At 38.3% G+C, this 72,089-nt stretch overlaps 2 protein-coding genes and 1 long non-coding RNA gene across 4 annotated transcripts; 1 reads left to right on the top strand and 2 right to left on the bottom strand.

Annotated features, from left to right (window-relative positions):
- Positions 1-17,976: 17,976 nt before the first annotated feature.
- Positions 17,977-19,214, bottom strand: LOC136266616 (heat shock 70 kDa protein 4L-like). Its single transcript, XM_066061613.1, has 7 exons — positions 19,146-19,214; positions 18,991-19,090; positions 18,833-18,936; positions 18,671-18,754; positions 18,459-18,619; positions 18,179-18,407; positions 17,977-18,123 (listed from the first exon to the last, which is right to left on the bottom strand). Exons 1-7 carry the CDS (start codon positions 19,212-19,214, stop codon positions 17,977-17,979), a joined length of 894 nt encoding a protein of 297 aa, XP_065917685.1.
- A 23,548-nt stretch (positions 19,215-42,762) lies between these two features.
- On the top strand, positions 42,763-45,981 carry LOC136266093 (uncharacterized). Of its 2 annotated transcripts, XR_010705908.1 has the most exons (3): positions 42,763-43,368; positions 43,420-43,587; positions 44,312-45,981. It is a non-coding gene; the product is annotated as an uncharacterized lncRNA (long non-coding RNA). The 2 variants fall into 2 exon arrangements; XR_010705907.1 differs by having other exon boundaries at positions 43,420-45,981.
- On the bottom strand, positions 43,595-46,605 carry LOC136266092 (uncharacterized). Its single transcript, XM_066061056.1, has 9 exons — positions 45,993-46,605; positions 45,678-45,906; positions 45,448-45,622; positions 44,827-45,388; positions 44,568-44,754; positions 44,278-44,514; positions 44,052-44,223; positions 43,848-43,998; positions 43,595-43,799 (listed from the first exon to the last, which is right to left on the bottom strand). The coding sequence occupies exons 1-8, from the start codon at positions 46,344-46,346 to the stop codon at positions 43,917-43,919; spliced, it is 1,998 nt and encodes a 665-aa protein (XP_065917128.1). The 5' UTR covers positions 46,347-46,605; the 3' UTR covers positions 43,595-43,799; positions 43,848-43,916.
- Positions 46,606-72,089: the final 25,484 nt, after the last annotated feature.

Here is a 72,089-nt window from a genome sequence, read left to right on the forward strand (position 1 = left end):
TAAAGCACTTCCTATTATGTCAAAATATAGCAATCAAAGAGTGGTCTCGAGGTGAAATATAGCACCCAGCAAATTTATCTCTCACCCTGTCTTTTACATGCTATATTTGATGTATAGTACTCATGGCAGTGCTTTAACTCTCATGCTTACAAGTGATATGACTGAAATATACACAACACTCCTGAAAGTGTTTGAGGGAGATACATTTTAGTTTTGTGGGCTTATAGCTATATCTTTTGTGTAGTATGAATTCCAAGCTTGAATGCGATGATCAACATGTGGATATATTTAGGGATTCTTTTGATATAATTTAAAGGTGTACATTTAGTCTTTGCAGGTCTCTGCATTGCTTCATTATATAACTTCTGACACTACTGTACTTCAACTGGCTCTTTAACATGGACTGAAGTCATCTTGCAGTGTTGACTAAAGCCAGTTTCTTTACTTCACTAAAACAGTGGCTAACAATGACTTTCAGGTAATTTTCCCACTTTTGTATTTATCTCATGGAATTGGTCTATGTACCTATAATTACCATGCTGAAAGAATTTATAACAGTGCAGTAGACTGGTGAAAGTAATGTAATACTTACAATGTACCTGATTCTGGTCAACTTGTTTATTGTGTGAAATCACTTTGTATTATGTTATATTGGGATCCAGGGGAATACAGCACTGCATGGCAAATACAGCACAGCTAACACTGTGCAAAAAGTGGGATATAATATGGTATTTCCAGTGGCTTATTGAATACAAATAAGCCTTAATATAAATCCTGTATTATACTCATTTTATACTTTAGTATAATCCATGCTATACTATTGCATATATGGTTTCAGTTTATTTACCACATTACCTCAAATAGCTTATATCTAATATAATGCCCACACTATACCATCGCATATATGGTTTCAGTATATTTAACACATTAACTGAAGTCTGACATGAGATTGTGAGTATAATACAGGTTATATCAAGCTTTTTTGTATTCAATAAGCCACTGGAAATACCATCTTATATCCCTCTTTTTTCACAGTGTAAAACAAATACATGCACACCAGCAGCTAGGTATACAATATGAAAAAGTACCATTTCACATCGATTGTTTTACAAAAAGTGCAATAATGGAAATTCTTACCTAAGTCAGAAGGTTTAACAGCAGGATCTTCATATTCTGCTTTGATGCAGAATGGTCCCTTGTGTTTGACATCAAATGATATGGGCTTTATCACATCAATACTATTACCTTCCTTGTATACTATCTGGCAAACTTGTGGATTATGATAGCTAAACACATTACACACATCAAATAACAGTAAATAACCCACAAATTGTACATACACTGTGAAAAAAGAGGGATATAAGATGGTGTTTCCAGTGGCTTATTGAATACAAAAAAGCTTGGTATAACCTGTATTATACTAACAATCCCTATAAGGCTTTAGTAAATGTGTTAAACATACTGAAACCTTATATGTGATAGTATAGTGTGGGCATTATATCAGATATAAGCTATTCCAAGTATTGTGGTAATTAAACTGAAACCATACATGTAATAGTATAGTATGCATTATACTAAAGTATAACATGAGTATAATACAGGATTTATATTAAGGCTTATTTGTATTCAATAAGCCACTGAAAATACCATCTTATATCCCACCTTTTTCACAGTGATAGATAGTTATCACGGATTGTCAATAAATTCAAAAGGTCAATGATATCACATAAAAATAATGAACCAATACCCATAGACTGAGTTAAAAACCGTGGCTAGCCCAATTTAAGCAAGCATTGACTATAAGTGGCCATTCATACCTGTAATTTTTCTGTAGACCAAAGGTAGTTAATTGTGACTGGATCTGCGAAAACAGGACATAATCGTATATTTTTCGAATTCCTTTTTATTAAATATTTATAATCTACTTAGCCAAGTGTACCTACTGGCAAAGTTTCAGCTTCATGTGCTAGTAGCTTTGGGAGTTACAGCCCTCCAAAGTAGCAGCAACAGAAAAATCAATATGTACAGCAAGTATAGAGAAAATAAATTATACGCGCTTACAAAAACGGTTGTAACTTACGAACAGATTGCAGTACGGAGCTACAATTTTCCCCATCGTGTTCGCCATGAACAGGGGAATCAATAACTGGGTAAGTTTGTCCTTTACTCGCCCTTCTTCACTGTATACAAAGACGAAATCCGTGAAGAAAAATTGATCACGTACGATCGCTTCGACATGACGTAAACAAATGCTCATAACTTATGTATCCTTGGGTCTATTGCGACAAAACAAAGATGTTCCAACTCCTCTTGAGCAGGCGAATAAGATGATATCCAGGTTTTTATTGTTAGTCCCTTTCTTCACTAAGAAACAGGGATTAACAATGTTACGGATTTTTTTCAATAATATGCAAGTATTTCACCCAATGTATTCAATGCTTTATACTGTAAATTTATTCTTGTGCAATTATGTCCCTTTTTCGCAGATCCAGTCACAATTGTTTGGCAACACATGTTGTTATCAAAGCTTGCTGATGAATTGCATTTTGGAGGTTCCAGATACAAGGTACAGCACTGATTAACTAATGGTATTACCCCTGCATTCCTTGCATGACAGCACTTCACAGCTATAAATAGAATGATGTCACTTCCTATGACCACCCTTTCTCGTTTGCCCGCAGTAGCACTTATTGTATGTTGTTAGTGGAGAATAATGTCCCAGTGAACTGCATTGGAGAAGATACCAGAGGTAGTCTTAGGTGACGACTCGTTAAGAGATTCCCTTTGAGCACATTTGCTCTGTAACCCGAACCAGAACTCAGGTGGATAGGACCAGCACATGATGCCGAATGGCAACCCACCAGATGGTCATCCTGAATTGGCAACACAAATGTACCAATCAGGCAATAATAACTCAGGATTGGCTGCACAAATGCACCAATCTGGCAGTGGCAACAACCAGCAACAGGACACTGGTGTTAATGGAGTCCCACTGATCAGTCATACACGCTAGCCGGGAAAGTATAATCCTGTTCTTACCGGAGAACCAAGATGAAGATGACATTTCAGGTGGGCAGCAATTGGAGCCACAACAGTGTGGACAACAGTTAAATAGCAGTGTTCACATGCAGCCAGAGGTCAGTGGTTCACCACACAATTTTGACCTTGATATGCTGGATATCGAGGACGAAAATACATTTGTCGCTCAGCAGGTAATTACAGATTGCCTAGAAAAGCATTTTCGCCATACTCCGAAAAAAGCAAACAGGATGGTGATGCATAAGGTGCACCCTGTGCCGAGAACCACCATAACAAACCTGCCAGTAGTCGATCAATCCGTGAAGGACTACCTCAAGTCTTGCTTCCCTGCACAGGAGGATGGCAAGTTGGCAAGGCTCCAGTCTGCGATGCTTAAGGTGTGTGGCCCAATGTCATGTCTGTGGTCTGACCTCATCAAGCAAAATCTACTGGAAGATCCTAATGCAACTATAAGCGTTCATGACGTGCTGGAAGTAGTCCAGCTATCATTAGTGTTACTGGGGAACGCAAATGAGCTGCTATCACAAATGAGAACAAAAATATTGCAGCTGGCAGATAAATCACTCAGAAAGTATGGTGAGGAGTCTCCCTCCCAAGCTAGGGAATTTCTTTGGCCCAGAATTCACCAAGCACCCACAAAGCAAGGTGGAATCTGATATTTTGCTACCTCAAGTGGTATCAGTGTCACAATGGTACCACCCATATACGTAGCGGCACATCTTGTGCTTCCACCATCAATCGCTCAAAGCAATTTTTTTCAAGGGAGCCCTGCTAAAAACTGGGATGTCGGCAGGGCAAACCTCAAACCTCACCACGTCAAAATCAATACAGAGGTAGGGGCACAGCTAGGTCAAACAAACCTACTGACCATCAGCCCCATCGAAGAAATATTAAGTCAACTGCCATCCCCATTGACAACTTTTACACTATTGCACCTAGATTTATCACTAATTGGCACACACAGACTCGCCTCAGTTGGTGGCAGATTACTCCTATTTGTACACAACTGGGAGATTCTAACTAGAGATCCCTTGGTCCTTGCCACAGTGAAGGGATACCACTTATCTCTATACCAATGGCCCAGTCAAAGGTTAGGTCCAGTAAACTTTACCCTGGACTCAAAGAAACAAGAGGCACTAACAGAAGAGATTCACAACTTGGAGGCAAAAGGAGCAGTAGTCCCTGTCAAGGCACATCAGGTACACTTAACCAGCTCTCTTTTTGTAGTTCCAATAAGTGGAGGAGGTTAGCGCCCAATAATAGACTTGCAACAATTGAACCAGTACATAAGTCCTCCCCACTTCAAGATGGAAGGACAGTACATGCTGCCATCTCTGCTTCAGCAGGATGCTTATCTTGTCAAAGTCAACCTAAAGGATGCTTACTTAACCATTCCATTTGCTGAAGAATTCCATCCCCATCTGTCTTTCCACAATCAAAAGAGAGACCATTTTCAAGGTTCAGACTTTGCACTGCCCCCTATGCCTTCACAAAACTGACAAATCCTATAGTCCAGTTCTTACACACAGTTGTTGTCCAGTTGCTTATTTATCTGGATGACATGCCCATATGTGCACCCTCAGAACCCCAGTTACTAACTAATACTAAGACATCTCTCAACAGTCCTTTGGCTCATGACAACGATGGGATTCATAATCAACGTACCAAAGTCTGTCCTGACTCCAACAAAGCAGTTGGACTACTTGGGTTTTACGATCAATACCAGCACAATGACCATAACGCTACCACCAGACAAGATGGTAGAGATACAGCGGGAGGCATCACACCTACTCAAATGTGTATCTGTGCCAACAAAGACCCTGGCATTCTTGTTAGGGAAGGTAGTGGCAACAAGATCAGCTGTGTCCACTGCTCCCCTACATTATCATGCACTACAGAGTCTGAGGATATCTGCACTTCATGTTCAATAGTCCTGAGCCTAATATGCTCAAAATTTTACCTATTATCCTTTACAGAATTTCTCAAAATTTTCTTCTATTAATCTTTTTTTATTCTTTCATCTAGCCTATTATATTATTCCATAATAACGCTCACTTAGTTCCTGTAGCTATAGTCACTTAATTCTCAAGATGCTGATATAAGTAGTTTTGTCCAGCATAATTAATTAATTAATAGCTAGCCATAAATGAAGCATTCCACCTTACACATAATGGTTACATCCATTACAACAGATGTAAAATAGCTACCAGGAGTATAACAAAAGGGTTTTCAATTATCAGTGTATTAAAGCTGTAACTATAACTGCATGCTAAGTTTAGTGGATAATGATATCAACATGTTTGTTGAAAGACTTAAAGAATATACACTGGTATAAGATGTACAAGTTTCATAATTGCAGATAATCATGCAGTTAAATCCCTAATGCTGTCTGCAGATTGTTAACATGAAACGATCTGACTGCTCTATTAGAGTATTTGAACGTTCTATTAGAGTATATCGATCTTTTAGAGGTTTTTCAGCTCCTTTCAACCTGCACTCGTATAATAATGCCAGCTATCTATCATTCTTAGTAGTTTAGTACTTTCTTCTAGCTAATCAAGAATAAACACGCCCCTTAATTCCACTGATTATTCCCGCGGTCGTCCGATAATTCTAAAATTATGCCTGTAACCATCCTATTATTCCTGAATTATTCTCATGAAATTGCTGACCTATTATTCTCACAATTATGGCGGCATATTAGGTGCAGGCCTAATGTTCAACAGGAGGAAATCTCCCTCTTACCAGAGGCAATGGACAATCTAAGGTGGTGAAGTATGTAGCTTCACCTGAATTTCTCCTCCTCCATCCTTATACCAGAAGCTACAGTCATGATAATATCAGATGCATCTCTACAGGACAGAAAGCAGTTTGCCAGGAGGAGACAACCGGAGGATTGTGGATGACAGAGGAGGCTTCTTCCCATATCAATCTCTTAGAGTTGAAGGCAGCTCCCTTGCTCTTCAGTGCTTCCTGAAGGAGAGAGTCTTGCTACATCTCCTGATCAGACTGGACAATCGGACAGAGATCTCGTATCTGAATCATATGGGAGGACCATCCCTCTCCCCCTTCTGTCAGCTGGCACTCAATATTTGGAATTGGTGCTTTTCGCGTCAGATTACCCTTTATGCAGAATATCTACCGGGAACAAAAAAACACCATTGCAGATTGGGAATCAAGACACCATCACGACAGTAGGAACTGGGAACTTTGTCCAGCAGTGTTCAATGTGCTGAACAAAATACTGGGGCCATTCTCAATAGATTTGTTTGCCTCCAGAACAAATTACCAATTGCCAATCTATTGCAGCTGGAAGGAGCCCAAAGAGTGGATGTATTCTCCATCTCATGGGTCAGGGAGAATCCTTACTTATTTTCCCCCTTCTGTCTGATCAGCAGGGCTTTGTCGAAAATTCACAGAGAGGGAGTCGATTGTACATGCCCAGTAGCTCCGGGATGGCTGTCTCAGATTTGGTACCCACAATTACTTATGATGTTAGTGGGCCTACCAGTCCTACTCCCTTTGGAGGATGAAATTCTTCTGAGTCCAGACCAGAGACCACACCCACTTCAGCTGGATGGGAGTTTGTGTCTGACTGCCTGGCCAATATCTTCTTCCAGGATTGAACAGTGATTTGAATCTTATTAAGCCCCATTGGAACTCTTACTCGAAAATGTTAGAATACCCCAAATAGCCACAGCCATTCTATTTCGTGACGAAATTTGGAATACAGTCTATAAGCCTTTTCCATAATGATGTCACATCAGTTTTCTATTTGGGGTGCTGTTATATTTCGAGTATTACATCCTATGACGACAAGTTTTTCATAAACCAATTAGTTGTTATAATAAAGGATCCAAGTTACTAGGTATGGTTACAACATATATAATGAAATGTTATTTCTACTCAGCCTTCAAAACAAGCTGAAATTTTCAAACCCATGTAAACGATTTAATTCCGCTGCATTATACCCATCCCTGTTAGTTTTGGCTCAATACCTTCTTCCTGAATCACGCAAATGATCAATCTTCATTTGTCGCCCAATATCACCTGTACTTGAAAACATTAGAGTAGAGGTTGCCACTTTTCTCTGACGTCATTATGGAAAAGGCTCATTACGCAGTACAATTTGAAGGAGTAATACAAGCATTGGGTACTCTCCTAAATATATACCCCCCAAAAACACGTTTGCTGTAAAAAAAAGGTGTGTCCAAGAAACTACAAGTATCTGTAACCCCATGTAAAAACAGATAAGCTGTAGAAAAACACTTCATGAAATTAATGGGTAACTGAAAGAGCTGATATCTAGAGCAGCCAAGAATCAATAATGTTACTACAACTGACTATGATTACCAAATAATACCTTGGCTGTAAAACAAGCAAATAAAAGTAACTGGCAACCAAAACAGCTGATATCTGAAGCAGCCAAGAATAAAAGTTAAGTTGATACAACTTACTACAATTTTTAACTTGCAACATTAAATCTTAATCATTCAACTGTGTTCTATACATTCACCCTTGCTACATCCTAAATTAATTCTTTGTAACTCTAAATGGCTGGTTATTTGGCCGCCATTTTCAACAGTCAGAGTAAAGAAAAAAGGCGACCAAATTACTAGCCAATTAGAATTACAAAGAATTAATTTAGGATGTAGCAAGGGTGAATGTATAGAACACAGTTGAATGATTTAAGATTCAATGTTGCAAGTTAATAATTGTAGTAAGTTGGTTAAGTTTAAGTTATTAAACACAGTTAATGTTGTGAAGCGTAGGCCGTGCAAGTACCTAAAATATTAGCATGCAATAGTGGTCTCTAATAAGAACAACGCATGCGCAACACCATGAGCAGAACACGTTGGCAGTAATTCATACCTGTTGTAAGAAATCTTGCCAGTTACAGCGGTTTTAAATCTTCAAGATGAATACCTGTAGTTCTTGCCGGCTGAGGAAGGGGAGGGTCGTCGTCCTTGGGAAGTTTGACTGTTGGATTGAGCAAGCGAGGAGCTTTGTCACACCAGGGAAGGGCCGCCTCAAGGAAAAAGTGTTCCGGACAGGACGACGACGTGACAAGATGTGATATTACAATGCTAGTAGCTGCCTTCAGGATCGTTTCTAGAAGTCACTTACTTTGGCCCACGCACAGTGTCACTGTTGCCTGGGACAGCTCCAATGCCGCTGGACTCAACACCAACATCAGTAACTACAGCTCCTCCTCATACCATAGCATATGTATGTAGTCACCATTACTTGTTTGTATACCAATGTATGTCACTGCCACTGCTTGTTTCGTATGTCACCGTTGATCGGTTTGCACATCATCATCATCATCTTCTGTATGTTGCAAGCATAGCTTATCTTGCATATTACTAGATGTTGCTACTATCACAATTTCTGCACATTAAATGGTCTAAATAAATAATTAAACAACCTTGATGCTTGGTGGGGTAGATCATGATATACATAATATATATCATGACCTACCTAGGGCCTCTAGTGTAAAGAGTTTAGGACAGAGACGCTTCTCTGCTCTAAACTCTTTCATTACCCAAGCATCAATAAACCAAAAGTACTTCCTACTTTGGCCCCACTGGAATTACATAACCTTGCCTAGGCCATATACCATGGCAGATGAGGCCCCTAGCACTTACCAAACCCCCTCCTCAATCAATGGATCGCTGGAGGTGAAGAATGAAGATCCGAGGAACAGAGCACGTAAGTAGGTGAGTGGTAGCATAACTAAACATTAAGTTTAGTTTAAGTTATTAAACACAGTTAATGTCGTGAAGCATAGGCTGTGCAAATACCCAAAATATTAGCATGCAACAGTGGGCTCTAATAAGAACAATGCATGCGCAACATCCTGAGCAGAACACGTTGGCAGTAATTCATACCTGTTGTAAGAAATCTTCCCACCCTGTCCCTATCCACTGAACAGTTCACAAACTTCACTATACGTAGGTGCTCTATGTTAATTGGCATGGTATGCCGGCAGATAACAGTTCTAGTCAGTATTCCATTGTCAATAGTGGTACTTATGTACATATGTAGTTTAAGCAGTGGAGCAAGTAGACACATAATGTTGTTGTACTCTATACTTCACTGTGCTTGCATTCAATTACTCAGAAACATTTACATGAAAGACTATTTGCTATTTAAATTTTTTTTTAAATGTTATTTAAACAGGGAGACAGCATCAGCAAAAGCTGTTTTTCAGCTGTGCCCTGAACAAGCATACAAAACAATATAGGTACATATATACACACAATTAACTAAATATGACTTAAATAAGCTAGCTTAAAGCTATTTAATGAGTTCATCTCGGTGATTGAGGTAGGCAGGCTGTTCCATATAGTTGTGCCATGATAATATAGACTTCGTTTGCCATAGTTTAATTGCACAGCAGGTACATACAAACGATGGACATTATTATATGCATTTTGTTGTGAGTTCTTCAGCTGTAGGTCTGACTGGATTCCTTCACTGTGCCAGCCGCTACCACAAGTAGAGATTGCTATTGAGGGATGCTCACAGTTCAAATCTTTGTCAGGAGAGATGCTACTTTTATCCTGCCTGCAGTCACAGACAGGCCCTCCAGTTCAGCGTGCCATCAGGAAATCAGGTTTCTAACAGCTGCTTGCCTCTCCCATCCCAGATCAGTATCAGGAGACGCTCTCCCAACCAGATTACTAGCTGAAGATGCTCTCCCATCCAGATCATTATTAGGAGATGCTCTCCCATTCAAATTGCTAACTAGAGATGCTCTCCCAACCAGATCACTAGCTGAAGACGCTCTCCCATCCAGATCAGTATTAGGAGAGGCTCTCCCATTCAAATTGCTAACTAGAGACACTCTCCCAACCAGATTGCTAGCCGGAGATGCTCTCCCATCCAGATCACTATCAGGAGACACCCTCCCATCTACCAGAAGACACTCTCTGTCATGAGCACTATCAAACATGACCCAGATACAGAGTACCAACTAGCTAACCACCATAGAGGAACCACAGTGCTACTATCACGTATTGATGCTGTTTCACACAGCGCTACTCTCAACAGTGGATATTGACAACTCTGAAAACAATGGTCATCCCCTGACCATTGTATCACCTGTGCACAGGTGTTGATGCTGTCTCAATCTGGCACCTGTGCACAGGTGTTGATGCTATCACAATTAGGCTCCGGTCTATTATGCCCAAAATTTTAGCTATTATGCTTTTGAGCATTGCTAAAAAATTAAGCCTATTATGGTCAAAATTATGCTTTCAAAATCAAGATTATGCTCTAGAACTGACTGTTTTATTAGAGTATATTAGTGTTTTCTGACTGTTGTATTAGAGTAAGTGACTGCTCTATTAGAATATTTCGATCTTATTTCTGCAAATTGTGAATAACCAACAAAGAAACACTTTAATAAGTTATATGACGTGTTTTTAAATATGAAATGCACTAATAATACTATTGGCAGTGAATATTTGCTTTCTTTCAAACGCGAGTATTGTGCATTGTAATTAAATTTTCAAATATTGTCCCTATTATGCTGGCATTATGCTTGATGCTTTTGGTCACCTATTATGCTTTAAATTACGCCGGAATAATCGGCCGGTGCCTAGTCACAATCTGGCTAAAGCCACGTGACAAATTAATGGTGACCCACAGATCAACACATCACCTACTGCTGCTATAAGCAGTTCGTCCATTCTCCTTAGAGGAGTCTGAGACAGCAAGGGGCCTCACTTAGGATATCTGCTTTATCCACTAGGTTCTCCCGTTTGCCTCTATTGTAAAGAGTTTAGGACAGAGACGCTTCTCTGCTCTAAAATTTTTCATTACCCAAACATCAATAAACCAAGAGTACTTCCTACTTTGGCCCCACTGGAATTACATAACCTTGCCTAGGCCATATACCATGGCAGATGAGGCCCCTAGTATTTACCAAACCCCCTCCTCAATCAATGGATCGCTGGAGGTGAAGAATGAAGATCCGAGGAACAGACCACGTAAGTAGGTGAGTGGTAGCGTAACTAAACATTAATATCAACTTAATTTTATTCTCGGCCGATTCAGATATCAGCTGTTTTGGGTGCCAGTTACTTTTATTTGCCTGTTTTACAGCCAAGGTATTCTTTGGTAATCACAGTCAGTTGTAGTAACATTATTGATTCTTGGCCACTCTAGATATCAGCTCTTTCGGTTACCCATTAATTTTATGGAGTGTTTTCTACTTTTACATGGGTTTACAGATACTTGCAGTTTCTTGTACGCACCTTTTTTATACCAAAGGTGTTTTTTTGGGCGGATATCACTAATTTTTGTCAGTTATCATGCGGCCCAAGAAGCCGGCGTGCCACCTGTGAGTATATTAACAGGAAGAAAGAAAACGCAATTTTCACACCTATGTAGCTCTGTGATCCCTTATCCGATTGGAACCAAATTTGCTACAGACGTGCCGGCCAGCTAGGGAAGTCTACACACCCAATTTAAAGAAAATCGCTCCAGCCATTTCCGAGATACGAGTGAACAAAATTTCGTTTTAAATTCTTCGTTTTTTTCTTCTACTTCTTCATTTCGCACACTTCGCAAAATCCGCCATAAAACACGAATGCGTGCTCGGATCGGGCTGAAATTTGGCACACTTAAAGGGCTCATTGAGGCGGATCTCTGTACCAACGTTGGTAGGAATGCAATGAACATTCACGGAGTTATGACCGATTATTTGCGTAAAATAAGGTCGAAGGTCTGTCACGCCTACAGGGTAAACTCATTTGAAGAATCAGTTGAAAATTGATATGTAGATGGAGCAACCATCTTAGGAGTGCCTTTTTGTGGTTTGAAAGGAATCGGGATAAAGACCATGGAGATATGACACAAAACCCGACCTGTGTCAAAATTACGCGATCGATTTTTATGAATAAAAAAACTATTAGTTTTCGTGTCTAACAGGCAAACCGCTCTGAGCAACGAGCTGAAAATCAGTGTGTAGCTGGAATAATCATCATAGAAAGTCCTTGCAGTAGTACAGAAGAATCGGATTACAAACCACTGAGTTATGATTCGAAAGACAACTACGTGTAACAAATGCGAGATCGAGATACTCTAATAGAACAGTCACCCTAATAAAGCATTCAGCTGCATTTATAATTCACTCAATTATATTACATTGCAAGTTATTCTGTAGGGAATTCAGCTACAAATAAGTCACCCTGTAGTCAGATCAGCCAGAAGAAGGTACTTAATAGAGAGTTCAGCTACAAAGAAACCATCATGTAGAGTTCAGCTCAAACAAATTGCCCTGTAGAGAGATCAGCTAGAAGAAGTTACCTTGTAGGGAGTTCAGCTACTACAGATCATCCTGTAGAGAGTTCAGCTGCAAACAAATCACCCAGTGGAGAGTTCAGCTACAACAAATCACACTGTAGATTGTAAGCTAATTTGAAGATAAAGATTTTTCAGTTTGCGGACCCTACTGTATGAGAGTCACCAATTTTCAGTTCATTGCTCTTAGCAGTTTGGCTGGTAGGAGTGAAAATTAATGCATTTTTATTCACCAAGCTTGATTGCTCAATTTTTACACACCTACGATTTCAAGTAATATCTCCATGTTCATTATTTCAATTCCTTTCAAACCACCAAAAGGCACTCCTACAATGGTTGGTCTATGCACATATCAATTTTCAACTCATTCCTCAAAGTGGTTTACTCTGTAGGCATGACAACTAATCAATCTTGTTTTATGCAAATAATCGCTCATAACTCACGAACTGTTCATTGAAATTGCACCAAACTTGGTACTAGGATTCACCCTTAGAGTTCCTTTGAGTGTGCCAAGTTTCAAGGTGATTGGTTAACACGTTTGTGTTTATAGCTATTTTTCAAAGTGTGCAAAAGATGAAGAAGAAAACACAAAGAGTAAAAATGAAAATTTTGCCACTCATATCTCGGAAACAGCTGGGGTGATTATCTTCAAACTATTATTTTTTTACGATAAATGAATAGATACTATAATTTTTACATAAGACAACAACACAAAAGAAAACAAACACTAATTACAAGCTACCAAACTAATTTCAAGAAACTAAACTACATACAAGTTACACCTACTTAGCTACATTACAAAACCTAATCATAATCTATAATGTCCTCCAAACAGAGAGCATAGTGTCTGAGGACCATTTTGGCATTACATTTCCATAAAATCACTGATAATTGTTGCAACAATCACCTTCAAGCCAACTTCCAAGACAGACCATTTTTGACTGTAGTGCGGTCAGTAACTGTAAAAAGAGTGGACAAAGCAAAAGGAGACCAAACACTGAATGATTCGCGTAAATTCACTTCCATCATTGGTAACAGATTCTAAATAAAGATTGCTCTTAGCTTCCTCATCGGCAGCAGCAGCCACCCCAGCCTGAGTAGCAATAGAGGATATAAATTATCTTCAAATTTGTTATGTGGGGTGGCCTTCCTTGCAGGCATCTCTGCAGTGAAACTGGTTCCAATCAGATGAGGGATCATGGAGCTACAAAAGTGTGAAAATTACATTTTCCTTTTCCCTGTCAATATATATACTCACAGTATGGCATGATCGCTTCTTGGGCCGCATGACACACTACTGTGTGTCTTGACTTGTGTTCTGCTAATCTCTCTACACGATGATTATGTGGCTGATTTCTCTACTGGATGACTTGTTGCTAGCTGATCTCTCTAAGGTAACTTGTTTCCATCTGCTCTCTACAAGGTAACTTGAAATATAGTTGAACTCTCTTTAGAGTGACTGGTTTCTAGGTGATCTTTCTACAGGATGACTTGTTTCAAGCTGATATTATTACAGGGTGACTTGTTTCTAGCCAATTTCTCTACAGTGTGACTCTAGCTGAATACTCTACAGAGTGACTTAGCTAATGTATTAGTAGTTTAACACTTTGCATGGTGACTTCAGTTGTTTCTAGCCGATCTCTCTACAGGGTGACTTTATTGTAATTGAATTCTACACAGAGTGGCTTATAACAGAGTTAAATTCTCTATAGGAAATAGATGGACACTTAAATAGAGTAATTTATTCCTTAGATGACGATTTTAATAGGATGACTACTCTGTTAGAGTATCTAGATCTTGCACTTGTTACACCTAGTCGGATTTCGTGTTTTAACCCTGTTGCTTTACGTCTGATTCTTCTACACCGCTGAAGGGCCTTTTTAAGATGATCATTCCATCTGTACACTAATTTTCAAATGGTTCTCCTGAACGGTTTTTCTAGTAGGTGTTGCAAGTAATCATTTCACTGTAAAATGTTATTATACCACCAAGTACTAAAAATAGTATGAAATGTGGTTAAAATTACATCATAAATAATGAATAATTAAATAAATAATGTTTGAGAAAACTACAAGGCCTAAGGCTTCACACTCACCGGGAATAGAATCCCTGTTGTATGAAGAGACAATCGTATATTGGGCGGGTGTTTTTGTGGAGGTGATAGAAATGTATGACGATTCTATTTAATACCAATCAAAACAGTTAGCATGTGACACCCACTAGACAGGCAAACTACTGTTCATTTGTGTTTGACAGTGGGTGACAGCAACTATTTCAATTGGAAAACGAGTGGTTGCTACGCCTGCTTAATAAACAACATGATTGGAAGTTGCTTCTAATTGCTGGAGGTTAGTTTGTGTTGGATAAAACACTTAAATAGTCTTGTTTCTTTAGTCTCACATAACTAGGCTACCTTCACTCGTGTATGGGATGGGAGAAAGCCTCACCTGGCAGGCCATTGTGCGAAGAAGATGCAGTTTCCAGCAGGTAAGTTTGTGTGATGATGCATAGCTCTCCACCTGAAGCCTTTTATTGCCAGCCAGAGTGCCGGGCCAGAATGATCACTGATATGGGCTCTGATAAAACTACATACATAAATATTCATTGCCTAATTGCATCCCAAGTACCAAATGCTGATGGAGAGAACAAACACAACACACACAAAACATGCCCTTAGGCTGATAATTGCTGTGTGCATGATTGAGCTTGCTATTAACTGCTATTATTATATGTAGCAATGCTCCACATAATTGTGCACACATGAAATTCTAGTATTGCATTTCATCCACATTTGTTCTCCAATTTTTTTTTTTGGTTTTGCAGCATATCTACAGCATCATGTGATCATTTTAGTACAAATGACCCAGCTCATGTTAAATATATACATAACTCAGATATCAGTTGTAGGTGACAGACAGTTAAAATACTCTGCTTTTATCCCAATCTTACCATGGTCTGCTCTTGGCAACTCCAGCCATGTCTTAATTCAGTGCTTTAATCCACCCTCATTTAAACATATCATGTAACACAAATTGTGTACAATTGCATAAAATTAATGTAATAAGTATTCATAGGATGTTTAAGCTTTACTGCTTGTAGGTGTAAGATTCAATACCATGATTCTCACAATTTAAAGTGCAACCTCACATCTCCATGGTTGGATAATCACTCATTGTAATTGCATGCTAATACATCCCTTATGTTTATGTGCTAGTCAATTCCTCTAGAATTGTATTACTGTGCATCTTTTAACCTGTACACTCTGTGTTGGCCATGCACCATTTGTACATGCCCTATTAGTAGGTTGTCCTGTTGGTGATTGTACTTGGTTGTATTTTCCCCAAGCCTGGATAATAATTATACAACCAAGTACTAAGAATAATACGAAACGCGGTTAAAATTACATCATAAATAAATAATAAATAATTAAATAATTAATAATTAATGTTTGAGAAAACTACGAGGCCTAAAGACATAAACTAAGCGGGGATTGATTCGCCTGTGAACGTAGGCACAAACGTATAATCGTTGCGCCCGTTCATGCTGATGACTTGACCATACGTGTAATTCTATATAACGCCCAGTACCACACCCTTGCTTAATTACAGATTGCGCGAAGGAGAAGATTAGCTAATGTCCGTGAAGTGACTTCAAGAGAGGGAAAGGCCACTTTACACGTAAACAAGATTACAAGTAAGTTTTTATGTTTGTAATGCCTCAAGTCTCCATGCTAGCTGCCAGTCACATAAAAAGTTAATTAACAATACAAGAAAACATTAAAATACATGCCACTCTCTTTACATTATGAAATACATGTAAACAATCTTGTCTTGTGCAGCTGGCATGGCGAACTTCCTTTGTGTTGGTGTCAGGCAATTCAATACATGCTTAATCTTTTTTGCCTTCACCTCGCTTTGTTACTAGGTTCTGGCTGGCTTGGCTGTCTTCCTTTATCTGGTTCATCTGGCTTGCATACTCCTACAGTATTGTGTAGCTATCTCCTGCAAGTTGTGTATGCATAATTATAGTGTGTCACTCGTCACTGTGCCATTGCTTCACCACTGATGAACCTTATATATTTAGCTCTAGTTGATGTTGATACTTTACTGTATATTGGCTAGTAATTTTTATCTGTTAATATTGCCTATAATGTAATGCTGCATACAATACTGCAATAAGGCATAGTTCTCTCCTGTACGTTTTGTATACATAATTACATATACTGTGTACACATCACTGTGCCATTACCACAACAATGGTGTACTGGCACTTAGCTACTGGTGGTCTTTAGTTACGATGCCACTATTGTGTTGTATCTGTCACTACTGTGACATATTGAGTTGATTTGGGGATCATGCCTTCACCACCTAATAGCCTCACCAGGGGGGCTGTCACGTTGGTGTATGTACTTGGTTGTATGTGACGCGGTCCTAGTAATAACAATAATAATAATAATTTTTTTGTTAGCTAATCTCAATCGCATAATTGTTACACACTGTTGTTTTTTTCATTATATGTTTGTGATCTTTAATTCAATTTCTTTCAAACTACAACAGGTTTGAGGTTCAATAGTTACCCTATTCACATACTGATTTTCAACTTCTTCCCATAAGCAGTTTACCCTGTAGGTGTGACAGTTTTCTGTGAACAATTGCTAATAACTCCTTGACTGTTTATCATATTCCAGCCAATTTTGGTACCAAGATGTGCCTTTATACCTCCCATCTGTGTATCAAATTTCAAGGCAATCGGATATGGCATTTGCATTTTATGACAGTTTTTGTAAGTGTGTAAAAAGAAGAAAAACAAGAAAAAAACAAAGAAACTAAGCCAATTTTTGAGGTCTCATATCTCACGAATGCTTGAAGTGATTTCACTCAGATTTAGTATGTGGACTAATGACATTGGTGGGCATGTCCACAGAAAACTTGCCTTGTTTTGTAAAGGCAGTACAGAGCTACGAATGTGTGAAAATTGCTTTTCTTTCTTCCTGTCAAGATACTCACAGTGTTGTGTGCTGGCTTCTTGGCCCCACGACATACTATTGTGTCTTGATATAGACTAGCAATAATTTGTCAAGGTGATCGTCATCACATAGGATGTCTCTATGGTGATTTTCAAATGCAAAAATTTGGGCAGTACACAAAAATATATGGAATAATCCCTACTTAAACTGTACTACCATACTGTTTGATACTATAACAATATCGACAAACCTACTTGGGAGAGAATTGGTACAACAGTACCACTGCTATGTGACAGTAATTCTACAGATTCCATTAACTTGTACACAGAGAGCTGCCTAATTGACAGTTGGGGTTGTATCTTCACTCACTATAGTGACACCATTTACATGGTCTTGATGCACAACATTGACAATCACTCTATTCTCAGAAGATTTGCTCTCAGATAGTTTTTGGCTGAGCTAGGTGTCGTGATACAAGCAAGTTTGATTGGCTATTGTATCAATTTTTAATATGACTATGGTCACTTAATCCACAATATTTAGAAGATATTTACAAGAAAACTGATCTCAAACCAATATTACGATCCACAAAATCACTTGTCTATTAAATCCGATAATTACATATGACTAATAGAAGATCTTGACAGGTTAGGTTAGTATTAACAAGCATATTGTAGTGCATATATTACAAACCTTAGTAAACTTTCGTCAATGTGCTTACTACATGACAGCTTAATAGTATACGGATAAATGTCCGTGATTTTAAATTTTCTTCCTTGAACATTTTGGAAGTTTAGTAAAGCACACTGTATGGAAAAGCACATTATAGTATAATAGTACAGTAATTCTAATCATGCTCACTTGTGAAGCACATCCTCTGGCAATGATCTCATCTGTATATGACACTGTATTGCAAGGTTTATTAAAGACACTGGTGATAATTTCTTTCACAGCTGGAATACGACATGACCCTCCAATTGTTACCACTGAGTGTATATCATCATTGGTGAGACAAGCCTTTTTTAATACTCTCTTCAGAGTCATCTCTATTTTCTTAAACAGCTCAGCACACAAATCCTTGAATATATTCCTGTAATAACCGGCATAAAACTACAAAAAATTTCAGTAAATTTTCTATTACCTATCTATACGGCTTATTACATCTTTTTCATTGACAAAAGTCTCAATGATTAAAGGAAGTGTAGCAGTACTACTGCTCAGTTGCTTTTTAAGTTTCTCACACTCAATTGTTAGTCGCAGTCGATGTCTGGGATTTGCGAGGCTGTCTATTTTGAATACATTCTATCAAAGAGAATGATATAAATAGTCCTTATAACAACTTTCTCCTGGTACTTTGAATTCCTTTGCAAAGTAGTTCACAAGACATTCATCGAAATATTTTCCACCAACAGTAGGGTCAAAAGATTTGGCTAAAACCTGTTTAATAGAGCATCAAATAAAACAAAAAATCACAGTTAAAGACACCTTTAGTTTGCTTTCACTGATAGCACACACTGCCACTTGTAATGAGGAATATCCTAAATCAACAAACACTACCTTTTGAGAATTTCTTTCATTCCTAGGCAAATCTTCTTGGTAAATGCTGTAGGCAAGAGCAGCTGCGAAAAGAACACATAATTCATGCATCTTGCTGCACACCATTGTGGGCTGACCTGCTGTAGTGTCATTCATCAGCATTTTACAGTTCAATTGGGCAATTGAACAAGATTCTAAAAGTGCTCTTCGTTGGGAATCAGTAAAATAAGATGGGACCTATAACCAAGAAAAAATAACATTTAGCCCACACACAAGAAACTATCCTCCTTACTGATACAACACAGTTAACAACTGTAGCATTCTGTGAGGCTTCAGCAATGCTTTTTAGATGGGAAAGCATTGCTGCAGTAACTTGCTGACAGCTGAACTCTTTTATCCTTCTTAAATAATCAACCTATACCAAGAAAATTAAGTTGAAGCAACTATAGTAATAACAGTGTTACAGGCCAAGTGAACTTCAACGTTGCTATATACATTAGCCTAACTCACATTTTTATTTTGTTCAAGTAAAAATATCAACTTATAATCATAAACAATGATAGTAGTTCACAATAAGGATTGGCCAGAATTTTTTCAAAACTCTCTATTAGAACTAGTGTTCTGCAATACAGTGCATGTTGTGTATCATGTATCTCCATCAATAAACTTGTTCGATACGATACTGTATCACGATACTATAATGAAGTAGTGATGGCTATAGTTATGACTGATGATAGTTAGCATATCAGCTAATAGTTGTAACGATATCCCATTTATCTGTACCTTAAAAGTGCTGGCACAGATTCTACATTCACTATGTATACAAATTTCTTTATTCAGTGAATGCCAACTAGCTAACTACAGTATTATAGCTACTGATGTGACAATTAGCTAGTATGTTCTGATATGATTTTTTAGTATGAAGTAAAGAGAGCTGTGTTACAAAGGGAGTGGATACTGGAGGATACACTGGAGGTATCCACTAGTGGATGGATACCTGCCTCTATTGCCACAACACAGACAATTAGCAACCACAAACATTTTAATGTATGTTTCGACAAAGGTTTGTCTGGCTTACTCCACATTTTGATGAGTTGTCAAGTTGGCTGGTATATAAAACAGATTGTTTACTGCTTAGTGGTGCAGTCTTTATACTTAAAGTGTAACAGTTACTGTTTTCAGAAGACCTGAATAAGAATATTTAAGCCATAACAGCAGCACTTATACACATGTATTTGTATGGCTTCGCATAATGCTGCACTTATAGCAGAGGTAATAGAAAGGCTTTCTATTGTATCTCTAAGATTGAGATCACTGTTATATACAGTAATAGAGCAATCACCGATTGTTTTACTACCAACCTTCGATATATCAATATTTCCAAAGTACAGTCTCATATCGTGATACTTATTTGTGCACCAATATATTGCCATATCGATATGTATTGTAGATCCCCCCAAAAACACATTCGCTGTAAAAAAAGGCATGTCCAGGAAACTACAAGTACCTGAAAAAAGCAGCTCAGCTATAGAAAAAGACTAACAGGCAACTGAAAGAGCTGATATCTGTAGCGGCCAAGAATCAATGTTACTACAACTACCTAAGTTTTCATGCTTGGCTGCAAAATAGGTAAAATAAAAGCAACTGGCAACCAAAACAGCTGATATCTGAAGCAGCCAAGAATAAAATTTATGTTGATATACTACCAACTACAACTATTAATAATGAAGTTGTAACATTGAATGTCAATCATTCAACTGTGTTCTATATGTTCATCCCTGCTACATCATAAATTAATTCTTTATTACTCTAATTGGCTCGTAATTTGGCCGCATTTTTTCTCTATACAGACTATTCAAAAGGCGGCCAAATTACCAGCCAATTTTTACAGCGAAGGTGTTTTTGGGGGGATATCACTAATTATTATTGGTTATATAATTGAAAGACTCTCAATCCATGGGGGTGTATGATGAATTCTGCATTGTAGCGGTGTTGAGACAAAACACAAAGTGATGAACATATAATCATGCATTCCTAGTAGCTGTGAATTGTTATTAGAACCAGAGCTGGTGGAACCTGCAATTTATTGGTCAGGCCAAGTAATGGCTAGTCAGAGTTACCACTAAAGATGCATGTAATACACTTATTTGCAAAGCATGCCTTTCTAGGTTGTCTGGGAGGATACCAAATCTGAAAAAATGACATAACAACTCTGAGATTACATCTGGGAGTGTTTTCAGATAGAAATTTAACACTTTATGCTATATTGTTTGTGACTGTTCTATTAGAGTTTTTACTTTGCTTGACTGTTCTATTAGAATAATTTTTGATACGTTTCATGAATAAAACCTGCTATGGCCAATGCCATAGTGGCCATACTGTCCTAAGAACAACTCAGAAACTTGTTTTGTCACGTACAGCACAAGATGCTTTGCTGAGGTCTGTTACAGAGATTACAAATGTGGGACACCAGATTATACTCATTTCAATACATAGATGCACACATACATCATATACAAGCATGCACAAGACACACACAAAATATGCAAACAGTATACATACTACCCATTTCCATGCATACACAGCACATATTGGTTGTACTTCAAGTTACTATCACAATGCTCTCATAGGTGAGCTGGTAGTGCTCTTACTTGATGTTAACAAGTTTTTGCAGTGCTTGAAACTGAGGTACTGGAGAGTGAAGGATCACTACTGACATCCACAATAATTGTTGCAATGTGAAATCAATATTAGTTGCTTATGTACTGTATCACCATTCTACTGGTAATGTGCATGATTTATCCCACAATATGATTACCTCTTTTGATATGTTGGTAGACTGAAATAGTGTGTTTACAGAGGTAGAAACAACTTTTAGAAGAAGTGATGGGTGCATGTAGCCCAGACATTTTGTGACAGCGGGGATCTGAGGATATGAGGACGTACACATTAGTAAACTTTTCACATGAAGGCATGCCAACTATGGGGATTTGCTGGGATATGCATATGCCTAGCATGGGATAGCTACTGAGTCTGGGTAATACATCCGGGACATTTGGGTCACATTTTGTCCTGGCCAAGTGGATCTCATCCACTGACAGAATGTACAGGATCAGGTCGAGTGTATATATTACAGTGCAACTTGTCTATTGCCACCTTCGCTCGATAAGCGGATAGTAGTGTAAAAATCCACACTTTGGAATTGGCTTTTTGAGAGAGGTTGTCTTTCTATATTGGTGGCCATTAAGACAGGTTTCCTTGATTGTACTGATGAAGTCTACATGCTAGAGATGCAACAATATCCTCCACTTAGTATCGTTTGGTAGTGATTTCAATGGAGACTATTATCACTGTACTCAGTACTATACTGTTGCAACTCTAGTACATATTTATAACAAGAATGTGTGTGTTAAATGTTTAGACCCCACCCACTCATCTGAATTCCATAAATGGAGTTATACCAACCTGTTGTCAGTGCACTTACTCCCATTGTTTAACTGTGTTTGGATGAATATGCCGTCGTGTGAGACCTGCTACCATGGTGGGTCACTGGAGAAGTGGAGACATTATTTTCATAGCAGTTATATCACAGTCATTATTATACAATTCTTACATCATTATTGTGAAAACTGTTTGGTATTCATGTGTCCTGTGTATGTTGTAACTACATGTGTACCCATATACTTTTGTGTGGGGGTGCTATAGCTAAAATGCAGGTGACAATTTCTAAATTATTGGTGGTTTTGCACACTTCCTTTTAGGCTAGCTACATGCACTAATTAAATAAACATATTCACAGCTTGTTTCAACAACTGGTAACTGCAGTCGTGTTTTGTGTCATTCTTTAAGCCATGCCCTAATGACATCGGGGTAACTATTCAAAAGTGAAACTTGCCATTCTCGAATGATGGCGCCATAGGTTTTTGCATTCTTTTATGGCTACAAGCACTGATTAATTACACTTACTATTCAGCCCAGTTCATCAATAACCGGTGACTGCAGTTGTGTTCTGTGTCATTCTTTAAATTCTTTTAACCATGCCCTAATTACATGGAGGCAACTATTCAAATTTCAAACTAGCCATTCTTGTATGATGATGCCATACGTTTTTGCATCCTTTTATGGCTACATGCACTGATTAATTACACTTACTGTTCACAGCTCAGTTCATCAATAACCAGTGATGGCAGTTGTGCTCTGCATCATTCCTTAAATTCTTAAGGTGCACCCTTAAAGAGCAAATTATGTGGGGATGACTAAATTCAAATTTCATAACTAGCCATTCTCGAAAACATATGTAACAATTTCATTGAAACTTTTAGAACAGTTTAAAGACACATTGCCAAGACACATTGCCATTTGTGTTTAAAGACACATTGCTATTTTGAAAAATCCATTTCACTGCCAACAGGTTCACCGATGAATGTGCCGTAATTTGTTTAATGGTAGCATTTTACAGGTAATTGTTGTACCGTTTCAGGGCCTACATTCTCCTGTGGAGTCTTGATAAATTATATACCCAAAGCCAACTATAAACTGGCTTTGAAGTTTGCTTAACTTTCATACAAATCACTGTTCTTCTTTTCTACAGATGCAGTGAAGATAATATGACAAGCTATAGTGCTCTACAGAGAGGATTATAACTAGTCTTCATTGATCTAACATTATGGCAGACCAAAGTCAAAATTGATCTGACATGATCTGACATTGTATGGCAAAGCAATAGCCTGCATAAGCATGCCAAGCTAGGGGAATCTGGAGCATGTCCCCTGAAAAATTTTGGATTTTCATAGCTTGGATGTGAGTATTTTAACACCCAAAACTCTTTCAGCAGCCATGCACTGCATCATTATTAAGCCACACACATAATAAATCAGTAATAATAACATTATGATTTGACATGAAATTATCCAATATGTCATGCATATTAACAATTATGGTCATAATACTGCAGAACATTTAAGACTCTTTAGAGGCTTTTAAGAAGATTAATAAAAAAAATTAGAAATTTTAAAATGGGAATAGGGATCGCTGAAAAAAGCCACGAAACAAGAAGGGATCGCTGGGGTGGTAATGTAAACCACAAACCCCTATTTTGACTCTCTTCAAAATGACAGAGCATGTAACTAAAGATCTATGGCATTCTGCATAGTAACACTGTCAATATTTCAGTTCAAACATGAAACTGATCAAATTGCAATGTGCATATAGACTGAGAGTCTCCTAATATGAACTATAATTCACATTATTGGTGCCTTTAATAGCTGTCAAATTCAGTACAAGGATTGTTGTTTTACACTTGACTGCATTATACATCAAGGTGAACTCCCTTCAGACTGGAAGAGGGCATATGGGTCATTCCATACCAAATCAACAAAAAAAAATCCGGACCCCTTTCGATTTTCATGAAATTTGGCACAAACATGGACCCTATCAAGAAACTTTCTTACACCAAAATTTGGCTCATTTCATTGGTCTCCCTTTAAGTTATGACCACTCAAAGTTTCTGTTGAAAATTTCATTTTACTTACATGTCTTCAATAAAATGACCATAACTTTGCTTATGATTGATGTAGACACTTCTGGTTTAGCTTTGTGAAATGCTTATTAAATTATCTTTCAGGTGATATATAATTGCTCAAAAGAAAAGGTCAAACCACAAAAATGTAGCTTTTTCCTTTAATCTTAATGTTCAAAAATATATATTCTTTAATTAAATTTATTTTTGGTTTATATGTTGCTCTAATACCCATCATTCACCACTGTGAGTTTAAAGTTGGGACCAATAGTAGATCATGAGTTATAACTGTTAATGTGTAGCCTTGTAATCATTGCTGTTTGTATGGTTCAAGTATGTAAAGATGCAATACCAATTGCAAGTAACTTTATATAATACTATGTCACAATCATTTTATACATTGTTGGTTTGTTAGTAAAGTTAATTTGTTTATGCTTTGTAAGAAAACCCAGACTTAAATATGTAATTTACCCCTAATCAAGCTTGTATATACGGTTTCTGATTATGACGCCAAGTCTATTATATAGTAGCCTTGATGACATTATCACTAGCTACAGCTATTAGCGTTTAATACTGATTATTGATATGCAAGCACGTATTTTGATACACAAATGTAGCTATAGTGGAAACTGTCTAAGCCAGTCAGGACCAAACTTGTTTGGCCTTGATATGCAGGTGGCTATTTATATAGTTTGATGTGTATAGATGCCTTACTAGAACAATTTAAAGTTGGCCCTTAACAGATATCAAGACACACGATAGTGTGTCGTGCGGCCCAAGAAGCCGCCTAGCCACACCGTGAGTATATTAACAGGAAGAAAGAAAACGCAATTTTCACACCTATGTAGCTCTGTGATCCCTTATCGGATTGGACCCAAACGTGCTACAGACGTGCCGCCCAGTTAGGGGAGTCTACATACCAAATTTGAAGAAAATCGGTACAGCCATTTCCGAGATACGAGCGAACAAAATTTCGTTTTAATTTCTTCGTTTTTTTCTTCTTCATTTCGCAAACTTGGCAAAATTCGCCATAAAACACGAATTCATGCTCGGATTGGGCTGAAATTTGGCACACTTAAAGGGCTCATTAAGGCGGATCTCCGTACCAACTTTGGTAGGAATCCGATGAACATTCACAGAGTTATTACCAATTATTTGCGTAAAATAAGATCGAGGGTCTGTCACGCCTACAGGGTAAACCCCTTGGAGGAATCAGTTGAAAATTGATATGTAGATGGAGCAACCATCGTAGGAGTGCCTTTTTGTAGTTTGAAAGGAATCGGGATAAAGACCATGGAGATATGACACAAAATCCAACCTGTATCAAAATTACGCAATCGATTTTTATGAATAAAAAAACTATTAGTTTTCGTGTCTACCAGGCAAACCGCTTAGAGTAATGAACTGAAAATCAGTATGTAGCTGGAATAATCATCATAGAAAGTTCTTGCAGTAGTACAGAAGAATCGGATTACAAATCACTGAGTTATGATTCGAAAGGCAACTACATGCAGCAAATGCGAGATCGAGATACTCTAATAGAACAGTCACCCTAATAAAGCATTTAGCTGCATGTATAATTTACACAGTTATATTACATTGCAAGTTATTCTGTAGGAAATTCAGCTACAAACAAGTCACCCTGTAGTCAGATCACCTAGAAGAAGGTACCTAATAGAGAGCTCAGCTACAAAGAAGCCATCATGTAGAGAGTTCAGCTCAAATAAATCACCCTGTAGAGAATTCAGCTACAAACAATTTGCCCTGTAGAGAGATCAGCTAGAAGAAGTTACCTTATAGAGAGTTCAGTTACAAAGAAGCAATCATGCAAAGAGTTTAGCTGCAAACAAATCACCCAGTAGAAAGTTCCGCTATGATCAGATCACACTATAGAGAGTTCAGTTAGAAACAAGTCATCCTGTAGACAGATCAGCTAGAAGAAGTCACATTGTAGAGAGTTCAGCTACAAAGAAACTACCATGTACAGAGTTCAGCTGCAAACAAATTGCCCTGTAGAGAATTCAGCTACAAACAAATCACCCTGTAGAAAGATCAGCTAGAAGAAGTTACCTTGTAGAGAGTTTAGCTACAAACAAATCACCCTGTAGAGGATTCAGCTACAAACAAGTCACACTGTAGAGAGTTCAGCTAGAAGAAGTTACATTGTAGAGAGTTCAGCTAGAAGAAGTTACATTGTAGAGAGTTCAGCTACAAAGAAACTACCATGTAGAGAGTTCAGCTGCAAACAAATTGCCCTGTAGAGAATTCAGCTACAAACAAATCACCCTGTAGAAAGATCATCTAGAAGAAGTTACCTTGTAGAGAGTTCAGCTACAAACAAATCACCCGTAGAGAGTTCAGCTAGAAACAAGTTACCCTGTAGAGAGTTCAGCTAGAAGAAGTTACATTGTAGAGAGTTCAGCTACAAAGAAACTACCATATATAGAGTTCAGCTACAAACAAATTGCCCTGTAGAGACAAACAAATCACCCTGTAGAAAGATCAGCTAGAAGAAGTTACCTTGTAGAGAGTTCAGCTACAAAGAAACTACCATGTACAGAGTTCAGCTGCAAACTAATTGCCCTGTAGAGAATTCAGCTACAAACAAATCACCCTGTAGAAAGATCAGCTAGAAGAAGTTACCTTGTAGAGAGTTCAGCTACAAACAAATCACCCTGTACAGAGTTCAGCTAGAAACAAGTTACCCTGTAGAGAGTTCAGCTAGAAGAAGTTACATTGTAGAGAGTTCAGCTACAAAGAAACTACCATGTACAGAGTTCAGCTGCAAACTAATTGCCCTATAGAGAATTCAGCTACAAACAAATCACCCTGTAGAAAGATCAGCTAGAAGAAGTTACCTTGTAGAGAGTTCAGCTACAAACAAATCACCCTGTAGAGAGTTCAGCTAGAAACAAGTTACCCTGTAGAGAGTTCAGCTAGAAGAAGTTACATTGTAGAGAGTTCAGCTACAAAGAAACTACCATGAAGAGAGTTCAGCTGCAAACAAATTGCCCTGTAGAGACAAACAAATCACCCTGTAGAAAGATCAGCTAGAAGAAGTTACCTTGTAGAGAGTTCAGCTACAAACAAATCACCCTGTAGAGAGTTCAGCTACAAGCAAGTCATCCGGTAGAGAGATCAGCTAGAAGGATCACCTTGCAGAGAGGTCAGCTACAAAGAAATCGTCCTGCTTCATCTTTTCTTCTTCCTGTAGTAAAGAAAAAATGACAGGTTAAAAAGCCCTAAAGCCAGCCATTGTGGTATACAAATACAAAAAGAAGTGAAATCTAATCCAAAACAGCCAAGCTGTAAAAAAATAGTGCGGCCCTGAGAAAGGCTATGGTGAAAAAAGATGTGAAATCCAAGGTGGCGGCCAAGAAATGGCTGTGATGGTAGGTTAATGGTAATAATTTTAATAACAACAATTCAGGTGAATTTGGTGCCGCTTGGTTTTTTCACCATAGCCTTTCTCAGGGCCGCACTCTTTTTTACAGCTTGGCTGTTTTGGATTAGATTGCAATCTACTAGAGCTTTTCTAACAAGTAGTAATGAATGACTGATGCAGTAGAATGGCTTTGAAGTCTTTTCAACTTGCACCTTCAAAGATTCAATTGTGTACTGATATCAATGCATCAGATTTCGTTGCATGTCAAAGTTACATGTGAATAATTGTAGAGACCATCATGCAATATGCACCACTTTCAGTCTCAACTTTTACTACGATACTCTTCTATATTACATGATTTAGTGTGCAATTGCTGTAGTGAATCTTTTGTACAATGTAACACATAGCAATTTCTATGGAACATTTCTATGATATTACAATTCTCAATTATAGAAACAAATTATGAGCTACATTGCTATAATAAATAGTTTCATCATGATACAGTTGATGTATGGAGTACCTTAGGGCCAAAATTATTGGGACTTAATGACAGTTAATGTGCAGGTAGCTGCTTAATACAGTTGCATAAGTGTACCATATAGCCTAAATATTTCGAGGGGCAAAATTTTCAAGGTTGAGCAATGTTGCTAAAAATAAAAATTTTGCGGATTTGCAAACACTCCTAAAATATATGGAGGTCTAAATATTTTCAAGCATAAAATTTTCACTGGTAACACCCAAAATTGCAAAATCAGCAAAAAAATTTCCCTTCGAAATATTTAAGCTTTATGGTATATATAGGTAACTGCAATTTAAAATTGGCCCTTATGGAGTGGTGGCCTTTCTATACAGGTGGTCACTAAGACAGGTCATGGGTTCCACTCTATTCCATCAAATTTTTGATGAGTAAGACAATGCTAGTGGTTTTAGAAGTGTACATTTTTCCAGCAAAGACATTGTCTATAGGTACAAACATATAAAGATGGCCTTTGAGTGGTCAGTAGTATGCATGCTCATTCAAAGTCTGCATGATTCAAAGTGATATACAGTAGAACATATCTTAGTGGCCACCTCTTTATAATTATATATATACAAGGGCCAACTTTAAATAGGATATTTCTGAAATTGTTTAATCAAAATGCCATGTCTTAATGGTATCCAAAACTTCTTGGTTTTAATGCCTAGGTGGTTGCTTCATATAGTTGCAATAGAGTAACACATTACATGTATATACATACAAATGTATAAATAACTGTATCACTTGCATCCTGCAGTGACTATCAAGACACACGGTAGTGTGTCGTGCGGCCCAAGAAGCTGGCGCGTAACACCCATGAGTATATTGACAGGAAGAAAAAAAACGCAATTTTCGCACCTCCGTAGCTCTGTGGTGCCTTGATGAAACAAGACGATTTTTGCTGTGGACACTCCCTCCACCTTCAGCACTCCACATTCCAGATTTGAGTGAAATCGCTTCAAGCATTCCCGAGATATGTGACTTCAAAAATTGGCTTAGTTTCTTCATTTTTTTTCTTCTTCCTCTTTTCGCACACTTACAAAAACTGCTATAAAACGCGAACGCCATATCCGATCGCCTTGACATTTGGCACACAGAAGGGGGGTATAAAGGCGCATCTCTGTACCACCTTTGGCTGGAATACGATAAACAGGCAAAGAGTTATGAGCGATTATTCATGAAAAATAACACCAATATGTTGTCACGTCTACAGGGTAAACCGCGTATGGGAAGAAGCTGAAAATCAGTGGGTGAATAGGTTAACTACTGAACCTCAAACCTTTTGTGGTTTGAAAGAAATCGAGCTAAAAACCAGGAAGATACAACGAAAAACCAACAGTGTGTAACAATTACGCAATCGAGATCACTAATAAAAAACAACTGCTTGCCACGCCTACCAGGTAAACCGCTTGGGGTAATGCTTTGAAAATCGCTGTACAGATGGAGTTATCATCTTAGAAAGGCTCTTCAATGGTGTAGAAGAATCAGACTTAAAGCCACGGAGTTATAACACGAAATCCAACTTGGTGTAGCAAGTGCGAGATCGAGATACTCTAATAGAGCAGTCATCCTAATAGAGCAATCACCCAAAGAGAATTCAAGAGATCAGTTAGAAACAAGTAACCTGTATAGAGATCAGCTACAAACAAGTCACGCGGTAGAGAGATCAGCCACAAACAATTCACCCTGTAGAGAGATCAGCTAGAAGAAGTTACCTTGTAGGGAATTCATGCAACTATAGAAAGAGATAATTCAGCTAGAAGAAATAACCCTGTAGAGTTCAGCTACAAAGAAACTACAATGTAGAGAGTTAAGCTACAAACAGATCGCCCTGTAGAGAGATCAGCTAGAAGAAGTTACCTTGTAAAGAGTTCAGCTACAAAGAAACCATCATGTAGAGAGTTCAGCTCCAAACAAATCACCTGTAGAGAGTTCAGCTACAAACAAATCTCCCTGTAGAGAAATCAGCTAGGAGAAGATTCCTTGTAGAGAGTTCAGTTACAAAGAAACCACCATGTAGAGAATTCATTTACAAACTAGTGACCCTGTAGAGACATCAGCTAGAAGAAGTTACCTTGTAAAGAGTTCAGCTACATAGAAACCATTCTGTAAAGAGCTCAGCTGCAAACAAAGCACCTGTACAGCAGAATTCAGCTACAAACAAATCACCCTGTAGAAAGATCAGCTAGAAGAAGTCACCTTGTAGACAGTTCAGCTACAAAGAAACAATCATGAAGAGAGTTCAGCTGCAAACAAATCTCACCGTAGAGAGTTCATTTAGAAGAAGTTACCTTGTAGAGAGTTCAGCTACAAAGAACCATTCTGTAAAGAGCTCATGCAGCTGCAAACAAATCACCTGTACAGAATTCAGCTACAAACAAATCACCCAGTAGAAAGATCAGCTAGAAGAAGTCACCTTGTAGAGAGTTCAGCTACAAAGAAACCACCATGTAGAGAGTTCAGCTAGAAGAAGTTACCTTGTAGAGAGTTCAGCTACAAAGAAACCATCATGAAGAGAGTTCAGCTGCAAACAAATCTCCCAGTAGAGAGTTTAGTTAGAAGAAGTTACCTTGTAGAGCGTTCAGCTACAAAGAAACCATTCTGTAAAGAGCTCAGCTGCAAACAAATCACCTGTACAGAATTCAGCTACAAACAAATCACCCTGTAGAGAGATCAGCTAGAAGAAATTACCTTGTAGATAGTTCAGCTACAGTAAAAAAAAACACCATGTAGAGAGTTCAGCGGCAAAGAAATCACCCTGTAGAAAATTCTGCCACAAACAAATTGCCCTGTAGAAAGATCAGATAGAAGAATTTATCTTGTAGAGAGTTCAGCTACAAAGAAACCACCATGTAGAGAGTTCAGCTAGAAGAAATTACCTTGTAGAGAGTTCAGCTACAAAGAAACCATCATCTAGATAGTTCAGCTGTAAACAAATCACCTGTACAGAGTTCAGCTACAAATAAATCTCCCTGTAGAGAGATCAGCTAGAAGAAATTACCTTGTAGAGAGTTCAGCTACAGTAAAAAGAAACCACCATGTAGAGAGTTCAGCTGCAAAGAAATCACCCTGTAGAAAATTCTGCCACAAACAAATTGCCCTGTAGAAAGATCAGTTAGAAGAAGTTATCTTGTAGAGAGTTCAGCTACAAAGAAACCACCATGTAGAGAGTTCAGCTAGAAAAAATTACCTTGTAGAGAGTTCAGCTACAAAGAAACCATCATCTAGATAGTTCAGCTGCAAACAAATCACCTGTAGAGAGTTCAGCTACAAACAAATCTCCCTGTAGAGAGATCAGTTAGAAGAAGTTACCTTGTAGAGAGTTCAGCTACAAAGAAACCATTCTGTAAAGAGCTCAGCAGCAAAAAAATCACCTGTACAGAATCCAGCTACAAATAAATCACCCTGTAGAGAGAACAGCTAGAAGAAGTTACCTTGTTGATAGTTCAGCTACAAACAAATCACCCTGTAGAGAGATCAGCTGGAAGAAGTTGCCTTGAAGAGTGTTCAGTTACACAGAAACCACCATGGACAGTTCTGTAATAAATATATGTATTATATATATAATTTGTACATTTACTGATAAAATCAGAAATATTTAAGGTACATCTGCTTCATCTTTTCTTCTTCCTGTGGTAAAGAAAAAAAGATAGGTTAAAAAAGTCCCAAAACAGGCCATAGGCCAGCTTTGGGGTATACAAATACAAAAAGAAGTGAAATCTAATCCAAAACAGCCAAGCTGTAAAAAAAGTGTGCGGCCCTCAAAAAGGCTATGGTGAAAAAAGATGTGAAATCCAAGGTGGTGGCCAAGAAATGGCTGTGATGGTAGGTTAATGGTAAAAATTTTAATAACGACAATTCAGGTGAATTTCGTGCCAATTGACCAAGCGGCACCAAAATTCACCTGAATTGTTGTTATTAAACTTTTTACCATTAACCTACCATCATAGCCATTTCTTGGCCGCCACCTTGGATTTCACATCTTTTTTCACCGTAGCCTTTTTGAGGGCCGTACACTTTTTTTACAGCTTGGCTGTTTTGGATTAGATAACTTATTATACACAATATAAGATTGGAAACTATCATCATAATCTGTGGCGGCATAATACAGTAAGATTGAAAGAATAGATAGGAATATCATTAGTTGTACAGTAAGTCCCCTATAAATATAGCTACCTCTATAATAAGACCACCTTCTTATAGTGGCCACTTCTTATATAGGACACTGAATGTACAGCAAAAATATAATTAATGACTCCTTTATTTATAGGCAGCCTTATTAATGCACAAACTTTCTTAGATTTAAAAGTGGCTTTGTTAGTATGGTTTCACTGTAGTGAGCCTTTGACAATAGAAACCCTAACTAATTTGTTGCATAAAATGATTTTTGACATACTTTACTTGCAATTGGTATTGAAATTACTATACACATAATTATTTATACCATACAAACAGCAATGTTTACAAGGCTACACATTAACAGTTATAACTCATGATCTACTATTGGTCCCAATTTTAAACTCACAGTGGTGAATGATGGGTATCAGAGTAACATATAAACCAAAAATAAATTTAATTTTAAAATATATATTTTTGATAATTAAGATCAAAGGAAAAAGCTACATTTTTGTGGTTTGACCTTTTCCTTTGAGCAATTATAAAACTTCATATATTACCTATAATAGAATTTAATACACATTTCAAAAATCTAAACCAGAAGTGTCTACGTCAATCACAAGCAAAGTTATGGTCATTTTACTGAAGACATGTAAGTAAAATGACATTTTCAACAGAAACTTTGAGTGGTCATAACTTAAAGGGAGACCAATGAAATGAGCCAAATTTTGGTGTGAGAAAGTTTCTTGATAGGGTCCATGTTTGTGCCAAATTTCATGAAAATCAAAAGGGGTCCAGATTTTTTTTGTTGATTTGGTATGGAATGACCCATATGTAACACCAGTATACAAGAAAGGCCCGTGTACTAATTCATCGAACTATAGACCTATATCATTGACTAGTATTTGCTGCAAGTTGTTGGAACAAATCATCTCCCCAGCAATCTTCTCACGCTATTGACTACAATATTTTGTGTACAAATTAACATGGATTTCTTTGATTGACAATGAAGACTGTGGTGAATAGTGTAATTTTGCATTCTGCATAGAAACACCGTCACCATTTCAGTACAAACATGAAACTGATCAAATTGCAATGTGTATACAGACTGAGAGTCTCCCAATATGAGTTACAATTTACATTACTGGTGCCTTTAATAGCTGTCAAAGTCAGTACAAGGATTGTTGTAATACACTTTACTGCATTATTAGAGTATTTAAATGACTGCTCTATTAGAGTATTTAATCTGAATAACCCGCCCACGTACAATAATCACGGAGTGAGGAAAAACACACATCGCAACAAAGTCATCAGCCCAGATTAAGCTTCCTGGCCTATACTGAGTTTACTAAAGACAGATTCTACTAGCCACAAGCAATGCACACCAAAAAACTTAACTTTGAGCACGATCTTTTATGGCCTTCTCGAGCGTAATGGTGTTTTGGCAAGAAGAAACGGCCCTGTTTGGGCTGTTTCCATCCAAAAATGAAATCAAAAATAGGTCATGGACATGCACAATGATCCATTCAGCAAGCCTTGCTACTTTTTATCCCAGGATTCTCCTTGTAAACTTTGCTATGCCTGTTAAAGAATAATTATGAATAATAATATGAACAAATGGGCATATTCCTTTTTTGTCTGAAATACACATACTGTTACCTTTTCACTTGATATTTACTAGTGGACCTATTACTATACACATTGCAAAGAACCACTAGAGGGTTGTTTTGAGTTGAAGGATGCTTTTCAAGGTGGATTTTAGGAGTGCTTTCTATTAGGATTATTGCAAAAAACATGGGCGATCCCTATTATGAACCCACTATCGTGGTTCATGATAGTGTGTGAACATGTAGTAGAATGGTGCAGATTGCACTTCTTTAAAAGGTGCAGGTTCGATTCCCCAGTTCAAGGATCTTTTTTCTCTCAATTTTCTGGACCTTTAAAGGTACACCTTTTAAGAAGTTCTTCAACTGCTAGAGTAGCTGACTGTTCTATTAGAGTATATCGGCAGAAAGTGGTCAGCTATCCTTGACTGGTTCAGTCGGTAATTGGGCAGTCTTTGAGCTAAATGATCGGTAAATGTCTGATGGCCAACAGTTATAATCCACTCTGGTGCTCTACCAATACAGAAAAATGCCTACCGATCCGATACTAAAGCCGATTTATACTGATATAATTTTATGCTTGCTTGTTATATAAAGTTGTAATATATATAGTGCCTGTATTTATTTGCAATAGTGATTTTTCATTCCATCCAAATTACGTATACTATTTGTGACCCACTCTGAGAAAACCGGTCTTATTGCCATGTCAGCAGATTCCATTTTTCACCCAGGACACACAGCCACATGAATAAACTATCTAATTTCACATTTAAAATCAGCTAGACTTGAGTGGTATGGTTTTGCTGGCTGCTTTTACCAAGCCCAGTGGCCATCCGTACATGTGGTGTGGGGCCTTAATGAAGCTCTGGTCAGCCTGGGAATGACTGTATGTGGCTGTACAGCTCTGTGGTGTTGAATAAGTACCTCTGCTGTGAATTTCCTTTCATTTTAGCCAGTTCTGAGACTTCAATGGCTCAAAACTTGGACTAATTCATCCTTTGGCCTTCCTTTTCAATTTTTGAACACCATCTTGCCCGCCTTCCAGGGCCCCCACCTCCCACCCAATTTGCAGCTCGCCTGATACAGTCAACCTCGGTTTAAAAACTATATAAAATGTCGGGAAACTTAGCTGTTGGCTACTTGCACTGTGGATGCTCTGAAAGGTAAGGAATTGGTGCAAAACGTGTGAAGATTTGGTACACATAGCTTCAACCATTGGCGAGCTACAACACACAAAATACTTACAACCGGCATTTCTCCATACTTTTAAATAGGCGATAAGCCCGGTTTTGTCAGACTGGGTCACATTTGTCCATCAACACTTTGCAGTAACTGTTCTATGTTACCGTCTCAGCAAATACCCAACTTGTTTGCGCAATAGAGGAGTTTAGCATAAGCGGAAATATTTTATTTTAATTGGTCTGTTAATTGCTGTTGCGCAACCACTGGATGCTGTGGTTAGCCTTAAAAATGTACAGAAACCATCGGGAAACGGATGACCACGGACACTAAAACCTTTGTTATCCGGAAACAAAAGGAGATACGCTAGTCTTGTAAACAGCTCCTGGAACTACATTGATTTCTACACGTTTTGGTGGTTATCTGCTCGTCATAGGGTATGTGGTTAGCTAGTTACAAGCTTCTGAAGTTGAAAACGCCTGGCGAAAAAGTGTTCTGATTTCGAGGAAAGCAAGCAGATGCTTGTTTCTATGTTTTAATTGAAGAACAACACAAGAACAAGCATTAGGATCACCTGGGTAGTGTTTACAAGCGCGCTAAACTTCATGTTTGCTTGTCGGCCCGTCTGGTCGATTGTAGCATTCATAATCCATGGAATCAATGAAAATATCTATTACCAAGCTTTGCCAATCAGTTCTGAGTGGTTTTCCAGAAGAAACTCAGAAGTATCAGCCTTGGAAAGCATTGATTGTAAAATCTTTAACTTTACGGCTCCATAACTCGATAACCTTTTATCAAGACACACGGCAGTGTGTCGTGCGGCCCAAGAAGCCGGCGCGTAACACCCGTGAGTATATTGACAGGAAGAAAGAAAACGCAATTTTCGCACCTCCGTAGCTCTGTGCTTCCTTGATGAAACAAGACGATTTTTGCTATGGACATGCCCTCCAACTGCAGCACTCTACATTCCAAATTTGAGCGAAATAGCTTCGCGCGTTCCCGAGATATGCGACTTCAAAAATTGGCTCAGTTTCTTCGTTTTTTTTCTTCTTATTTTTCTTTTTCTTGTCGCACACTTACAAAATCTGCTATAAAACGCGAACACCAAATCCGATTGCCTTGAAATTTGGCACACAGAAGGGGGATATAAAGGCGCATCTCGGTACCAAATTTGGCTGGAATACATTAAACAGACAAAGAGTTATGAGCGATTATTCACGAAAAATAACACCAATATGTTGTCACGCCTACAGGGTAAACCGCGTATGGGAAGAAGCTGAAAATCGGTGGGTGAATAGGTTAACTATTGAACCTCAAACCTTTTGTGGTTTGAAAGAAATCGACCTAAAAACCAGGAAGATACAACGAAAAACCAACAGTGTGTAACAATTATGCAATAGAGATTAGCTAATAAAAATACGACTGCTTGCCACGTCTACCAGATAAACCGTTTGGGGCAATGCTTTGAAAATCGTTGTACAGATGGAGTAATCATCTTAGAAAGGCTCATCAATGGTGTAGAAGAATCATACTTAAAGCCACGGAGTTATAACACGAAATCCAACTTGATGCAGCAAGTGCGAGATCGAGATACTCTAATAGAGCAGTCATCCTAATAGAGCAGTCACCCTGAAGAGAATTCAGGAGATCAGCTAGAAATAAGAAACCTGTATAGAGATCACTTACACACAAGTCACCCTGTAGAGAGATCAGCTAGAAGAAGTTACCTTGTAGGGAGTTCATGCAACTATGGAAAGAGATAGTTCAGCTAGAAAAAATCACCTTGTAGAGTTCAGCTACAAAGAAACCACCATGTAGAGAGTTCAGCTACAAACAAATCGCCCTGTGGAGAGATCAATAGAAGAAGTTACCCTGCAGAGAGTTCAGCTACAAAGAAACCATCATGTAGAGAGTTCAGCTACAAACTAGTGACCCTGTAAAGACATCAGTAGAAGAAGTTACCTTGAGAGAGTTCAACTACAAAGAAACCATCATGTAGAGAGTTCAGCTACAAACAAATCTACCTGTAGAGAGATCAGCTAGAAGAAGTTACCTTGTAGAGAGTTCAGCTTCAAACAAATCACCCTGTAGAAAGATCAGCTAGAAGAGGTCACGTTGTAGAGAGTTCAGTTACAAAAAAACCACCATGTAGAGAGCTCAGCTACAAACTAGTGACATTGTAGAGACATCAGCTAGAAGAAGTTACCTTGTAGAGAGTTCAGCTACAAAGAAACTATTCTTTAAAGAGCTCAGCTGCAAACAAACCACCTGTACAGAATTCAGCTACAAATAAATCACCCTGTAGAAAGATGAGCTAGAAAAAGTTACCTTGTAGAGAGTTCAGTTACAAAGAAACCACCATGTAGAGAATTCAGCTATAAACTAGTGACCCTGTAAAGACATCAGCTAGAAGAAGTTACCTTGAGAGAGTTCAGCTACAAAGAAACCATTATTTAAAGAGCTCAGCTGCAAACAAATCACCTATACAGAATTCAGCTACAAACAAATCACCATGTAGAGAGATCAGCTAGAAGAAGTTAACTTGTAGAGAGTTCAGCTACAAAGAAATTATCATTTAGAGAGTTCAGCTTCAAACAAATCACCTGTAGAGAGTTCAGCTACAAACAAATCTCCCTGTAGAGAGATCAGCTAGAAGAAGTTACCTTGTAGATCGTTCAGCTACAAACAAATCACCCTGTAGAGAGATCAGCTAGAAGAAGTTACCTTGTAGAGAGTTCAGCAACAAAGAAACCACCATGTAGAGAGTTCAGCTGCAAAGAAATCACCCTGTATAAAATTCTGCCACGAACAAATTGCCCTGTAGAAAGATCAGTTAGAAGAAGTTACCTTGTAGAGAGTTCAGCTGCAAAGAAATCACCCTGTATAAAATTCTGCCAGAAACAAATTGCCCCGTAGAAAGATCAGTTAGAAGAAGTTACCTTGTAGAGAGTTCAGCTACAAAGAAACCATTCTGTAAAGAGCTCAGCTGCAAACAAATCACCTGTACAGAATTCAGCTACAAACAAATCACCCTGCAGAGAGATCAGCTAGAAGAAGTTAACTTGTAGAGAGTTCAGCTACAAAGAAACCATCATTTAGAAAGTTCAGTTACAAACAAATCTCCCTGTAGAGAGATCAGCTAGAAGAAGTTACCTTGTAAAGAGTGAAGCTACAAACAAATCACCCTATTGAAAGATCAGCTAGAAGAAGTCATCTTGTAGAAAGTTCAGTTACAAAGAAACCACCATGTAAAGAGTTCAGCTACAAACTAGCTACCTTGTAGAGACATCAGCTAGAAAAGTTACCTTGTAGAGAGTTCAGCTACAAAGAAACCATTCTGTAAAGAGCTCAGCTGCAAACAAATCACCTGTACAGAATTCAGCTACGAACAAATCATCCTGTAGAGAGATCAGCTAGAAGAAGTTACCTTGTAGATAGTTCAGCTACAAACAAATCACCCTGTAGAGAGATCAGTTAGAAAAAATTACCTTGTAGAGAGTTCAGCTACAAAGAAACCCTCATGTAGAGCGTTCAGCTGCAAAGAAATCACCCTGTAGAAAATTCTGCCAGAAACAAATTGCCCTGTAGAAAGATCAGTTAGAAGAAGTTACCTTGTAGAGAGTTCAGCTACAAAGAAACTATCATGTAGAGAGTTCAGCTGCAAAGAAATCACCACTGCCCAAATTTCAAGGCAATAGCTCTTTCCAATCTGAAGTTATCAATTGTCAATGTTGGCAAATTGGATGTGTGTGGAAGACCCCTTTTCGCAAATCCGATCACATATGTATTATATATATAATTTGTACATTTACTGATAAAATATTTAAAGTACATCTACTTCATCTTTTCGTCTTCCTGTAGTAAAGAAAAAAAACATAGGTTAAAAAAGTCCCAAAGCTGGCCATAGGCCGGCTTTGGGGTATACAAATACAAAAAGAAATGAAATCTAATCCAAAACAGCCAAGCTGTAAAAAAAGTGTGCGGCCCTCAGAAAGGCTATGGTGAAAAAAGATGTGAAATCCAAGGTGGCGGCCAAGAAATGGCTGTGATGGTAGGTTAATGGTAAAAATTTTAATAACGACAATTCAGGTGAATTTTTGTGCCGCTTCACAAAATTTACCTGAATTGTCATTATTAAAATTTTTACCATTAATCTACCATCACAGCCATTTCTTGGCCGCCACCTTGGATTTCACATCTTTTTTCACCATAGCCTTTCTGAGGGCCGCACACTTTTTTACAGCTTGGCTGTTTTGGATTAGATCCTATTAATAGCAGGCAACCACAAAACGAAAGGGAAATCAACGTAGTTCCTATCTATGTACAGAAAATTGGAACATACCGTATACTTTGTAAGCAACAGAGGTTTTATTGTCGGTTATCATCGTTTTCCAAATGGCTTCAATAATTTTTTATGGGCATCCAGAGCATCCAGTGGTTGCGCAATATGCAATTAACGCTAATTGTATTCCTAGACGCTTATACTAAACTCCCCTATTTAGAAAGTTTTTCAATTTTTTTCAGCATTATCTGCAGTGTCTAAGGAATAGATCACCAAAGTTTCAGCATTCTATGCTAAGTAGTTTTGGAATTATAGTGCTAGACAGTAGGAAGAGCAAAATAATCGATACTGAAAATAAACTACAAGAGCTTGCATTTGCAGCCATAACTTCTGTTTGGATTAGTCTACAACATTTCAATTTGGCTTACAATGTTCACCATGGATTAGCACATCAGCCAAGGTATAGTGTTAGTCCTATAGTCACCTGTGAATATGGATATGAAGGCAGTTTAATACAAAAATGATGAAGATCTTGTTTATGTTTACAGCATTGTAAACAAACGTACGTGACATGCATACTTTTGGAGCTACAGAAATGAAACAAAGATTTTGAACTCTCTATCAGCAGGCAAATAAGATGATGAATAGTTTTAATCGGTATGAGTCTTTCTTCTTTGAGTAGTGGCCCAATAAAATTTATATATTCTCTTTGCAGCATGTGTAATTTTACAAATTAATTTTAGACTTCATTTTTCTCATATGCATTCTATTACAAACAAGTCGGGTTTTTGCTGAGACGGTCCCCAATTAGTGTATCTTAATTTTTTATGTAAAACATGGTAAGTTGTAGTTGCTCAAGTTTCAACAAAGTAAAATCCTGCAACTTTTATACTAGACTACAATTTTCAGCCTGTTAGCATAGCACTTATTATGATAATTATTATGTTGACAATTGACATGAGTAGGTCTTAATCCATGTCAAAAACACCTTCACTGTAAAAAAAAGCGCATCGGAGAAACTACAAGTACCTGGAACAGGGGCAGATCCAGGAGCTGGCAAGGGGAGGGGCACAAACAGGCTAAGTTGTAGATGGTTGGGGAGAGCCAGATTCTCTTGTTAGTTGCTGTATTTTTGAAGTAGCAAATAATCACCTGTTAGTAGTGTCTCATGTTTGATTTAGCCGTTTTGATCTTTTCAGGTGGCTGTGAAGTCTATAAGCTATTTAAAGGCTCTGAATGTCTTAAACAACAGCAACACAATAATTATTTTAGAGGCGCTTAGTATGCATGAAGATGCTGTGTGACAATTTCAGAGTTATTTTGGCTTTGGTTCGCTTTGGTTTCAAGTGGATTTGTAATAAATGCTATTAAAATATGCACATTTTTATGAGTTTTTAAATCAATCTTTGACTGAAATAAAGTTTAGTAGCTAGCTATTTTAATCAGAAGTATGGCTGGCTCCTCCACAATGTGAGGGGATGGGGGGGGGGGGGATTTGCCCCAAATGCCACATCCTGTATCTGCCATTGTGGAATTCAATGTGAAAAACAGCTCAACTGAAGAGAAAATAACTGGTAACTTAAAGAGCTGATATCTGGAGTGGCCAAGCATACAACTAACCATATACAATTACTAAAATTTCAATCCATGCAAGAACACCTTGGCAGGAAAGCAGGTGCATATACAATTATACATGAAAGTAAATTAACTGGCAACTGAAACAGCTGATATCTGAAGTAGCCGAGAATGAATGTTCATATACAACTAATTCAAAACTTTAACATTGAACCTTTATCATTCAGCTGTGTTCTATATTCACTCTTGCTGCATCCTTTAGTAATTTTTTTTAATTCTATCCACACAAAAACAGCCAAGCTGTGAAAAAATGGTGCGGCCTTAAAAAGCCTGGGTGAAAAAAGTTTTCACTCCTTTTTGTACTTTACAAGGCCCCAAAACCAGCCTATGGCTGACTTTGAGGTTTGTCTTTATTCACATTTCTTCTTTTCTATGTAGATACAATGATAATTATTGAAGACAGACTTATAAATGTATTTCATTGCATGATTTAATTCAATATTTGATAATATTATTGTAATACTCTAATAGAGTGCACATTTTTTTGAGGACTTCTAATAGAACATACATAGAATGTTCTAGAACAGTCTAGAACTTCTATTGGTAGATCTATGAAATTACAAACGTTTGACTATAAGCAGATTTCAAATAGAAATTTCATTTATAAGGCAGAAATTAAGTGAGGTGATCAGTCAAGGTAGCAGTGGTTCAGTGGTTAAGGATGCAGGTGTTAGGTATGGAGGTCCCTGGTTCGAACTCTGGTAAGTTGTTTTTTTCGACATTTTTTGCACACTTTTTTTACCCCGTGGTGACTGCTCTATTAGAGTATCTCGATCCCGTGATTTTACACTTGCTTAGTTTTTGCTTTATAACTTTGATGCTGTAACTCTATTGCTATTCAAACTATCAAAAGGCACTGCTACGATGATCAGCCTATCTACACACCAATTTTCAAGTTATTTTTATGCTTGGTTTACCCTGTAGCCGGGACAGAAGTTTGATCTGTTTTTATGTGAATAAACGTCCATAACTCCTTGAATACTACTCAGACTTACAACAAACTTGGTTCGTGAATCCACCGTTACACGTTCTTAATTTGTGCCAAAGATCGAGGCAATCGAGTTACACGTTTGCATTTTATAGCAATTTTTGCAAACTGTGCGAAAAGAAATTGAAGCCCCCGTAGCCCCCCGTACGACATAAGAAGAAAAAAACGAAGAAATTAAAACAAAATTTTGGACGCCCATATCTCGCAAATGGCTGTTGCGAATTTAATCTAATTTGCTGTGTGGCGTACCCTACCTGGGGGACAGCTATAATGCAAAAATAGTGTGCTTTGGAGAAGAGGCCATGGAGCTATGCATGCGTGAAAACGCTGTTTTCTTTCTTCCTGTAAATATACTCACGGTGTGGTCGCCGGCTTTCTTGGCCGCACGACGCACTATCGTGTGTCTTGATAATTGGCTGGTAATTTGGCCACCTTTTTTTGTTTTATATACTGACTATTAAAAAAGATGGCCAAATTACCAGCCAATTATAGAATTAAAAGAAATTACTTAAAGGTCCACTGAAATGGAAATTTTACCTCCTATTTTATTGTATGGATGTGTTGTTTATAACGTGCAGTGCACAAAAACACCTTTTTAATGATTTCATTGTAATGATATACCGAGATATTAACCAGCAAAGTTCGATCACGTCACGAACTGTGACGTAAGATCGGGAACCGCAAGAGTTTTATTACTCGTGTTACAATGGTAGAAAGCGGCAGCTCGCGCAATTCATCTTTCAGCAGTAATGATTCAGACGAATCTTCCTCCACATATTCATCAGTAGAGGTGAGCGAAGAGTTGCACTTGTCTCTACCGTCCGAAGTATTGCCATATCGCTTCGAGCCGATGTACAATTCTGATGAGGAGCCTGGGCCTTCTACTAGCGCGAGTTTTAGCCTACCCACCGAAACCGAAGATTCTGAAGTTAGCCGCGTGGGGAATACTGACTGGTAGGTTGATAAGGAGTGGGAAGTTTTGTGTGTATAGATAATACAAGTATCTAGAAGATAACTTTAAAGCCTTCCTTTTGTTCTGTAATATACGTGTAGGTGTAGCTACGTGTGGCCATTGTGAAGTAATGTCCACGGACAGAGAATCTATCTGTTGTAAAGAACTCGAGCAGACTCTTTCCATTTTGGAAGATTCTGGTCCTGCAACCCATCCTGTATGTGTTACACAGCACACTGATTTTGCTACAGTGTGCTTATGCAGGACAGTACTACTGGTCTCACTGCATAGTCATCATTACCACCATGGCAGTAGTGATGTTCCTGATGATGAAAACAGGTTGCTGCTAATAAGTTTGCTACTGTATTTTATAGCAATCTTTCGCTTCAGGAGATTCCGATACCTTGCCTATAGGCAGATGACGTGGTGGGGGTGGCACTATTTGGGCAGGTACAGGCGTGTAGTGCTACCATCATGCATTGTGTCCAGGATCAGGCACGAGTTTCCTTCAGAAGAATATACTGGGCATCATTACCCACCACCTACACCTTAGATTAAGTATGTATCATATAATATAACATGTTATCTGTGTATCAACGATTAAATTATTATAAATAGTTATTTTTTATAACGTGAAAAGCGAGGTATCAAGTCTTTGTCGGGGTGTTCATATTGGCTGGCCAAATGTGGTGGTTCTTCTGGTAAAGGCGGCCTCTCGTCAGGATGTATGACGAAATATATTGTCTTCGCCATTAATTGTGCTGCATACCCTACAAAGGCAAATTTCAATCCATGATTTATACCTTCACATGGCTTACTATAGGTTGGTGGCACTGGCACAATTTTAGGCGTGCATTCTCCTTGTTTGGCTTTTGGATAATAAAATTTTATCCTCTCTTTTTGCCAGACTTGGTTATGGCTTGTTCCCTTGCAAAGTTCTCGTTGAAGTGCATTACAGCAATCAACAATCTACATTAAATAGTAAATTTAAATATAGTGATACTTTATTTAAATGCTTCTACCTGCAGTATATTCCCACATAAGAAAAGGCCAGTAGCTTTGGTGCAAAATGATTTACCACACTATGGTAGCTTTCCAAGCTACTGGTCTGGTGATGGGGTGATAGCTTCCGAACATCTTCCATCAACCTGTTATTGCTGATGATGTCACTGACCTTCTCGCATGCCTTACTACCTAAGTGTGTATTTATATTATTAATCAAATATTTGAAACATTGCATGTATATACCTGGTATTAGCCATTTTCTATGCCTGTCTTCCAGGTCAGTGTGGTTACCATAGCAACTGCTGTGGTCATTACAGAGATGGTCAATTAAAGATTTCCATCTCTTCACCATTTCATCACCATCACCATTTGGAGAAGATGCTGCACACCAATACATGTGGTTGGTGATGCTCTTGGTCCACTCCCCAACCACAGCGCAATCCTTGTATTTGGCAGCTTTCTGCAATTTTTTCTTCAGCCCTGAATAGTCACAAGATAAGCCATATGCAAGCACACTGAAAGTGTTCATTTACCTTTAGCAACATGCCAGACATCATATCTGTGTTCTATATCAGGGTAACTCTGCCTCATAAATTTGTGTATTTGCTTATGCCTGTCAGTTATCAGCATACTAACATCCAGTGAATTATCACTTAGAAATTTGAGTGCCTGACATAGCCCTTCTTTTTCCATATGATTACTGGATTTGACAAGGTTGCTCTATAGTAGGCAAGAACACAAAAGATATTGTATTTGGAAAGAATTATGTATTAATTGTGTATTATGACTTACTTGAACTAACTCTATATGTATAACTTTATTGATAGACAAGTCAATGATCCCATATGACCCAAACTTAGCAGAGTGACCAGGGATATCAGCATGACCATCACCACCAATCGTGAGGGGAGAACCAGTAGCTCTGCATTTATTCAATAATTCAGATTGCTTTGCGTTCCAAATTGATATCACTGCTGGCTGTAAATATTTCTTTTGATGAATATAGTATGTTCGATCAGTGATACAGGCAACATTCATGTGGGACAGTGCTCTAAGAAATTTTCCAGCAGTTCCTCCACTGTATAGAATAGCTGCAGACAGCATGATGTTTCCAGCAGGTGTGTCCTTAATGTGAGGTTGGCTTGACCATGATCTCTGATACCCACAGTGAGAACATGCCTGCTTTACTGTGACAAATGTTCCCTGTGGCTTTGTTGTTATTCCAGGGCATAAGCTATGGCATGATGGACAATGAGTGAACAGCTCTAACAGAGATGATCTAAACACTATGTATTTTAGTTCATCCAGTGTTGAACCTGACTGAATTGAAGAACATGGCTGCTGAATGTCATCACTGTGTAAATTAATAGGTGCTGATGAAATGTTTATAAGTGTAGACAAAATATTACTTACTCTGTTGAGGCTTCATCCTGAGAAATGTAGAAAGAACTCTCAAGATCAGTTTCATCTGGCTCAGTTTCTTCAGGCTCACTAGAAAGCAACAGTTCAGTGGTGCGGGAATCAGTGGTGCGGGAAAACTTTTTCAGTGAAGGTACTGCTAGAAGATTACGCTGTATTCCGACTGACTCTATTACCAGAGAACCTATTTTCAATTTAGTCACATAACAAATACCAGGACTTACCTTTATTCTGTGTATGTGTCTGTATTTCCATTTGTGCAGGTGGCTGTTCAGTAGTAGCAGACTCTAACTCAACTTCTAGCTGATCAGACTCAGTATCCCACTGTGAAAAAGTTGCAGACTCCAACTGTTCAGATGTAGCAGACTCCAGCTGTTCGGTATTGGCATATTCTAACAGCGGTGTACTCTGCAGATCTTCTGTTAAACTAGTTTGTAGGACCTCATCAGCTATCTGTATAAAAGTTTACTGTTTGATTTTTCAATAGCTATAAATTTTGTTGATTTTCAATATGTTGTATTAATTTTACTGCTACTTACTGATTTTCGTCTTCTTCGTTCGGAAGCTGGTCTCTTGGGTGGTGCAGATGGTTGGCTGCTGCCACCATGAATAGATCTGGGGAATATGGTCGGGATGGCACCTCGCTTCAAGCGCTTCTTAGCAGGGATACCTATGGCATCTCGATAGCGTGAGCCGTCAGTTTCAAAGCACTCGGGTGTAAAATGCTTTGCACAAAGCAAAGAATGGGGCGTTGGCCCTCCCCAGTTCCTTCGCTGCTGTTGTACAGCCCGTGTCCATTTTGCTCTTAGCGTACCATCACTAGGAAACTCGTGTAAACTGTATCCCCGTCCACATTCAGTGTGGCAATCGGCTGCTACACAGCGTCTTGGCATGATTAAAGTGTTATCAGAAGCTATACGGATCGACTATACTGCAAACATCGTTTTAGTTATGATTTTTATAGCGGTGATGCGTATTGAGCTTTCCCGGTATGATGTTTTATGACGCATCTTGCGTCATCAACCACAAAGACCTAAAATCTGTCATATCTATTGATCTGAGTGGAAATAGACTGAATCACATGCATTAACTTGTATTACTATTAGTGAGGATTAGCTATAGCACAAGTTGATTTTATCATTTCAGTGGACCTTTAAGGATGCAGCAAGAGAGAACACAGCTGAATGATAAAAGTTCAATGTTAAAATTTTGAATTAGTTGTATATGAACATTCATTCTTGGCTACTTTAGATATCAGCTGTTTCAGTTGCAAGTTAGTTTTACTTTCATGTATAATTGTATATGCACCTGCTTTACAACCAAGATGTTGTTGCATGGATTAAAACTTTAGTAATTGTATAAAGTTAGTTGTATTCTTCTTGGCCGCTCCAGATATCAGCTCTTTAAGTTACCAATTATTTTCTCTTCAGTTGAGCTGTTTTTCACATTGGGTTCTGGGTACTTGTAGTCCAGCGCCTAAGCTAAATATTCATTCACTTTTTGATAAAGCACCAATTGTTTTACAGAGTATATGGAGCGTGCACTAAGTGTTTTAAGAAGGGGAGGCACGTAAAAGTCCTCAGGAACACCCTTTTTTACACCCTGACAAGAAAACTATTTGTTACTATTAAAAATCATCATGTATCTATCAAGTCAACTGCTGGGCCTAGTATCATAGTAGTACAAAGCATACAGCTGGAACATATTAGCCTATTAGTAATCTATAAAAAAACAAATAGCTTTCTCACCTAGGCAGTAAACAGGCAGTAAACAAAATCACTAAAATTTCCATTTGCAGGGATTCTGTTAACGTTTTGAACCTTCAATGCTGACAATTGTTTAGTACTATGTACAAGGATCATCCTGATGTGTATCATTTCTTTATTGAAGGGGTATAACAAAGTTATAAGTTATAATAGGTCACAGGTGGATATCTCAACAGAAAACCATGAACTACAGCAGTTCAATTATCAAGCACAGAGCTTGAACAATAGGTCCCTCATCCTTATACTGGGAATCATATGAAAGTTCATTAAATTTCTAGTTTAATGAAGGCAATTGCAAGTTATTTCAACATCTTGTTCTCAAGTTACAGCGCTTTCAATTCAATGTAATATAGCATAAGCAAGAAAAGCACAAGGATGTGTCATAAAGTACTTCTTAGTGCTCAAAATATCACTTCATTGGAACCCAGCTCCTTTATGCTTATTTTGAGCATTATCACAGCACTAAGAAATACCTTAATACTCATCTGTGTGCTTTTCTTGCTTATGCTATATTACACTGAATTGAAAGCACTATAACTTGAGAACAAGATGTTACAACAACTTGCAACTGCCTTCATTAAACTAGCAATTTAATTACCTTTCATATGGTACCCAATATAAGGATGAGGGACCTTTTGTTCAAGCTCTGTGCTTGATAATTGAACTGCTGTAGTTCATGGTTTCTGTTGAGATATCCACCTGTGACCTATTACAACTTTAGCATTAAATAACTTTTGTTATACCCCTTCAATAAAGAAACGATACACATCAGGATGATCCTTGTACATAGTACTATACAATTGTCAGCATTGAAGGTCCAAAACTTTAACAGAATCCCTGCAATTGGAAATTTTAGTGATTTTGTTTACTGCCTAGGTGAGAAAACTTTTTTTTTTATAGATTACTAATAGCAAGAGTACATAACAAAGAGGAGAGTGTCTAACTTCCATATGCGCTATCAAAAATGAGCACGTAAAGACTTTCCGGTTTTACTAGTATATTTACGTAAATGGCCACTGTGTTAATTTAGACATTTAGCACGTTGAGAGACAGCTGAACCAGCAGTCTATGGATGGAAACGCCGACACGAGTGAGCAGTCATCGTTCAACCGTGTGGTCTACGGCCAGTTGTATAGAACGGGAGGAAGTTTCAGCGTGTAAGCTTACTGATGAAACTAGCAATGTAAGCCACTTCGTGGAAATGTCTGGTTCAGATTCAAACGACATCAGCTCTGGAAACTACGACTTATCGACTGTATCAACAGAGTGCCAAGCAGAGTTTCTGAAAGCCATCCAGGACAATGCAAGTTGTTTGTTCGCGGAATTTTCTTTTGTGATGTCACATGTTTCTATTGATGGTGCGCAACTGCCAGTTTTGATGATTACTCCACATGAAGTATTTGATCACCCCCCTCTGGGAATCATGCCACAAATTCAAGTCATAGTACGTTACAAGTTCTACACCATGCACGTACTGATGAGGCTATGGAAGTGTGAAAATTTTGAGTCTATTGAGGATATCATAAATTTGTGCAAGGTGATTAGTGTAAAGTCTCAGTACAAGTTTTGTCCAGGAATCCAGTATAAGCAATACATGACAGAGTTCTTTGATGTGATCCACTTCCATATTAAGAGTGTGCAGCTTACAGAATTTCCGTTTAAACGTATTGATTCGGTGAATTGCAAGTTTCTATTTCAGCTTGCCCACAGTGCTACAGTAGCAGAGAAATTGTCAAAAGAAGTGAAGTGCTACCCATGCAAGCGGTTGGTGACAGATTTGAAGCATCAGAAGAGGAATACAGAAGCAGAAACGCCAACAAGGAAAGTAAAAAGACAGCGTCCATCATCCCAAGCCAGGATGTCATACATGAGCCCAGCTAGCCAAGCAAAGCGAAGAAAGTTAGCTCAGTATGAGAGAACTAATAACATCAGAAAGCTGGCACGATATGAAGAACGTGAGATTGTTGTAGATGATGAGCAGAATGATGAGATGTGTGCTTTGGTGAAGACAATGGGAGAGGAGGAGTTGCAAAAGCTATATGAAGAAGGAGATAAGCATAACGTTGGATGTATACTGAAGGATATCTGGGCTACAGATTTAAATCGCCAACAGAAGGAGTTTTCTCGTAATCAGGCAACCAACTGTAAGAAAGCTTTAAAGTGTTATAACATAGTGTCATCTTCTTGTTATAGGCAATGGTTGACGAGGTAATCGATGGAGCATGATTACAATCAGAATGGGTAAGTGTATGCATTGATTGTCAAGTGTATGTTGTTATATCAATTTCTGTAGCCTTGGCAATATACTGTCGCAGTTCTGCTGCATACAAGGCACTGAAAGACTTCAATATTTTGAGTTTTCCAGCCACTTCAACACTACAATCTTACTCAGGCGCTTTCCTACATTCACCTGGGGTCAGTTCAGCTTGTATAGCTGATCAGGTGTCTCACTACATGGTATTAAAGGAACAGTGCAGATTGTCAGGGAAACATGAACCAAGAGGAGATGGAGCACTGATATTTGATGAAGTTAAAGTTGCTTGTCAGCTTATGTGGAACTATCGGAATAACCAGCTAATGGGATTGGCCATGACACAACAGATCTTGCATCACTAAATGATATTTATTTGTTATTGCAAAATTCTGAGGGCAACAAACAAACATCATATTTGTTGCAATTTTTATGGCGAGATTTGACGATCAGTTTTGATATCGTAGGGCAATATTTCACATGTGCATCTTCTGTTGATAGCAAGTTTGTGTTGGCTTGCGTGCTGGAAACAGTAAAACTGTTTCAATGCCATGGTTTGAAAACCAGCGTTTTGGTGTGCGACGGGGGCTCATCCAACATTGCTACCATCGAGGCCTGCCATAACCATCGTGGTGCTTATTATGTTACTGATCGTGAAGACAAGTTTGCAGTACAGCCATGGATGACCAACCCACTCAACCCTCCTCACCAAATGTATTGGCTTATTTGTCCGTCACATCAGGTATACTGTTTACATTTGTGTGTGTTTACATGCCTATTAAATTGCGGTTAAAGAACATGACCAATGCACTGTTCTCGTCGAAGACAGATGGTTCAAAACAATTTCAACGAGTAGATAAATGTGCAATTGGGTGGAAAGCTATTGATGATTTATATCAAAGAGAGCTGGAGCGGGCAAAGCAGGGTTTAGCTAGAATGGTTCAAAGGCTAAGGGAGACTCAAATTCTGCATGATGCCTGGACCAAGTTGAATTTTCACCCTGCAAAAATCATGCAAGTTTGTTTAGCATTAAATACACAAACTTAATTTTACACATCATTTTTTTCAATAGCAAGAGCAAGTTTTAGGAGAGCTCCACTGGTATGCTAACCAGGAACCTACACCAGCAGATGCTGGAGTAACTTCAGAGACTCTCGAGTATCTAGAGGCTTGCAATAGGCTATTTGAGGAGGGTTTCTTAAGCCATGATTGCATGAGAAACATGGATTCCGATGTAATCAAGAACATCGATAGAGGATTTTTATACTTTACTGACTGGCTCGATTCTATTCTCCAGAAAGGTATGCCCTTTTTTGTAATCAAATTATCTTTTAGAACCTTTCTTACGTACACAGATCTGAGGTTTCCTCACACGTATAGAACACAAAAGTTGTTTCTGTCTTGGCAAAGTAAGTATACATTTTTAAATCAATGGCGGACCCAGGATGAAACATTTGACAAATTCAACCCTCCTCCAATTTTATATACTAAGTACCTAAAAAAATAATCATTCCAGCTATTAAATATTTGTGCTTCTCCCCTTGCCAACTCCTGGATCCGTCCCTGGTAACGTAGACAGACTTTAGAAATCAATTTTATGCATGTAGGCAAGGATGTAGGCATATCTTAATAGAGTATTAAATAATTTGTCACTCAAGGTGTGGAATACAAGGCAAAATGTGAAAGTTCAACACATCTGGTTATTTTGTTTGTGTGTACTAACTAACTTGTACATTTGTTTTTTTCTGCAGCATGGGATCTCTTAAGAATAGATGTTTACAGCTTTAGAGCCTTTAGTAAGTGGTTTTTCGAGACATATCCAACTTACTTCATTGCACCTGTGCGACTATCTGGATCAGCTGTGGAAAGCCTGTTCAGCCAGTACAAGCATAACGCGAGGGAAAGTTGGACTCTGTCAATTATTGCACAGCCAGAGCTGCTCATCTTGTCAAGCAGACTGTCACCACACACCATAGTGGGAATGGGTATCGAGATCAGAATCTCAACATAACTGAGCTCCCGCTGCAAAAAAACATCTTACAATAAGCACAACACAAAAGATTTATTGTCTCATAATTGTAACAACATGTGATAATGAAAGTCTATTATTTAGGTAAACTTAGTCTCACGTTTGGTGTGGTTTACAAGCAAAAGTGGCCATAAATTAATGTCTGTCATAGAGGCTAGGCCTTTCTTAGATGCCATTTGTTGTTTTACTGTAGACACCACCTCTTGAATCCGAGTGTTACAGAGTTTGCGCACCAGGACGTTATATACAGTATTCACTGCTTCTTCATCAAACATGTGAAAATTTGGTAATCTCCCAGCTAAAGTTTGTAAAAAAAAGATTCTTTAAGGAATTCTTCTTCTTTTACTTTTTCATGTACTACCTGAAACGAGACAATACAATACACAATAATTGCAAATTGAGATACAAAATTACCTTTATGATCTGGTCGTAATCTTGTACTGTGTCATTGTTTATTACACTTTTAACCACTTCGTCCAAGCTCCGTAAAAATGGAATAAAAGTCATATCTGGGAAGTACATATAGCCTTTATCACGGTACATAAGGTACTGATGTAACTTAGATTTATCTTTCATATTTATAGCTTGGAGTATGGTTATTTCTTGGGACAGAACATGTCTCTGTGTTTCAGCACAACTCTTGATTTGCTTGTAATGTTGATGCAGCATGTCACAGAGTGCTGCACCTCCAAAACGCAAGTAGACATCATCGCCATCAACTGAATTGGCAGGCTGTTGCATCAATTCCCTGCTAGAACTGCTACCCTTAAGGTCATTCTGAAAATCACAGCTCTTTTCCAACAGAAGCTCATATACAGCCGAAGATATAGGTATCATCACTTTCTTGCTGTCATCGATTGGTATGTGATAATCTTCACAAAAATTCAACCATTCTTCTCTTACAGTGGCCATTGAAGCTTCAGCGGATTTGCCAAGATTAATTTCTGACAAAGAATATTCTTTGCCTAAGAGAAACGCACTGCAATGATGGTGCCACTGTAGCTGGAAACATAAAAACGAATCTACTCCTTTTTGGCACTCAGTAAATAATTCCACAAATCTTTTTCTGTGGTGTACTAAAATACCTTGAAGAAGCTGTCCATTTTTAAATAATTCAAGAACAAACTCTCGAAGGACCTCTGGTAAAGACAACTCGTCCATCTTGCAACGTGCAGCATAAATCAAAACAGAAACATCAACTGAGTTCAAAAAGCTGCACAGTCCTTGCCTCTCTTTCTTATTCAACACTTTCTGAGTCCGTTTATGTATAGAAGGCTGGCTGGTTGATTGCTCATCGGTATCCGTTGGCAGTTTTGCATTCTTACGTGCCTGCTTGCTATGCTTGCTGGTCAATCATTCAGAGTCGTCACACTTTGTCTCCTTCCTAGTACGTTTGGCAGGGAGCTTGCTGATTTGCTCAGTATCATCACTAAAGTTCCTCTGCTTACTCGGAGTCCATTTGGCAGGGAGCTTGCTAGTGCCGTCACTACACTTCGTCTGTTTACGAGTCCGTTTGACAGAGAGCTTGCTAGTTTCATCAGAGTCATCCATGTTAGACTTCACCTCCTTTCGAGTTTTGACACTCCTGGACCTCGACGCCATTTTTATCGTTCACATGTGTAGTTTGTAATTTGTGAATCGCGCTGGCCAGCGCGTGTGAACCATGGATTATCAACACCATCAAAGGAAGCCAAAGGTCTTTACGTGCTTATTTTTGATATCAAATATGGAAGTTAGACACTCTCCTCTTTATTGTGTACTCTTGCTAATAGGCTATTATGTTCCAGCTGTATGCTTTGTACTACTATGATACTAGGCCCAGCAGTTGACTTGATTGTAACATATTTGATTTTTAATAGTAACAAATAGTTTTCTTGTCAGGGTGCAAAAAGGGGTGTTCCCTGAGCACTTTTTATGTGCCTTCCCATCTTAAAGCAGTTAGTGCACGTTCCATATACTCTGTAAAAAAATTGGTGCCTTTATCAAAAAGTGAACGATTATGTCAATTTTAAGGGCTTATGTACTGCACTATTGTAGTTTCTTGGATGCGCCTTTTTTTACAGTGAAGGTGTTTTTGGGGTGGATATCACTAATTTTTGTTATTGATAGGCTCTACAAATTGGTAAAAAAGGTAATGTTTACATGATAATGTATAAAAATGAGCAATTCAAATTAATGCAAAATATTATTTTGGAGAGCAAAGATGCACCTGTCATCTTGTCTGACAGTGTTATAAAAAGCTATACATACTAATGACTGTTTCATAATGCCGTAAAATCAGAAGTATGATTTACAATGTAGTATTACTGTTCTACTAGAGTAAATCTATCTTTACTGCATGTGACAATTACTGTATCTCATATCCAAATGCTTCAGACACCTTATGCTCAAAAGTAAAGTAACTCGCAAGTGCCTAATTAGTTCACAGTTGCTATATAGACAGCTATAAATACATATTATTGTCACAATTATCAAGAGTATTTAATAAGAGTACGATACAGACTCTTAATTGTTATTATCATAGTATAACCATTTTATAATACTGTGGTCACAGCTTCAGGATTGGAGCAGCAGAGAAAGGAATAGAGGACTCAATTATCAAAACTTGAGGAGATGGAACAGTATTTCCATGGACAATGCCAGTACTAACCCCTCAAGGATGTCATAGTGCAGCATATATGCAACCAGTGCATAAGATCAGAGCCTCGATCATCACATTTTGACTGAAATTAAGCAAGTTTTTATACTTGATGAAACAATTAAAACTGCAGTACTTAAGGAGCATTCCTCCAGACTCCCTTGCTTGTTCAGCAGAATAATAGGATTGAACTTTTCTACTACTTCCACCTTTACTCTGGTGCTCCAGATGTAGCTAGCTAGCTATCAGAAACACAATACAGTAGCTGTAGATAATGCTAGTTAATGTCCCTAGGCAGAGCTATAGGGCTGGGAATTTTGCCCTACCATCAGAGTAGTTCTTCTCGCAGTTCTTTTCTCGGCCATCCTAAACTACTATCAAAACATTTCTCATCCCCCAGGCCCTTCCTCAAGCACACTTATCACACACAAAATATCTTAGTTTAGCAGTACACAAACAATTCTTGACACCTTAAAGTACGTGTACTGCACTGTTGAACCATGCATACCACTAGAATCCAGATTGACAACTATCACATGATCTATTTAGGGTAAATATCGTAGAAAGTCCCTAATCACCTCAAGCGGACACATGTGATACGCAGTTTTAAATTGAATGTTTAAGAAAATGGAAGTCCAAGTTTTGAGCTCAGAGAGAAGCAAGGCCTGGTACAAATAAAAAGCAAAAGTATTGTAACTCGATGGTGAGGCATACTTTAATGAGAAACTCACCCCTTGTGAGAAACTACACCACTTGAGCAATGCTTGAAGAAGTAAGAGTCTAGAATACAGAGGTACTCAATGATATATGCGGGTCTTGAAGGCTAATGAAACAAGAAGTGAAGTTTGTGTGAAGTGTCACATCACCACACACTGATTAACCATGTTTGTGCGATCAAGTTGTTTTGCTGAAAAAGTCTAATACTATTAAGTAGCGGTATTACCTCATAAGGGATTGTCGACAAGGTGTATGGATCAACAATCACTTGCCACTTACATTGGCAGAAGTCTAGGAACTTTGGCTGCAAGTTGAAAAAGTAACTAGCGAATGTAATGTGTATATAATGTTTATATGTACTCATTCACAACGCATACTGGAGTAAATGACTGAATTGATGTACAGTGAAACCTGTCTGATCAGGTCTATGTGTAGTCTTTTATATTCCCAAATGTGTCGTTTGTGTAAAAAAGTGACAGATTTTAGGTGTAACATATGTATTAAATGCCCGCCTTTCAGTTTTTACAGGTAATCTGATCATAGCATGTGGTTCACCCACTAGCAGTAGCAGTTGGACATGGTTATAGTACATGGCATAATTTGGGACCAGACAGAAACTGAGTATGATGAATTTTAGGTCAGTTTACATATAGAGGAATTGTACTATCTATTGTGTTCTTTTTGTAGTTCTCAATTGTCAATTGTACATGGACTGTAACAAGGGTGTTGTAAATTTCCATGTCAGGCTACATACTAAGGAATGTAATGGTTTATTGTTTGTGACCGTCTCAGCAAAAACCCGCCTTGTTCACACCATAAAATTTTTTTTTTATTCACTCAGATAAATATCTGCAGTATTCAAGGAATGGACCACCAAAGTTTTAGCCTTCTGTGGTGTGTAGTTTTGGAATTATAGTGCTAGACAGTAGGAAGAGCAAGATAATTGATTTGTACAGTGACTATATGGAAAATAAACTACAGGTGGTTAAATTCGCAGCCATAACTTCCGTTTGGATTAGTCTACAATGTTGCAGTTTGGCTTAAAACGTTCACCATGGGTCAGCACATTAGCCAAGGTATAGCATTAGCCCTGTAGATACTTGCACATATGGATATGAAGGCGGTTTGGTAGAAGAAATGATGACGATTTTGTTTACATTTACCGCATCGTAAAAAAACCCACGTGACACGCATACCATTGGAGCTAGGGAAACGAAACAAAGATTTCAAACTTTCCATGAACAGGCAAATAAGATAGTATATAGTTTTGTCGATTTGAGTCTTCCTTCTTCAAGTACTGGCCCGATAAAAACTTGCGTAGTTTTTTTTGCAGCATGCGTAATTTTACGAATTATTTTTATTATTTCGATTTTCTCAACACACATGCTTGTGCGAACAAGTCGGGTTTTTGTTGAAACGGTCACATTTCAGGTATGTTTTCTGAATTCCAGGATCAAGCGTACGTACTGTTGTGATGGGACCAAACTCTTAAAACCCCGATCAGTTTACATGTGGTACTTACATTATACTGATATTTTTCAGTACCTAGATTTTAAGCATAATGTATTTAATGCCCACTTGTTGGTTTTTGTAGGCCATTTGGTTGTAGGGGTTTACCCAGTAGCAGTTGGATGTGGTCTTGCACAACTTGGAACCATACAGGAACTCATAAAAAAAGTGCCATAAATTCAGGTCAGTTAATTACCCTTTCACAGCTGAATTTCCTGGCACACTTTAGAAGGCATCCCGAATCATGCTGTATAAGCCTGACTGTACACTAAACCACTTGGCTACTATACCTCTATGTAAATGCTGTGGACTAACAATCTTCGCGACTGGGTTGTTTTTGTTTATGTAAATAAAACCACAAAGTAATTATAAGACAACAAAACTACTAAATACACTAAAAGCAGCCTTGAGAAACAGATGGCCACTAATAAATTATCTACAAATAAGTGTTACAGCGTAAGAAACTATTTTATATTGTTTCCTTACTGAATCATCGTCTTCATGGCTGGTTTCTTCAAGTTTTATCACAAATCCAGTGTCACGCATGCGTATATGCACATAATTGAATCACGCCACACGTCTGAAAAACCATCCACAGCTACTTGCCGGTTGTCTTAGCCTATCTATAATGATTTATCTTTGTTCAAAACATTACTATCTAATCCAAAACAGCCAAGCTGTAAAAAAAGTGTGCGGCCCTGAGAAAGGCTATGGTGAAAAAAGATGTGAAATCCAAGGTGGCGGCCAAGAAATGGCTGTGATGGTAGGTTAATGGTAAAAATTTTAATAATGACAATTTAGGTAAATTTTGTGCCGCAATTTACCTAAATTGTCATTATTAAAATTTTTACCATTAACCTACCATCACAGCCATTTCTTGGCCGCCACCTTGGATTTCACATCTTTTTTTACCATAGCCTTTCTCAGGGCCGCACACTTTTTTTACAGCTTGGCTGTTTTGGATTAGATTTCATTTCTTTTTGTATTTGTATACCCCAAAGCCGGCCTATGGCCAGCTTTGGGACTTTTTTAACCTATGTTTTTTTCTTTACTACAGGAAGAAGAAAAGATGAAGTAGATGTACTTTAAATATTTTATCAGTAAATGTACAAATTATATATACTGTATAATACATATGTGACCGGATTTGCGAAAAGGGGTCTTCCACACACATCCAATTTGCCAACTTTGTCAATTGATAACTTCAGATTGGAAAGAGCTATTGCCTTGATATTTGGACAGTGGTGAGTACCACTATAGCTGAATACATGGTGACATTTTCAGATTAATATGTTACTTGAACACTGAGTTATGGTCTCCAACGTTTACGGAATTGGATGTGTGTGGAAGACCCCTTTTCGCAAATCCGGTCACATAATATTATATTGATTACAGAAATCTCCATGGTGGTTTCTTTGTAACTGAACACTCTACAAGGTGACTTCTTCTAATTGCTCTCTCTACAGGGTGAATTGTTTGTAGCTGAACGATCTACAAGGTAACTTCTTCTAGCTGATCTCTCTACAGGGTGATGTGTTTGTAGCTGAATTCTGTATAGGTGATTTGTTTGCAGCTGAGCTCTTTACTGAATGGTTTCTTTGTAGCTGAACTCTCTAAAAGGTAACTTCTTCTAACTGATCTTTCTACAGGGCAATTTGTTTCTGGCAGAATTTTCTACAGGGTGATTTCTTTGCAGCTGAACTCTCTACATGGTGGTTTCTTTGTAGCTGAACTCTCTACAAGGTAATTTCTTCTATCTGATCTCTCTACGGGGAGATTTGTTTGTAGCTGAACTATCTACAAGGTAACGTCTTATAGCTGATCTCTCTACAGGGTGATTTGTTTGTAGCTGAAATCCCTACAAGGTAACTTCTTCTACCTGATCTTTCTACAGGGCGATTTGTTTGTAGCTGAGTTCTCTACAGGGTGTTTGTTTGCAGCTGAATTCTCTACATGGTGGTTTCTTTATAGCTGAACTCTGTACAAGGTGACTTCTTCTAGCTGATCTCTCTACAGGGTGATTTGTTTGTAGCTGAACTCTCTACAAGGAAACTTCTTCTAGCTGATCTCTCTACAGGGTGATTTGTTTGTAGCTGAACTCTCTACAGGTGATTTGTTTGTAGCTGAACTCTCTACAAGGCGATACTTCTATGTGATCTCTCTACAGGATTCCTTGTTTCTAACTGAACTCTCAACAGAGTGATCTGTTCATAGCTGAACTTTCTACTGGGTGATTTGTTTGCAGCTGAACTCGCTAAATGGTGGTTTCTTTGTAGCTGAACTCTCTACAATGTGACTTCTTCTAGCTGAACTCTCTACAAGGTGACTTGTTTCTAGCTGATCTCTGTACAGGGTGACTTGTTTCTGGCTGAACTCTCTACAGGTGATTTGTTTGTAGCTGAACTCTCTACATGGTGGTTTCGTTGTAGCTGAACTCTCTAAAAGGTAACTTCTTCTAGCTGATCTTTTTTACACTGCATATTTGTTTGTAGCTGAGTTGTCTACAGGGTGATTTGATTGCAGCTGAACTCTCTATATGGGAGTTTCATTGTAGCTGAACTCTCTACAATGTAACTTCTTCTAGCTGAACTCTCTACAGGGTGACTTGTTTCTAGCTGAACTCTCTGTAGGTGATTTGTTCGCAGCTGAACTCTCTACTTGGTGGTTTCTTTGTAGCTAAACTCTCTACAAGGTAACTTCTTCTAGCCGATCTTTCTACAAGGTGATTGAGTTTTTTGCAGCTGAACTCTTTACATGGTGGTTGCTTTGTAGCTGAACTCTCTAAAAGGTGACTTCTTCTAGCTGAACTCTCTACAGGATGATTTGTTTGCAGCTGAACTCTCTACGTGGTAGTTTCTTTGTAGCTGAACTCTCTACAATGTGACTTCTTCTAGCTGAACTCTCTACAGGGTGACTTGTTTTTAGCTGATCTCTCTACAGGGTGACTTGTTTCTAGCTGAACTCTCTACAGGTGATTTGTTTGCAGCTGAACTCTCTACATGGTGGTTTCTTTGTAGCTGAACTCTCTACAAGGTAACTTCTAACTGATCTTTCTACAGGGTGATTTGTTTGTAGCTGAATTCTCTACAGGGTGATTTATTTGCAGCTTAACTCTCTACAAGGTGACTTCTTCTAGCTGAACTCTCAACACAGTGATTGATTTTTTTTGCAGCTGAACTCTCTACATGGTGGTTTCTTTGTAACTGAACTCTCTACAGGGTGATTTGTTTGTAGCTGAACTCTCTACAGGGTGATCTGTTCGTTGCTGAACTCCCTATAAGGTAACTTCTTCTAGCTAATCTTTCTACAGGGCGATTTGTTTGTAGCTGAGTTCTCTACAGGGTGATTTGTTTGCAGCTGAACTCTACATGGTAGTTTCTTTGTAGCTCTACAATGTGACTTCTTCTAGCTGAACTCTCTACAAGGTGACTTGTTTCTAGCTGATCTCTCTACAGGGTGACTTGTTTCTAGCTGAACTTTCTACAGGTGATTTGTTTGCAGCTGAACTCTCTTCATGATGGTTTCTTTGTAGCTGAACTCTCTACAAGGTAATTTCTTCTATAGCTGATCTTTCTACAGGGTGATTTGTTTGTACCTGAACTATCTACATGATGGTTTCTTTGTAGCTGAACTCTCTACAAGGTAACTTCTTCTAGTTGATCTCTCTACAGGACAATTTGTTTGTACCTGAACTCTCACATGATTGTTTCTTTGAAGCGGAACTCTCTACAAGGTGATTTCTTCTAGCTGATCTTTCTACAGGGTGATTTGTTTGTAGCAGAACTCTCTACAAGGAAACTTCTTCTAGCTGATCTCTCTACAGGGAGATTTGTTTGTAGCTGAACTCTCTATACATGATTTGTTTGCGGCTGAATTCTCTACATGATGGTTTCTTTGTAGCTGAACTCTCTACAAGGTAACTTCTTCTAGCTGATCTCTTTACAGGGTGAATTGTTTGTAGCTGAACGATCTACAAGGTAACTTCTTCTAACTGATCTCTCTACACGGTGATTTGTCTGTAGCTGAACTCTCTACAAGGAAACCTCTTTTAATTGAGCTCTGTACAGGGTGAATTGTTTGTAGCTGAACTATCTACAAGGTAACTTCTTCTAGCTGATATCTCTACAGGATGATTTGTTTGTAGCTGAACTATCTACAAGGTAACTTCTTCTAGCTGATCTCTCTACAGGGTGATTTGTTTGTAGCTGAATTCTGTATTATAGGTGATTTGTTTGCAGCTGAGCTCTTTACAGAATGGTTTCTTTGTAGCTGAACTCTCTACAAGGTAACTTCTTCTAGCTGATGTATCTACAGGGTCACTGGTTTGTAGCTGAATTCTCTACATGGTGGTTTCTTTGTAACTGAACTATCTATAAGGTGACATCTTCTAGCTGATCTTTCAACAGGGTGATTTGTTTGTAACTGAACTCTCTACAAGAAAACTTCTTCTAACTGATGTCTGAAAAGGGTGAATTGTTTGTAGCTGAACTCTCTACAGGGTGATTTGTTTGTAGCTGATCTCTATACAGGTTACTTATTTCTAACTGATCTCTAGAATTCTGTTCAGGGTGACTGCTCTATTAGGATGACTGCTCTATTAGAGTATCTCGATCTCGCACTTGCTACACCAAGTTGGATTTCGTGTTATAACTCCGTGGCTTTAAGTCTGATTCTTCTACACCATTGAAGAGCCTTTCTAAGATGATAACTCCATCTGTACAGCGATTTTCAAAGCATTACCCCAAGTGGTTTATCTGGTAGGCGTGGCAAGCATAATAATAATAATAATTTAAAAAAAAAATTTGCTAATCTCGATTGCGTAATTGTTACACACTGTTGATTTTTTCGCTGTATCTTCCTGGTTTTTAGCTCGATTTCTTTCAAACCACAAAAGGTTTTAGGTTCAATAGTTAACCTATTCACCCTCCGGTTTTCAGCTTCTTCCCATACGCGGTTTACCCTGTAGGCGTGACAACATATTGGTGTTATTTTTCGTGCATAATCGCTCATAACTCTTTGCCTGTTTATGGTATTCCAGCCAAAGTTGGTACCGAGATGCGCCTTTATACCCCCCTTCTGTGTGCCAAAGTTCAAGGCAATCGGATAACGCGTTCGTGTTTTATGGCAGTTTTTGTAAGTGTGCGAAAAGAGGAAGAAAAATAAGAAGAAAAAAAACCCGAAGAAACTAAGCCAATTTGTGAAGTCGCATACCTCAGGAATGCCTGAAGCGATTTCGCTCAAATTTGGAATGTGGAGTACTGAAGTTGGAGGGAATGTACACAGCAAAATTTGTTTTGTTTCATCAAGGCAGCACAGAGCTACGGAGGTGCGAAAATTGTGTTTTCTTTCTTCCTGTCAATATACTCAAGGGGTTGCGCGCCGGCTTCTTGGGCCGCACAACACACTACCGTGTGTCTTGATCTAATCCAAAACAGCCAAGCTGTAAAAAAAGTGTGCGGCCCTCAAAAAGGCTATGGTGAAAAAAGATGTGAAATCCAAGGTGGCGGCCAAGAAATGGCTGTGATGGTAGGTTAATGGTAAAAATTTTAATAACAACAATTCAGGTGAATTTTGGTCAATTGGCACAAAATCCACCTGAATTGTCGTTATTAAAATTTTTACCATTAACCTACAATCACAGCCATTTCTTGGCCACCACGTTGGATTTCACATCTTCTTTCACCATAGCCTTTTTGAGGGCCGCACATTTTTTTTTACAGCTTGGCTGTTTTGGATTAGATTTCACTTCTTTTTGTATTTGTATACCCCAAAGCCGGCCTATGGCCTTCTTTGGGACTTTTTTAACTTATCTTTTTTTCTTTACCACAGGAAGAAAAAAAGATGAAGCAGATGTACCTTAAATATTTCTGATTTTATCAGTAAATGTACAAATTATATATATAATACATATATTTATTACAGAACTGTCCATGGTAAATTTTTGTGTAACTGAACACTCTTCAAGGCAACTTTTCTAGCTGATTTCTCTACAGGGTGATTTGTTTGTAGCTGAACTATCAACAAGGTAACTTCTTCTAACTGTTCTCTCTACAGGGAGATTTGTTTGTAGCTGAACTCTCTACAGGTGATTTGTTTGGAGCTGAATTATCTAGATGATGGTTTCTTTGTAGCTGAACTATCTACAAGTTAACTTCTTCTAACTGATCTCTCTACGTGGTGGTTTCTTTGCAGCTGAACTCTCTACATGGTTGTTTCTTTTTACTGTAGCTGAACTCTCTACAAGGCAATTTCTTCTAGCTGATTTCTCTACAGGGTGATTTGTTTGTAGCTGAATTCTATACAGGTGATTTGTTTGCAGCTGAGCTCTTTACAGAATGGTTTCTTTGTAGCTGAACTCTCTACAAGGAAACTTCTCCTAGCTGATTTCTCTACAGGGAGATTTGTTTGCAGCTGAACTCTCTACATGATGGTTTCTTTGTAGCTGAACTCTCTACAAGGTAACTTCTTCTAGCTGATCTCTCTACAGGGCGATCTGTTTGTAGCTGAACTCTCTACATTGTAGTTTCTTTGTTGCTGAACTCTACAAGGTGATTTCTTCTAGCTGAATTATCTCTTTCTATAGTTGCATGAATTCCCTACAAGGTAACTTCTTCTAGCTGATCTCTCTACAGGGTGAATTGTTTGTGGCTGATCTCTCTACAGGCTGACTTGTTTGTAGCTGATCTCTATACAGGTTACTTGTTTCTAACTGATATCTTGAATTCTCTTTGGGTGACTGCTCTATTAAGATGACTGCTCTATTAGAGTATCTCGATCTCGCACTTGCTACACCAAGTTGGATTTCGTGTTATAACTCCGTGGCTTTAAGTCTGATTCTTCTACACCATTGAAGAGCCTTTCTAAGATGATAACTCCATCTGTACAGCGATTTTCTAAGCATTACCCCAAGTGGTTTACCTGGTAGGCGTGGCAAGCAGTCGTTTTTTATTAGCTAATCTCGATTGCGTAATTGTTACACACTATTGGTTTTTTCGTTGTATCTTCCTGGTTTTTAGCTCGATTTCTTTCAAACCACAAAAGGTTTGAGGGTCAATAGTTAACCTATTCACCCACCGATTTTCAGAATCTTCCCATACGTGGTTTACCCTGTAGGCGTGACAACATATTGGTGTTATTTTTCGTCAATAATCGCTCATAACTCTTTGCCTGTTTATCGTATTCCAGCTAAAGTTGGTACAGAGATGCACCTTTATACCCCCCCCTTCTGTGTGCCAAATTTCAAGGTGATCGGATATGGCGTTCGCGTTTTATAGCAGTTTTTGTAAGTGTGCGAAAAGAGGAAGAAAAATAATAAGAAAAAAAAACGAAGAAACTAAGCCAATTTTTGAAGTCGCATATCTCGGGAACGCTTGAAGCGATTTCGCTCAAATTTAGAATGTGGAGTACTGAAGGTGGAGGGAGTGTCCACAGCAAAAATCGTTTTGTTTCATCAAGGCAGCACAGAGCTACGAAGGTGCGAATATTGCGTTTTCTTTCTTCCTGTCAATATACTCATGGGTGTTACGCGCCGGCTTCTTGGGCCACACGACACACTACCGTGTGTCTTGAGCAACTAAAATATAAACGAAGTAGCCCTATTTTTGAGAGAAAAGTTTTACCAGGTTATGTAATAAACCCACAATACTGAGCGAACTATCCGGTTATCCCAGAAACTGGGCCTCTGTAGGCGTGTCCGATTCAGGGTTAGCGCATCATATACTATGAAACGCACAATAGAAGCGCTAGCATGCTGGAATTGCACTCAGCGTTTGTTTTATACCGTCGTGCTGGATAAATCTGGTTACAGCCATGAAAGGGTTGATTAACATACAGAGGAATTGTGTTGCTACAATTCTCCCTCATCTGGACACCTGTTATCCAGACACCTCTTATTATCTGGATAACTCTATTATCTGGGCACCTCCATTGTCTGCACAGCCTAAATTAGTCATGTAGCTTGTAGTTTATTGACCATAATGAAGTTTGCTTAAGATAAAAGCTTTGTTGGCTTGTTTATTCTATTAATGATAGCTACCACTTGGTTGCTAGGTGATAATGCATTTTCACAGCTAGGGTAGTGACCATGAATGCTCTGTAGTGACTTCCATTCTGGACACTAAGGTGCACAGCACTAACTGATAGCAATAACATTACTTGTATTTAAGTTAGTCACTTTAGTACAATTTAAGACATTTCTGATACAGTAGTATGTACCATACTGCCGGATAAGAAAGGTTCCATTACACTAAGATTACAGGTGCATTGTATTTAATGCCTGCTTGTCACTCTGTAGTTAAGCCATGAGGATCCACCAGCCTGGCATATTAACTTTTTGTACGTTATCTTTTTACTTCAGTACCTTGTTGTTGAGGGACTGGTCTCTTGTGTTGTCAAGTATTAAGCAGGTGCTGGAGGTTAGCGAAAGCGATTATATCAAGAATTAGATCAGCATAGACACACACTGATTAATTGCGTTGATGCAATAGGTATTTTAGATGTACATGTAAGCAGTGCCAAATCACTGAGACCCACCAGGTGAAACTACTAGTTGCTCAAATTCCAGTATTATCTTGTGGCGGGATTGTTGACAAGGTGTACGGACCGAATACCAAATAATCATGGCTCTCTTATCATTTGTCACTTACATCATCAGAAGTCCAGGACAGTATACATGTTGTGCTTATAGCAGATGTATTCATGTTTTCGTCATACCCACATTTTTTGGTATACTGTACGTATTAATGGCTCTGTCAGTTTTGCAGGCCATTTGGTCAAAACAGTTCACTAACTAGCAAGTTGGCCATTTGGTCTCTTGGGTCATCAGATATCCAAGCAAGTTGTGCTTTTTGGTGACCACAAATCTAACCCTAGTGATAATTGGAGCCCTAGCTGATTAGCAGCTTTGACTTAAGGTATGTGCACAAGCTCACAGCATTAGTTTAAGCTGTACTTGTATGCACAAGTATAATTTAAAATCAGGTATTGATTGTAAAATGGAGTAAACAATATATCAGGTATTAAAAAGTGGAAATTGGTACAACTCTAATCCTGATTTTCCTATTGTGTAACTAAGAAACATTTACTATATCCTACTTTCTATTCGATGGCCACTTGTTGTTTGACAGGTCTCCTCATGTTCATGTTTACATACTTAGGCACTAGACATTTACGTTACATCTGGTACACCAGATTCAATTAGCCTTGAATAAAAAGTTTGTATGTAAAAACGTCGTGTATTTTGTAGTACACAGATTTTAGGTGCATTTTATTTAATTCCCGCCTGTTGGTTTTTACAGACTATCTGTTCAAAGTGTTTATATGTTAGTAGTTGGATATGGTCATGGTGTGTAACTTGGGAACAGGCAGCAACTAAGATCAAGTTAATTTCAGGTTAGTTGATGTACAGAAGAATTATTGCCATAAATGACTGAATTTGTGTATTAGAATCAAGGAGAAAGTTACACAGTGTGGTCTGCCAGATGCTTCCGTTAACCTCAGTAATGAGATTCATCTGTCCTTGTATGATCTCTGCATGTGTCATTTATGTAAGAAGAGACATACATTTTGGGTGCATTGTATTTAATGCCCGGCTGTCAGTTTTTACAGGTAATCTGGCCATAGTATACATGTGGTCATGGTACATACATAACTTGGAAACCAGGTAGGAAGTCATGAATTTCAGGTCAGTTTACATACAGAGAAATTGTATTATTTTGTGTGTTCTTTTTATAGTTCTCAATTGTCAACTGTACATAGATTGACTGTATATAGTGACATCAAGGGTGTAGTGAATTTCCAGGTCAGTGTATGTATGTACTAAGGGATACAGTTGTGATCAGTACTGTTATGATGGCACCCCCATGTCATTTACGTGTCGTGCTTATAAAGATATTTTCCAGTATACAGATTTCAGACATATTGTATTTAATGCCCACTTGTTTACATGTCGTGCTTATGAAGATATTAACAAGTATCCAGATTTTAGGCATATTGTATTTAATGCCTAATTGTTGATTTTTGTAGGCCGGTTGTGTTGTCAGATAACCAAGCAAGTGTCTTTGATGGTGAGACCGATGTTCCAGGTTAGTTTCATGTGTGTTTAATTTAAGATAAAAATTCAGTACGTGCTTGTCCTTATAGGTCTCACTTAATCTTTTGTTGTCATGCAGACATCCAAGAAATCATGATTGGTGTTAAACTATATTTAGTAATGTCTTAATGTTAATCTTGATTTGAAGTTGTGTTATGTGTTGTAATAGCATTATTGTATGTTTACCATAAAGCAAGAAATTTTCATGGATTTCGCGGCCATCTTATCCATGAAATTTGAATTGTGCAAGTTGTGTAGAACAACCCGAACTCATACACACAGTCACTGGCAAACAACATACCACATTCCAGCAATTCATTACAAAACTTGAAAGCCACAACAGAAGTTCATACACAGTCACTGGCAAACCACATTCCATCACAAAGCTTTATTGTGCCGTGTTATGTGCATAATGATTAATGAAATCCACATCACAAGCTCAATGGTGCACACTACATAGAGGTGGTAACCCTATAGGCTTGTTGCCTTTTGTATTTACCTTACCTTTGTGGTTAATCTATTAAAAAAGTAAATAGAACAACACCTGGTCTAGTGACTTTGTTCTTCACACCTTGTTTATAAGACATCTTGCACAAATAAGTGCTCTTCACACCTTGTTTTTAAGACATCTGGCGAATACAAATGCTTGCATGGGGCATAACACTAAATGGAATCTAAAAAATCTCTGCTTAAAATGCCATCCCTAGGGAACTTATGGTTTTGCACGCTTTCACACACTTTCACAACTTGTTTATCAGACATTGGGGCTTGTGTCCACATCATGTCTTTAAAAGTTATTGTAGGGATTACAGGTTTGATCGAAGAAAATACACGTATGGGCAAACCAGAATTAGATAGTGTCAGCGCTAGATGAACTGCACAAACACAGGTATGTTGACTGGTATAACATGATGGTAGGTGTAACATAAGGTCAAGAAATAAAGTGAAATATGTGTAAATATGCCTATTTTTATTTTAGCAAGGTTGCAAGACAATGACAACTCCTAAAGATTTTGTTTATCACGCAACGCCACACAAATCTATTGAGAGATGTTGCATAATCTAGGACTAATATTGCAAAACCAACCCTACACTTAAATAACTCACAGTAGTGGCTGCACGTCTTTTATATGGGTGTGCACTTTGTAGTTCTTGGCCGCATGACTCACTACCATGAGTCTTGATAGTAGTGTACTACTCTGCCGATCTGTACTGAAATGGCTATAATATCAGCTTTGATTCAATGGTATACTAGAGAAGTTGTAATAGTATTGTATTACAGAGTTTATTTGATTACTGTTGTAATGCTATAATAGAGTAAACATTTTTAGGATTTTTAATAGAACGCACATAGAATCTTCTAGAACAATCTAGATTTTTCATTGGTAGATCGTTGAAATTATGAACTTTTACTATTGAGTAAATTTTAACTAGAATTTTCATTTATAAAGCAGAAATTAGGTGAGGTGATTAGCCGTGATAGCAGTGGCTCAGTGGTTAAGGATTTGGGTGATCAGTATGTAGGTCTGTGGTTCAAAGGCTGGTAAATTTTTTCAACATATTTCATACATCTTTTTTACCCTGCGAGGTGACTGCTTTATTAGAGTATTTCAACCCCGCGATTTAAAGTTGCTTGGTGTTTGCCTTGCAACTCTATAACTGTCAATGTGATTTCTTTTAAACCTCAAAAGGTTTGAGTTATGATGGTTAACCTATATGCATACTGATTTTTAAAGTTATTCCCATAAGTGGTTTATCCTGTAGGTGTATCAACAATTTGGTCTTTTTAAAAATGAGGTTTACATGCACATTTAAACCAAGTTAATGTAGGAGCTATTAATTATGCACGCATTGGTTAGAAATGTTAGTGAGCATTAACTGGAATTTGCACATGTGCAGTGTTCAACACGTGCCTCCTAGTGTGAACAGTGTGACTTGTTAGTTGTTAAGGGTGAGCCATCATGCCACAGACAGAGGACAAAAGGAAGAATCCAGAGGGCAAAAGGAAGACCCCAACGAATTGAAATTTATGGGCGAGTGTCTTCTCTTTATCGCTCGTGCGAAACCGGGAGGATATACATACGGCAAGCGTCTTCTCCGACATATCAGGAAGTTTGGCTCAAAAATGGAAGTTTGAGGCCAGCTGCAGGTGATAAGTTTAATTATAATCAAAGCAGTTTAGCAGCTGCAATTATTTTTACTTGTTATATTTCATTGATTAAAGACTTTACTGTTGCTATTTTTCCACTTTTGTAGGTTTTGAGAGATTTCTACTTAAAGGAGTCATCACAGACTGTCTATGTTCCGTATAGTGTATTCATGACAGGTGTACTGGAATATTAGAACTTTAGTACGCATACAGAACTTCTTTAATAAAATTGTTTTAAAGCTCTGTATTAATTCTAAGGAGTCATTTATAGTTAAAGACTTGCTGTGTGTTACTACTCAGACCTAGCCAGACGGAGTCCATGCCAAATCGAAGCAATAATCTCGCTCAGAATCACGCACATATTTAACCTCCAACTTTGCCATTGTTTTGACGAGTGATAGTTTACGCTATATGTGCTCACTATGGCTTGTTGGAATCGCTCAAGAATAAGCTAAAAGAATCTAGCAGCGAATCCGGGATAATCCAAGCATGTCACGAGATATGAATGAATTTATTAGAATAATCAAAATGCCCATTGGAAATGTATTGCAGATGATTGTGTTCTTTTATTGTGAAAATGACGAGCGGAGTTTTCGTGTACTGAGCTTCACTTGGTACCATCCTGTTCGTCAAGAGTTGCTCTTTCTCATGGTACTTGCGAATCTGAAATTCGTCTTTTGAGTGAAAAGATATGTGAGTACAAAGTGTCAGTACAATAGAAACTGTGCAACTTATAGTGAACAAATTGGTGCAGCTGGACCAAATCTCCGCAAACTTCTTGATATGGGTCTTCTCTGAGCGCAACAGCAAAACCAATGGGCTGAAGACGGAGGATAGAGATTGGATAACACGAAACCCTGGACGGTGAGCACCGCTTTGAATGTGAGGGAGGAGTGGCATCATCGCCGGATCAGTACTACACATATATACGCGTTGATAGACTGTGAAATCATACATTGTCACGGTGGAGAACATCTCGATACAAGCAGCGCTGGATCGAATGGTGATAAAGGTAACTGATCTAACACCCGTCTCGGTAAGTAGTGATGGTGTTTTAATGTGTTAAACAGCTAGCTATATTAATTTTGACGTTTCCATTGGCAGCTGTGTTCTTATTACAAGTGGTGTAATAAATTTGAAGTATACATATATATGTATAGCATGGATAGTTTTGCTTTTGCGCACCGACCTGTCACCCAGAGAAGTGTTTTCAAAATGTATCTACAGGTAATGACGGGCTTACTAACAACAGAAATCAGTAGTGGCTGTTCATGAACTGCCTATTCACTATAACTTTGGATTGTGGCTTGTGGTAACAGACTGTGGCTAGCAAGTTATGAGTCTACTTAGCTTCCAGGCATTGCAGTACCACTACAATGTAAATTAGGAAGGTGGGGTTCGTGCTGGTGATGTGATGCTTGTGTTCGCTTGGTGTGGTATACGTAAGTTTGAAATAATTATGTGGATCATGCTGGGTGGCATGCCATTGGTGTGGGCTTCGTGCTTCTGACATGGGAATAGGTTTTCAAAGGGTCGGGCATATATAGGCAATTTGTATATGTTTTGTGGTGATCACAAGGAACAAAACATGATTATTGGACTCTTCATGATCAGTTTCTGAGCAGCAAGTTTGATTGTGGTATGTGTACAACCGAATAGCTTTATAAATATGACTGTTGCTGTATTGTGCAGTGAAACATTTAGACACTTATGATTTTGAGTGGGCATCAGTAGACCATTGTGCAACAAAGGACATTAGCTTAGATTGAAAAGTAGAAATCACTGCAACCCATAATCTTTTAGTTTTATACATTTGCAGACAGCTGTTTGGAACAGACTAGGTAACAGCACGAGCACATAGAATAAATATTATATCATCAAGTTCACTTATTACACCAGTATACATGATTACTTGATTAGTCTGTGATGCGTGATGAAAGACATAGCGCATTGACCTATAATATTGTTAACACCGATTTCAATTGTAGTGATCCTGAAATGACTAGATTTTATCACCAGTAGTGTGTAAAAAGTGAGTACATGTGTTGAGGAAACTAGTACTATTAAGGTGCTTCTTTGGTGTACCAAATATACAAGGCATTTACTCATGAAGTTGCGGTGCTGGTTCTTCAGTGTTTGTAATATCTTTCAGTAATATGTTCACATAGCGGGTGCTGGTACACAGTGTAGTCTTTGGTACATTACTAGTACTGAAATGTGCGTTTGTAAGAAATGTGGTTAACATTATTATTTGCCTACCTTACTCTTCCATGTTACTTCCTTTGATCATAGCAGTTGTAAGTATCTAATCCAAAACAGCCAAGCTGTAAAAAAATAGTGCGGCCCTGAGAAAGGCTATGGTGAAAAAAGATGTGAAATCCAAGGTGGCGGCCAAGAAATGGCTGTGATGGTAGGTTAATGGTAAAAATTTTAATAACGACAATTCAGGTGAATTTTGTGCCAAGACCAAGCGGCACCAAATTCACCTGAATTGTTGTTATTAAAATTTTTACCATTAACCTACCATCACAGCCATTTCTTGGCCGCCACCTTGGATTTCACATCTTTTTTCACCATAGCCTTTCTCAGGGCAGCACTATTTTTTTACAGCTTGGCTGTTTTGGATTAGATTTCACTTCTTTTTGTATTTGTATACCCCAAAGCCGGCCATAAAGCCGGCCTATGGCCAGCTTTAGGGCTTTTTAACCTGTCATTTTTTCTTTACTACAGGAAGAAGAAAAGATGAAGCAGGGTTTTACTTTGTAGCTAACCTCTCTGCAAGGTGATCCTTCTGGCTGATCTCTCTACCGGATGACTTGTTTGTAGCTGAACTCTCTACAGGGTGATTTGTTTGTAGCTGAACTCTCTACAAGGTGACTTCTTCTAGCTGATCTTTCTACAGGGTGATTTGTTTGTAGCTGAATTCTCTACAGGGCGATTTGTTTGCAGCTAAACTGCTACAATGTAACTTCTTCTAGCTGAACTCTCTACGGGTGGCTTGTTTCTAGCTGATCTCTCTACAGGGTGACTTGTTTCTAGCTGAACTCTCTACAGGGTGATTTGTTTGTAGCTGAACTCTCTACAAGGTAACTTCTTCTAGCTGGTCTTTCTACAGGGTGATTTGTTTGTAGCTGAATTCTCTACAGGGCAATTTGTTTGCAGCTGAACTCTCTACATGGTAGTTTCTTTGTAGCTGAACTCTCTACAGGGTGACTTGTTTCTAGCTGAACTCTCTACAGGGTGACTTGTTTCTAGCTGATCTCTCTACAGGGTGACTTGTTTTTAGCTGAACTCTCTACAGGGTGATTTGTTTGTAGCTGAACTCTCTACAAGGTAACTTCTTCTAGCTGATCTTTCTACAGGGTGATTTGTTTGTCTCTACAGGGCAATTTGTTTGCAGCTGAACTCTCTACATGGTAGTTTCTTTGTAGCTGAACTCTCTACAATGTAACTTCTTCTAGCTGAACTCTCTACGGGTGACTTGTTT

The sequence above is a fragment of the Dysidea avara genome, chromosome 9 (assembly GCF_963678975.1).
Source record: "Dysidea avara chromosome 9, odDysAvar1.4, whole genome shotgun sequence".
Lineage (NCBI taxonomy): Eukaryota > Metazoa > Porifera > Demospongiae > Dictyoceratida > Dysideidae > Dysidea > Dysidea avara.

Coding starts and splice junctions, on each gene's coding strand:
- LOC136266616 (XM_066061613.1), bottom strand. CDS start 19,214: ATGCTTTCCCATCTAAAAAGCATTGCTGAAGCCTCACAGAATGCTACA. Junction 19,091..19,145: donor TTGTTAACTGTGTTGTATCA/GTAAGGAGGATA, acceptor TCTTGGTTATAG/GTCCCATCTTATTTTACTGA. Junction 18,755..18,832: donor ATTCCTCATTACAAGTGGCA/GTGTGTGCTATC, acceptor TCTATTAAACAG/GTTTTAGCCAAATCTTTTGA.
- LOC136266092 (XM_066061056.1), bottom strand. CDS start 46,346: ATGCCAAGACGCTGTGTAGCAGCCGATTGCCACACTGAATGTGGACGG. Junction 45,907..45,992: donor AACGAAGAAGACGAAAATCA/GTAAGTAGCAGT, acceptor ACTTTTATACAG/ATAGCTGATGAGGTCCTACA. Junction 43,999..44,051: donor TATGTGGGAATATACTGCAG/GTAGAAGCATTT, acceptor TATTTAATGTAG/ATTGTTGATTGCTGTAATGC.